Raw genomic sequence first — 64,319 nt, 5'->3', positions numbered from 1 at the left:
TGGGCAAGTCACTTAACCCCAAATGCCTCAGGGGAAAAAAAAAAGAGAGAGAGAGAGAGAGAGAGAGAGAGAGAGAGAGAGAGAGAGAGAGAGAGAGAGAGAGAGGCAGAGAGAGAGAGAGAGAGAGAGAGAGAGAGAGAGAGAGAGGCAGAGAGAGAGAGAGAGAGAGAGAGAGAGAGAGAGGCAGAGAGAGAGAGAGAGAGAGAGAGAGAGAGAGAGAGAGAGAGAGAGAGAGAGAGAGAGAGCCGAGAGAGAGAGGGAGAGAGAGAGAGAGAGAAAGCAAACACACACAAAGTGAAAATATATTTGATTTGGTCTCTATAGTGCTCTCTGGATGTAAAATGTCATTGAAATTGAGATCTAATATATCTAATATTTCTTAAGTTGTATCTACAGCCTGGGACTTCAAGATCATTGTTTTGCTTGTAGGATAGTTTTTAAAAATGATTTTATTTTTGCTTCTGTTCTTCCAGATTATTCTTTACTTCTATATATTTCCATTCCTGTTAGGATTCTTAGAAGGTATTTATGCACTTAGTTCACACTTTTAAAGGTTTGAACTCCTTTAAAGGTGTGAACTAAGTGCATAAGTACCTTGTATGAATCTTAACATATTCCCAATAAGTTACCCTCTTTTGTTTCTTTGGTGAGACTTGTCACTGCAGATTCAAGTTTTTGTATTCTGCTGATTATGTCTGCTTACAGGTTATAAATTCTGCTCTTACATATTTCTTTTTAAAAACATTCAGAAATAGTGTGTTATGATTTCATGCTCTTCTCAAAATCTAGTGTCCTCTGCCATGTGAGGTTTGTTGAATCATTTTTCTTCATTTTACACTATTTCTTCATAGATGCCTGAATTCTTTTACTAGATCTAGAGTCATATTTTCATTTGCTGCTAACATTTTTCCAATATCTATTTGTGCTCAAGGTCTTGGAGTTTTCTATCTCTTGAGATCTTTGGTAATTTCCATCTTGCCTCCCTCATTTTCCTTACTGTCTGATTCTTTCTCCTCTGCTGGCAGTTGCTCTGGGGACTGGATCTCAAGACGTGTCAGACTCCTCCCAAGTCAGGCAAGTGGTGCTTCAGCAGTTTAGATCTCTGCCCCAAGTGACTCCTGAGGCAGAGAAAGATGCCATCTGGTTGCTGGTTTCTTTCCCTCCAGCTTAATCGGTTGCAATACAGCCCTTCCCACCCATGGGTCCTGCCTTGTTTCTTCAGCTCTCTGGCACAGAATGTTGCTATCAAAGCCTTGGCGTCTGAAATTTGGATGTCCTCTAGGGAGGAGAGGATGGAGTATAGAACTGACCTCTATTAAATTCCAGACACCTGTCCTGCCCCAGTTCCCTCTGTTCCTCAGTTCTCTGGCTGTAAAGCTCCCTGATGGAACAACTTAAGCCTGAGCAAGTCTCTGCATTTTGTAGTTTGTGTGTCTTGGCAGGGGAAAAAGGAAGAAGGGGTTAAGATGTGAAGTCAAGTTCTCTTGCAGTAGCCTCTGCTTCTACAGCCTTCCTGTTGGGGGCATGGTGATGGGTTTTTTGGGGGGCTGCTGCTGAGTACTGCAGTCACCTCTTTGCCATTAGTATATTGAGTTTTCGGCCTGTTTGGATTTTTGCTGTTCTAAACCAAAAAGACAACTGAAATTGCTTTATGGCCGATGCATTGTTCCTACTGTAATGCTGGAGAAACTGAGGCAAGATAGAGATTAGAGAGTTTTTAATATTTTATTAATTGGAGAGTTTAACTGACTGGACAGGACTCTCGTCTCAAAGTATTCAGTGATGTATCGATCAGATAAATGCAAATTAAGACAACTCTGAGATACCACTACAAATAATGATGAATGTTGGAGGGGATGTGGGAAAACTGGGACACTGTTGGTGGAGTTGTGAAAGAATCCAACCATTCTGGAGAGCAATCTGGAACTATGCCCAAAAAGTTATCAAACTGTGCATACCCTTTGACCCAGCAGTGCTACTACTGGGCTTATATCCCAAGGAAATATTAAAGGAGGGAAAGGGACCTGTATGTGCCAGAATGTTTGTGGCAGCCCTTTTTGTAGTGGCTAGAAACTGGAAGATGAATGGATGTCCATCAATTGGAGAATGGTTGGGTAAATTGTGGTATATGAATGTTATGGAATATTATTGCTCTGTAAGAAATGACCAGCAGGAGGAATACAGAGAGGCTTGGAGAGACTTAAATCAACTGTTGCTGAGTGAAATGAGCAGAACCAGAAGATCACTGTACACTTCAACAACAATACTGTATGAGGATGTATTCTGATGGAAGTGGAAATCTTCAACATAAAGAAAAACCAACTCACTTCCAGCTGATCAATGATGGACAGAAATAACTACACCCAGAGAAGGAACACTGGGAAGTGAATGTAAATTGGTAGCACAACTGTCTATCTACCCAGGTTACTTATACCTTTGGAATCTAATACTTAACGTGCAACAAGAAAATGGGATTTACACACATATATTGTATCTGGGTTATATTGTAACACATGTAAAATGTATGGGATTGCCTGTCACCGGGGGGCGGGAGTGGAGGGAGGGAGGGGATAATTTGGAAAAATGAATACAAGGGTTAATATTTAAAAAAAAAAAAAAAGTATTCAGTGATGAATGGGAGAATCCCAAGTCCTTTTATACCTTTCTAAACAGAGAAAAAGAGCATGAAAGGTTTTACAGAACCATTTGGTTCTGTCAGGATGGGGGGAGGCTATATATTCTTACTAAAAGCCAGAGTCAGGATGTTTGAATAAATTGAAGTAAAGATGTCAATGAAATATCCAGGACAGTCTTATCTTTTGGAATACTTTAGAGGGGCAGTGTCATAAATTCTTGAGGGCAGGAGTTAAGAGCCAATAAGTCTAATCTGCCCCTCATCTTGAGCCTCCCATTGACAATTTATAACCTTAGTTTCTGGAGACGACAGCACATTACAGTCCTCAGTCTTAATGAACTGGGGGTGGGGGGTTTACAACTAGGTGATTGAGGCAGAACAGTTAAGGAAACTGAGATAGAACAATTCAGGGAAATTCAGTCAGGACAATAAGGGAAACTAGTACAGGGAAATTGTCCCCCACTCTTGGCTGAAAACCTTGCCTCATATTTGACTTGAACAAAATTCATTCCCTGAGAGCTCCCCTCCATCTCCCTACCATCTGCTAGCACGGCCAAGCCCCTCTACATAAGCACTTGTCTCCAGCTTTTCCAAGATTGCTCCCATCCTCCCTCTTCCTAATCTTCCAATCCTTTCCCATCTCCTGGCTGCTTGCTTGCTGCTCGCATACACCTGTGTGTTCGATATTTAAAATAATAAAAATCCTTACTTTTTGCTAGTTGTCACCCTAGATGCATTTCCTGCCTCTTGTGGCAGAAGTCCTGGACAAAGTTCCTCTTTCCACTTCCCCTCCCCTGCTTCCGGTCTAGCTCTCTTCCTTTTCATCACTCCTCAGTTTCCTGACCAGCTGCCCCCCCTGCACCCTCTTCCCCCAAGCCCCTCTCTAGATTTGTGACACCAAAGCTTCACCTGTGTGACCGCTTCTCAGTCTATTCTCCTTTGTCAAACCTTTACCGGGTCGGCAGGAGCTCCAATGGGTCTCACCAAGGTTCTGTCCCAGGTCCTCTTCCTTTTTCTCCATCCTGCTTGAGGATTTCATTGACTCCCACAAATTCCATCATCTCTATGCAATGATTTTCTGCTTTATCAAGTCCAAACCTCCCTGGCCTCCAGAATCCTATTTCCAATTACCTGATACCTTAAATTCAAGTGCCCCAAATTGGTTTTGGTACCTCCCCCCACAAAAACACCCCCCAAAACTTCCTTTTTATAACTTCATTTTACATCCAGAGCACATTTGCAGTTACTAAAGCTGCAATTGGGATGTCACCCGTGACTCCCCTTCCCATCTCCAATCCATGCCATCCAGCCCAGTTGCTTCGACTTTCCAGTCTCCACGTGTGCCCATGTGGGTACCAAGTGCCAGGCTTCTGGCCTCTGCCCACTCCCACCTAACTGCCACTTCCCAAGCCCATCCTCTCACGGCCTCCTACTGATTAGGGCTCCACCCAACCTTCAGAACCCCATAAAAGCCCACACTTGGCTGTGCAAGCCCTTCCTCTACCACCAGCCTCTTTTCCACCTTGTCTTCACAGACCTTGCTTTCCTTGAAGTCACACCCTGATCTCCACTCGCTCCATTGCCTTCCTTCAAGTCCAATTCTTCATGGGCCCACTGGGGGTTTTCCTGGCAAAGGAATCCAACAATCTGTTGTCTTCTCCAGTTATTAAGAAGTGAAGTGATTTGTACTTCTGCATCAGGGAGTAAGCCAGAATTACAGAAAGCCCTATCAACCAATCTATCCAAGGGCCATTTGTATGCTGGGTACCAGGGATAAAAACGACATGCGCTCTCCTCAAAGAACCTGCATCCCTGCAAGGAAGCCATGTGCCTGAGGGTGTCGAGGAGAGGCTGGGAGGAGGGAGATAAGGGTCTGTGCCTGTGGTACTCAAATCCTGAAGGAAAGAAAGGACTCCAAGAGGGAGAGTGACTACGGAGCATAGTCCAGACTTGGTGGCCAGCTGGTACAGAGGCAGAGGCTGGAAGAGGAGAGTTATTTGTGAGGAAAACCCAGAAGGCAAGTATGGGTGCAATGCAGGGTGTAGATAGGAGCAAAATTAAGGGCATAGAGATGAAGACCAGGTTGTGAACATCTGCTTAGATTTTACCCTACACCAGATAAAAGGGAGCCACCGAAGTTTACTGACTATGGGAATGGCACTCAAACCTATGCTTAAAGAAAATCCATTTGGAAGCTTCATGCCATAACTGGCTGTTACAATAGTCCAAATAAAGTTCTGAAAAGTGATTCTGAGTACTGAGTCAGGTAAAAAAGAGGGCATGATAGAAACACCAAGGTTTGGAAAATGCGGCAAAGGAGTGGCGGCCCCCATTCTATTCGAGATTGACGGCACTGATCTAAAGAACCTCACCATCAAAAAGAAATCTTTCCATTTGGATTTTGCATGAAATTGTTTATGAAGCCAGCAAGCTTCCTTGTCAAGTCGTCTGTCGCCATCATAACCGGGTATGATAATGACAATCATTTAAGTTGCCCACAGAATTTACCACAGAATCTTGCATGAGCTTACTATCTACCATGTGGGGAAAAGAAACCTTGAAAAAGTACAAGTAGAACTTTTTTTTTACTGAGTCAAATTCTGTTTCTGTAACCAAGTCTAGACTCTGAGCTTTTATTTGCCTCACCTTACTCAAATAAATGGCTATGTAGACATGATCTACAATCTAAAGTTTGTCTGGTTCTCCCAAATTTTTACAAAGGATATTATTATATACACGTTATGACATGCACAATTCCCTCAGATGAAGCTGATCAGTTTTGACAATGGCTGCAAGACTTTATAGAAAAGATATCATATATACATATGTTAACAAGTTATAGAAAGGGAATGGAGGAAGGGGAATAATGTCTTTCATATTTCCATTCTTTGGTAACCTGACCATTTGAGATCTTGAAAATCAAATGTTCCAACACTGTTTGACCTACATTTCTTCCTTATATATTTGGTGAGGCAGAGTAATTCTTTTCAACAGAATCTTCGAAGTTAAATCTACTTCACTCATAGATAACTAAACAGAGCTCAAATGTTGTAGCTCTTTCACTAAGAAGCTCCTTTCATCAAAGGAGCATAAATTTACAAGTCCTTTGGTGGAAATCTCTTTACATTAAAAATTATAAATTAGCTTCTTAGTGCTTACAACATGTGAGAGATCCTTTGTTGACCTCAAGATTACCGAGACCTCGGTTCACCATGTCTTAAACATCAGTCCTTATTCTACATAAAGCCAGTCATTGTCAAAAATTTTATCATTATCGTTTAGGCAACTATGAAGGTGCAAAAAGAAATTCTCTGAAAAAGATACCAAAACGGTTTTGTTGCATTGTTGCATAGCTGCTAAATAGGTTAAAAAAAAAAAAAAAAAAAAAAAAGGCAGGTGAGGAAGATAATATTTGTATATCAAGAAACAAAATTCACAAGATGATGTTCAAAGTAATCTGATCTCATAGAACTTTCAAAGACTTTACACTAAGAAGCCATTCAAGATATCATCTAGTTCAGAGAAAGAGATTCTTAACTCTTTTTGTCACAGATACTTTTTGGCAATCTGATGAATGCTATTATATATCATGTCTCACAGTAATATTTTTTAATTTATAAAATACATAAGATTACAAAAGAAATCAATTACATTTAAAAAAATTAAAATATTTTTAAATTTCATGAACTCTCAATCAAAAACTCTTGCTCTATTGTCAGTTATCAATTAAAAAAAAAATCCAATCTAGATTAAGCTTCTGATCCCATGTTCATAACCTAATTAGGATTGACTATTAAGTATCATTCTGCAGAAACAGTATTCCAACATGTGAGATTTATAAGTCATGAAATACCCATTTGTTTTAACCAGTGATATTTGCTACTACTGAAGTATTCTTTACAGTTCAGATATGCATATACCCAGATATATATCCTAATTTGTATTATGTTTACACTTATTCTCCTTAACTATGATATTCACTGAGATGTCAGCAACTCTATGTCCTCTAACATGTATCACATTGTATAAACATAGAAAACTTTCACTAAAATAATCATTTTTAATTATAATCTAACTTTTTTTTTTTATTTCACTAGTCCTTATTTTGAAGCACTGGTTGCCCAACAAATGCATGCTTTTGTTAAATGAGTTTGTTTTAAAATCTTTGGGCCTTCTCAAAAGGCAGTAGTCCAAGAATGAGGACCTTTGAATTTTTTCATTGGACCTTAGAATCCTTATTGTACAACTGTTCTAACCATATAACAAGCACTTTAATTGTGTATGTGTGTGTCTATGTGTAAAGTATAAAATATTATGGCCTAATTTGCTTACAGACATCTCTGAAAACCTGATTTATCTGTCACTAATGCTTCCTTTCCTCTACCAAAACCTGACCTTATCTTAGACTCTCATCCTTTAGGGATATGGATGCACCTCTTAAAGTGGGGTCAATCACAGGCAGCTCTTCTTACTGCTTGTCATGACGCTTCCTTTTTACAGCCTCTTAGATTTTCTTATTTTTCTGGAGTTTTCACCAAATACAACTTTCTCTTAATATCACCAGCTAGTAAAAATCAGGGGAAATCACAGAACTTCATGATAAATACAGAACTCATTGACTACTACTTAATCCTACCCATAATCTCTCAAAATCCTTCTTACCATGTATTAAACAAATGGATATCTAGTCTTTGCTCAAAGACCTCCAAATAGACTGAAGGTATAATTTAAACATTTTAAAAATATGACCAATGTGAGAATGTTTCTTAACTAACATTATTACAAGAGAATTTATTTATTTATTTTGGTTACTATTATTGGGAGCAGAAATGGGAAGGGGGGAAAAATACTGTTAACTGAAAAAAAAAAAAAAATTGATCAAAAAAAAATTTTTTTAAACCTCTACTGAAGAAGAACCTTTGAAAAGTTGCTCAATTTATTCCAGAATGGCATAATTTTTAATTGTTGGAGTTCAGATTCTTTTAAACCAGGAGCAAACCAACCAAAGAACATCACTGGTCACACTACCAATAGCCAAGTTAAATTATAGTCTAAGAACTATGATGCTCATCTCAGTTGCCTCTCTCTCTCATCACAGACATTTTTCAGATGAAGAAATTGAAACTAGTGCTAATCATATGAAAAGATACTGTGCATACTTTTTGACCCAGCAGAGTCTCCACTGGGCCTGTATCCCAAAGAGATCTTAAAGAAGGCTAAGGGATCCACATATGCAAAAAAGTTTGTGGCAGCCCTTTTTGTAGTGTCTAGAAACTGGTAACTGAATGGATGCCCATCAATTGGAGAATGGCTGAATAAGTTATGGTGTATGAATATTATAGAATATTATTGTTCTGTTAGAAACAATCAGCAGGATGATTTCAGAGGGGCCTGGAGAGATTTACAGGAACTGATTCTGAGTGAAATGAGCAGAACCAGGAGATCATTGTACATGACAATAGCAAGATGATGGAAGTGGCTCTTCAACAATGAGATGATTCAAACCAGTTCCAACTGTACAGTGATGAAAAGAGCCATCTTAGAGAGAGGCCTGTGGGAACTGAGTGTGGACCACAACATAGCATTTTCACTCTCTCTGTTGTTGTTTGCTTGCATTTTATTTTGCTTTTTTTTTTATTGGTTTGATTTGACTTTTCTTGTGCAGTATGATGATTACATAAATATATACATATATTGGATTTAACATATATTTCTACCATGTTTAACATTTATTGAACTACCTGCCATCTAGGGGAGGGCATGGGGGGAAAGGGAGAAAATCTAAACACAAGATTTTGCAAGGGCTAATGTTGAAGAATTGTCCACACATGTTTTGAAAAATAAAAAGCTTTAATTAAAAAAAAAAAAAGAAAAGAAAAAGAAAAAAAGGTCTCTGTAAATGTCAAAATTATGCAAAATTTCTTTAAAGATTTAACACTTAAATTTTTTTCAATATAATTTCTTTACTACTCACCTTTGTCTTTTCTAAAAGCAATCCCAGGCTTGCAGCAGAATTTAAAGTCTTGGCTAGTGTGCTAGTGTATATGTAGAAAAAGAAAGTACAATTCAACAAAACTTGACAACAGCTGTTAAAAGTTTTCTTTTTCAGATACATCATTTCATGGAGGACAAAGTTACGTTTTCCCACTCTGTCCCAAAGTAAACCTCTATTGTCGTTTCGAACAATGAATAAAACACAAAGATATTAGTCAGTGAAGTCTTCAAAGTAGATTTTATTTATACATTTGTTCATATGATTGTGAAAATGTTGAAAATCCCTTCCAAGCTTCAACATTCCTGAAGGTTTTAGGGACATTGGCGGGAACCTGTGGGGTTTTGAAGGAACTTCATACATGGTGATGTTTTAGAGCTCACACCAGCTAATTCACCAAGCAGCCAATTTATTTGATAATAACCTTTTAAGAAATTTTGTATTTGGCTATGTTTATATTGGCTCTAATATATATGGTCAAATAAAAAAAAATGCAATGGGAAATAAACTGGTTTTCATAGATTTCCATTTTGGAAAGTTTAGAAAAACAATACTTCTAAAGATGCACAACTTAAAGTGATCTGCCAAGCTTGTTATACTATTATATAGCTCAAGAAAAACAGTAGGTCCCACATACTCTTTTAACACAAAATAATCCAAAGCATATTGAAGTGTCATTAAAAAAAAAAAACAAAAACAAAAAAAACAAACCATGACACTAAAAAGAAATTAGATCTGTTCCCACCCCACCACAAAGCCTAACCCTGTTGTGAAACCAAATGAGATCTGCATGAGAGACACAACACTGAACAATTCATTGGTGAATTAAAATTTCTGAGGTTTTCAGGAAGGGGCCAAAATAGGACACACTCAAAAAGGGATGGTTAACACAAGAGGTGTACTGTAAGTAAAGTGCATGAAAGGAAGCCTGCTCAGCTAAATAAAGTAGACAAAGATCAGAAGTCAAGGGTCATTCACCAGAGCGGCAGCAGGCTCGAAAACCACACTGCAAATTCTGGCATCCACTGGCGGTTTCAGCATGAGGACCTGTAGAAACAGAAGAAATGTGAAAGGAAGAATTTGTTTTTTTAAATCTGAGAATAATCTAAGTGGTATTTTTAAAGGCAAAGTGGTTGTTTATAAATTACATATCGCCATAAAGCTAAAAAGTACAAAATTTATACAGTTAAGAAAAAAATTTAAAGACAGAGAATGTCAAAAACAGCTTGACTTTAGCTATTATCACAAAGATGGATTGAGGAAAAATAAAAGAAGCTGTCAATAAAATGTTACATAACTATAGGCGCCGTGGTAGACAAGAAAGTCAAGCAAGATTGCTAGGTCATAACAGATTTGTTAAAATTATGTTCTTAATTGGAAGTGTTTGAATTGTTGAATTGGAAGTGTTGAACACTTCCAATTAAGAACATAATTTAAGAAAAAGTATTCATATGCTCCAAAAGACTACTAAGCAGCTGCAATAAAAAACCCCAAAACAAAAACAAAGCTCACAGATAAACAAAAGTTGTTCAAAACGCTTTAAGTAAAATTCTTTTAATATTAACTCTCAAATAAAAATTTTTTAAGCATTTGGCTTGTACCTAACATTAGCAATGAAATAATAATAAAATGAAAGATGAATGACGCAAAGCTCTTCTGAGATTTATGATTCATTTACAAAGCAGCAACTACCCTAAAACCAACCAACCACTCACGACATGGTTAACACTTCATTTCATGCTTTCTGGATGCCCAGGCATGATAAAGGAACCATGGGCATGATTCCATAAAGAAGCAAATTCAAGGTGAAATTACTGCATTCATTACAGATGTTTGCATTTTAAAAGTAAATGAATCAACGTGATAGTTTTCAAAAACAAGTAACTTAAGGATGTGGCAAAGTACATTTTAACTATCAAGATCTCATCAAATTGTATCTCATATAAAACTGAAAAATTAAAAAGTAGTTGAGTCTTGTTTTCATCAATTAAAATATTGGCAATGTATTCCTAAGTGCTTGGATTTTAAAAGATGACCTCTATGAATTATTTTACTGAAAAGACTTAAAAACAGTTATGTGTTAATCACTGAAAAACAGGGTTTAGAATTCATGCCTAATTTCATATCAAAACTTCAGAAATATTCATATTAATACAGTCTCACTTTTGGGACTATGTTTCTGTTGTCTAGGTACTGCCTTATTTAAGTTTAAAGAAATCCATCATTAGAGGACTGGCCAAAGGTGAATTTTTCAGCAACAGCAACTTGGAAAAACTACCTACGCTCAAGGAAGAAGGGCTGAAATCTGCCTATGCTTCTGGTATTAAACTCAAATAGAAATGAAACCTCCAGGCAGCATATTAACCTGAAAAACCATAAAATCAACAGTATCTGTGATGTGTTGTATTTTTATTTGGTTAACGATTTTCCAAATACATATTAATCCATTCTGGAGTTGTGCAAGATATGTGTTCGATACCTATGACCTAGACCATTGAAATAACTGATTTTGGAAGTACTAAGGGAAGATAAACTATAACTAGAGCCTCATTTAGTTGACCATCATATAAATGAATAATATTTGCATGCAATTAAAATACAAAGTATATTTATTTCTGGGAATTTAATTCCACATTCTCACTTTTAATATGAAGTTACTGAAACTATGGAATAGTAAATTTATAAATATAAATGATCAGTGGAATTTTAAAAGTACATCTATTTCAACAAAGCATCAAAATATGTAACTAGTAAAGGAAATAAACTACATGTTCATGGAACAGTGCCTTTTCAGTGTCTTAATTTTTCTTTTCAGATAGGTAAGTCTATAATTTTATGAACAAAATCACTTGGAAAAATGATGTTGTTATTAAAAGGAGAATAATTTTTTTCTGAAAATAAGTGAATGAGTGTCAAGTCAAGCATCCTATCCTCTCCAGTCCCTAAATTTCCTCAGATCTTATTACTCCTCCTCCACAAAACCACTACTACAGAGATAGCTATGTCCTGGATTATACCCTAGCCCATAAATGCTTTCCCTCCATGATCAAAACTTCTCCCATTCCTCTAGCTAATCACCTCATCTATTGCCCTACCCACCTTATTTTTCCAAATCTATTCTTTATCTCCATTGTGAATTCTAGCCCTTAAGTACTTTCTCCTACTCTGACTCCCCTTTCTCTCCAATCTTTACCAATTCAACTCCACAAGGCTCCCCTTCATCCTTCACTCTGCCAAGCCCCAATCCTGGATTATGCCCATCATTCACTTCCTTTACCTGCCTTCCTCTGCTACCAAATGGGAACTTCATCTAGTAACATAAACAAGCGGACCGTGTCACCGTAATATAGTACATCAGTCACTTCACTCTTCTAACATTAGTTCCCTGTCCTACTCCTCACAGAAGCTGATCCAAAACTTCTCTCCCTTCTAACATTCCATAATCCCACCATTTTATCTGAGGACTTACCTGTAAAACTTACTGAGAAAATGGAGTTCATTTAGTGTGGGTCATACTTCTTACCTCCTCTTCCTTTCAAAAACCTTTAATGTCCTCCCCCTACTCTCTTCCTTTTACTCCAATCTCTGATAAGAGATGGTTCTTCTACTTGCACAACAGAAGTGAGTTTCTTCCATTAAATAAAATAAAATCGCCCACCACCACCCTGCCCTCAAGCGACTGGTCTACATTTCTTCTCCCCTGGGTCTCTTTTGCTCTCTTCTCACTCCTTCCTCAACCAACCATGCTCTCTCCAACAGCAGTTTCTCACCTGCCAGATCATAAGCCTTTCTCCTTCTGCCTTTGTGGCCTGACACTCTGCTCCCAAACGCTCCCCCCCTCACAAACCTCTTACTTCTTCCACTATCTGATGCTCCCCCCAGGTTTTTCCCCTTACTGCCAATGACAGCGCCATCTCTCCCTCTCCCCCTCCCCATTTTCTGTTGGGATGGGTGGAAGATCAATGAGACAAAGAGGTCAGATCACTAGAGCAGGGGTTAGGAGACCAAGAAGCCCTTGTGCCTCCTCCCATACTTGGGGGTCTAGGTTAAGTCATGTCTTCTTTTGGACTGTTCCCTCATCTATAAAAAGGGGGAAATGAACAGCAACTGTTTCAGGTGTTCTTCTAAGTCTCCAATAAGATCATGAATCCTTTGGCAAACCTTTCAGGGCCAGATCTGTGTAAATTACAGAATGAAACAAAGATCCTCCAGAAGACTCTTTTTGTCTCTTGGGATTCTGGCTATCTTGATCAGTCAGTCATGTGGTGGGGGAAAATCTGGATGTCTTTCCCCACCTGGAAATCGAGAAGTCTAAGAAAACAGGTGCCAGCTCTAAACCAAGGACCCTCTGCCTGCGCCTTACATGCTCTTTCTCTCGTTTCTATAATCTCTTTGCTCCTGTGAGGGCAAAGGTCATTCCTACAATGAGGACCCTCAAATACATAAGTTGGCCCTCACCAGGCTGACCTCCCAAAGCCCCCCAAAATCCTTGCGTCTCCTCTCAAAACTCCCTCTGCCGACCACCCCGAGAGCACCACAGCCTGCGCTCCCAAACACCATAGGTTCTGCTCCCACCTAAGATCTCGTTCAATTCCCGATTGGGCCACCCCTAGTTCCCCAATTCTTTGGCCCCCATCCTTTTCCTTCCACTCTTGCTAGGGATACTTAGGCCCTCGTCACTTCGCCAAGCTCCATCTCCTGCTTCCAATAACCTCAAAAAAACCCTCCACAAATTCCAACAAAGCAGAGGTCCTTAATGCAGACAGGACTCCACAGAGATTCCCTTGGGCATATAGGATAAATGCCAACTTTAAGGGCCTGTACAGTCTGACTACCCCTCCCCCCTGGCCTCTGTTTCCAGCCAAAACACATTCTCTCCTGACTCTCCATCTCCACACGGGCTGCTTCCCCACGTTGGGAATGTTTTCCTTCATTTCTACATCTCAGTTCAAATGCATCTGTTGAATATACCCAGTATGCTTGAGAACTCATGTCAAATAAAACACTATGAAAAGAGTTGCTTCAGAACTGAGCCATTTTTATATCCTCTTGATAAGTCAGTGCTCCAAATTGATTGTTCTCTCTAAAATGATTTAAAAGTTGTCCTTTTCAAAGCTTCCTGTGAACAGGGGAGGTTATTTTGAGTTTCAAAGGGTTTCTTTTCAAACAAACTAGAGATCAATGTCACAAAAATCAAAGGATCAAGGACCTCAAATGCAACCCTCTTACAATTTAAAGAGACACAAACACACACCCAGAGACACAAAGACATTAAATGGCCTGGTTAAGGACACAAATTCTGAGGAGTTTAGAATCAAACCTAAGTCCTATGACCCCAAATCCAGTTCTACTGCTGTTGCCTCACTAAATGTGAAATTCAAAACCAGAAAGCAAGATTTGTCAGATAAAGCTGTAATTTTAGTCATCTTCATCCCAACAGTCATCAATGGCACAGCCATCTTGTTAAAAAGCTCATGTAAAACCATAGAGACCAATAGGATATAAGAATAATATTTTAGTATAGAGAAATAAGCAAACTATCAACATATAGAAAGCTAATCGTATTATAGGAATGAATAAACAACTATTTAGGTAAAATAATTTAAAATGATATGACTAGTACAAGATGTATATTCTTATTTTGCTGCACAGTAAATAATTCAAATAGTAATCCTTTTTTAGTTATTTATATCAAAAAGATAATTACAATGTACTTGGCAAACAAGGCTGATTATGATTAAATATTTCAAAATCAAATTATTCTAAGCAATTTTTAAAAATGTAAACTAAAATATTTGAATATTAATAAAAATATTTCAATACATGAAAGTAAAGGACAATTTATGACAAAAATAAAGTTTCATGTAAATATCTTTTAAAGGAAAATAACTACAAAGGCAAATCCAATTAGTGTTCCCCCAAATTTATTACTGGAATACTGATGATTTTTGTCTAAATTTCATTTATATGATTTTTGATGTACATCTGCACTTACCTTATCTTACCTTTATTCCTCTTCAACTTAAAATTAAAAACATAAAACAGCAAATCATCTAAGGCTATATTACCCAAAACTATGAATTAATCTATTGTAATTTTATACATGTTTTAAAAAGCAATTAAGTATTAAAGTGTACAGATAGTCGTAATACTATTGAGTTAGAATCCTACAACAGTAGAACTCAATGTAAAAATGTATTTGTTTAGTAACGGGGCATTATGAAGAACTGCGCCTTAAGACATGACTTTTCTCACTCTCAAATTGAATATATCCAAATACTGTTAAATGTCATAAAGGGAAGAAACAATGTGGAAAATCAAGCTTAGCTTTTAAATCAGCACAAGACAAAAGTACAATACAAATAGACACTTAATTCCTATTTATTTTTTGCTAAGTCATTCCTCCTTCTCATCCTCAAAATATCAATATTTATGAGGGCTGACATTCCTCAGGGAGGGGCATTTTATTGATGCTCACAATAAACCTACATTCTTTCTTTTAACAGTGATAATGTTGACTAAAAGGAAAAGTTAGTAGCAAATTAAAAATCTGTTAAAAAATTTTTAACCACTTTTTTTTTTTTTACTGAAATTCTTTCCCTAAAGTCTTCAGTAAAATACTAATGTTTAAAAATCAAAGATTCCATCTCATTTGCGTATCTCCTCATACATAAATCTTAATTCTAAACCTGCAGAATATATACTTACTATTATTAGCACATTTTCCTTAAAAAAAAAAAAAAAAAAAAAAAAAAAAAAAAAAAAAGACAAATAGGAAAACTAGAGAATCAAGGCATTCAAGCTAAAATCCTTTAAAGTACCTACCTCAAAAGAGCTCAATAAATATTGAGTATTTTTAGAAGATAATTGGAAAACTGCACAAAATTAAGTAGAATGAAAATTTATTCTAACATTTTCTAGGTAACAATTTGTCCAAATGTCATAAAGAAAAGAAGGAAAAGATCCTATCACCACACTGCTTTGAGGGAAATTGGCTAGAATGACAGGGTACAAGTTAACATTACAAAGGTAAATATTATAAAGCAAGCTTCTGTGTAAAGTCTGAAAGCTTGCCATGTTTTTCAAATCATGTTTTGTCAGGGTACAAAAAGCAAAGTTTAACACTGAATTAACAACACTTAACTTGTGGAATTATTTTCATTTTTTTCTCATGTCTTAAATATCAACAGTAATTTCAATAAACTTATCTTTTGAATCTTTGCTACGCGAGAATTTACAAATAAAACTGAAACACTGCAATAGCAAGCAAACTCAAATCTGTTTCATTCTCAATTAATTGGCCCCAGAGAGAAAGCATTGGCATGGATTGTCATTTACAGGGATTGAAGTCAGGAAGAAATAAGCTTCCAGCACTTTTTTCTGACCCCTTCTATAGCTGTATAATCCTAGGCAAGTAATTAGACTTAGCAGCTAATGTGCAATAGGAGTATTCTGCATGGATAAAATTAGTTAGGGGCCCATAAAAAATAGCACCTAAATTGTTTCAAGAAGGTTACCAAACCAAAGTCTAATATCAAATAAACTAAACTTATAAAAACAAATTACTATCATCAAGGTAGAGTGTTTATATAAACCCAATATTGAAAAATTATAATTTTGCATCTGGCAAAATTATGTGATATATTTTATATTATTATTAGCTATTTCTACTTATCTACTTAAAAAATGGATTAATTGAACAGTCAAGGCTTCAGTTTTCCAACCTGCAATATTAGGATGTTCAACTGGATTCTCTTGAAAACCTCATCCAGTTCTGACATTCTGTAATTTTGAGATTCTAGAACCTCTCCTTCAACTACAAACATTTTTCATAGAAAAGACTTTTCATAAAAAACTCTTGCTATATAACTATCAATTAAACTTCTCCCAATAAGTCAAAGAAGGATCGCTCACTATTCATCCAAAACTGGACTATAAAATTCTTCAATTTTTTTTCCCAAATAAATTTCAAAACAGATTCTGATCCCTCCATGGTTAAAGCTAATTACATATTAATATTTTAACTAGGTGACTTCTGAAGTCTCTTTGAACTGGAAGGTTCTAGTTTCTTTACATATAGTTATTCTTCAACATTTGCAGGTTTTACCTTCATGGTTTTGGTTATTTATGGGTTGCTTAATACTAGAGAAAATTGCAGATCATAAAAACACTGCATATGAATACATTTTATCATTTGTGACAAGAAGCATGCATATGTAAATTTATTGTAAACAGTTAAAATTTGGGGTAGCTAGGTGGCACAGCGTACAGACTCCAGCCCTGGATCAAGAGGACCTGAGGTCAAATCTGGCCTCGACCACTTAACTAACTGTGTGACCCTGGACGAGTCATTTAACCCTGCCTCCCCCCAAATAAACAAATAAACGAAAATTAACAGCTAAAGGTTATTTCAGTGCAACAAAGAACTCTGGCTTATGTACTCCTTCTTGGCCCATCTCTCTGCCTGCCACCCAAACCTGAGGCACTTGCTTTTCTCCGGCAGGGAGCCTAGTATCTGACATACTTTTCACAGAAGGAAATCCAGGAAGCAGTTGCTACAGATATGCCGGCAGCTTCGAAGATCCAGCACAGTGTGTGAGACACTAATGTCTCTGGGGCGGGATTTTTGTGGATGTGCTATGCAGTTTTACTTGTTTTGTTATTAAAAGTATAAGTTTGGAGTGGGTTATTTATGGGTTTTCACATTTAACCCCCATGAACTGGAAGGATGTCTACATATATAAGGACCTAGAGAGAGAGGGACAAGTTAAGATATGCAGCTATCAGCTAAAAAGTCTGTAAGCTGGCTAATTGTTTTCTAGGGATGATCATATGAATAAATTTATTCTTTGGATCTTCTCTCCTTTCAAGGTCACTGCAAAGTCTGCTGAGTGTTTACAACTTAAATCCAGGTTCTTTTATTTTCTTGGCTAAACCACAATTAGCAACCCCAGATTTCTGCCTCCACTCTATTTTTCTTTACATCCACATTCTAATATCATTGTACATCTGGCTAATATAGTACTATGATAATATCACTCTACCACTTGAAAATCTTCTTGAGTTCCTTGAGAGTCAATAAACAAACTTAACTCTTGATGGGCACTCTTACCTCCCCCGTCCCCAAATCTGGCTCTAATGCATCTTCACCCGAAAAAGGGTCCAAGGACCAAAGCTTCATAGGCCCTGTGCTCCTTCCTGGGCCAATAATCCCCCCAAATTCTCGCCCATCGGCAGTGCTGTCCTGATTAAGAGAGTGCCTGCTCACTCTTACATCATATGAAGGTCAAACCTTTTTTTGTGTCAAGGACCCTTGGAAGGTTGGTGAAGCCCAAGAAAGCCCAAGTTCAAGGCGTAATGACACGCATGGAGCACAACAAAAGAACCTAAGTTAAGACTGTTCACTGCTCCTTCTGGTCACACACATTCCCCTCTCCTCCCCCAAAGGCCCACACCCACTTAGAGCACAGTCCCGGAGTTCAGGAGGCTTTTCTCCTTCACTCTCAGGTCACAGCCCACAAGGTCTGAGACCCCCACAATGACCTACCTCCAGAGGCCCGAAGGGAGACCAGCCCTCCCTCCTTACCCCCTCCCTCTCATCCCGTCCCTGACAGCAGGGGCTCAGGTTCTCTCTGTGGTGATACTATCTTACACCTGACAGGTACAGATGTAAATGCTGTATAAACCCAGGAACAATTTAACATTTGACTAATGTTGGACACAACCCCCTTTCATGAGGATCCTCGTCATCTGAAATAGGTGTGAATAGACTTCTCTTCGTAGGCATTTTTACCTAATTTGTGGAAATTTCATAATGAGATACATATTTATATATAATGATCTGCATGCATATCTACATAAAAGGATATTGTTGTTTTTTAAAATTCCTATCCTTATATATTCTGGTTATTTTTAAGGCAGAGAAAAAAAAAATTAAAGCATCTATATTAAGGGGCAGCTAGGTGGTGCAGTGGATAGAGCACCAGCCTTGAATTCAGGAGGACCCGAGTTCAAATCTGGTCTCAGACACTTAACACTTCCCAGCTGTGTGACCCTGGGCAAGTCACTTAACGCCAGCCTCAGAAAAAAGAAAAACAAAACAAAACAAAACAAAAATCTATATTATCCTTTAAAAGTCATATGGAATTTTAAGTATTATGGTAGATACTGATGCAAAAGACTATTTGATTTTTAATGACTATAGTTATTCTAATCTGAAAAACATCTTTCTGGAGCTATTTACAATTAATAAACATTAACAGATCTGATCAAAAATTTCCCATATGAGAACAACATTACTCTTGGATTACTTTTGATACAAAAAGAAAGGGATGATTCCCCCACACCTCCCATTACTACCATAGTTTCAGAAACTAAACAGATCTCTTCATCTGCTAACTTTTCTAGCCCTCCATTTAAAAACAAACAAACAAACAAACAAACAAACAAAAAAAAAAACACAAAACATTCTTTTTTCTTGTTTTCTTAAAGTGAGTTGATGATTTCTGCCCTAAGGAAAAATATCAAAGCATCCATCCAGGAGGTCAATCAAAGTTATTACATCATTTAAAAACAGAAATCACTATCTGGTTACTAGGGAGAAGGGGAAATCTTAGGATGGATTATAAGTAGCAAATTGGCCTGCCTTATTTGCACCACAGCTATTATTTTTCAAGTACTTAATTGCCTTAATTACTACCTTGAACTTTAGGATAATTTAAAATAATATCACTAGGATAGCTCTAGATAACTAAAGCTACCATAAAGATCCTCCAAATCTTAAAAAACAGAAGACTTGCTAGTAGAGAGAATTAAGGAAGGAAATCATTAAGGATTCTGATTAACTCCAGAGGAATCCCAAGGAATTTGGGATTCCAACACCATTACTATTTCCTCCTACAATCAAACCTACCAGTCCAAAGACCAAGACTTAACCAACAGAATCCTATGATGTAGCTTCACAAGAGATTGGTTCTGTTAATCTTTAAGCTCAGATGCACCCAACAGTTGTGAGCAAAATTTCTATCCTGTGCACCTACTACTATTTTCAAGAATTTTAAAAAATTCTTAAAACGGTTGGCCCCCTGATCAAGGAAAAGTTATTGTTCGTGGGTGAATCCTGCCTATACTTTGCTGAATGGTGGAAGCCAATTCTTTACCTCTTTTGGTTTGTTTTTTCATCTATAAAACACAGTGACTGTATATTAGGGGTGATCTTTAATTAAAGCTCCTTTTTATTCTAAATTCTGTTATGCTTGTTTTTCAACAATATAGTCTAGTTTATTAACAGTTCAGAGACAAAGCCATGGCTGTCACTGGAGGCAAGGAGTTGTGATAATTACCATGAGGAGTGAAGACACAACTACAAAATAATTTAGAAATTCAATCCAATACCTCAAGTTGTCAACAATGGAGGCTCCACCAATCTCCAGATGTTTCTAAATGCTTTGTAACAAATTAAATTGCAAACACTTCTAAGCACTATCAGTTCAAATACTTAAATTGTCATATACTTCAAAATTGTTTGATATGGCTTACAATTTAAGTATTTAATTATTCACAAGTAAAAGTTACCTTAAGAGAAACTAAGTGTTAAATTTACCAAAATGTAAAGAAATGAATTTGAAATTAATGAAGATAGTCTGGCTGGTGAAAAGATAGCCAAGCAATTAAATATGATTATTTTTAATGAACTATCTCATTCAAAAAAAAAGGAAAGAAACATTACCGTTAATGTTGTCACAGTAGTAAAAGTGTTCATCATTTAGAGAAGGACATGCTGAGACTAAATCCTGTAGGCCAGCACCAGTTACAGTAAGACATCCAGATAGATTAAGGTGCTCCAAATGAGGCAGTCCTCCTCCCAGAGTCAAAACCCTGTTAAAAGAGAGATAAATCAATCATATTTCGCTGTCCAATAGAGAAAATTAACAAGACTTCTGACAGTCCACTTGAACTTAAATATATTTTTGCACATCATGTCCATAAAAAATAAGAAGCAAAAGAATTTGACAGTATTTGTAAAATAGATGCCAGCACAGTGGAAAACACATCAAATATGCAATTAAAATTTAGTCATTCAGAAGGACATGCTAAGACTAAATCCTGTAGGCCAGCACCAGTTACAATAAGACATCCAGACAGATTACGATGCTCCAAATGAGGCAGTCATTCTGATAAGGAAATAAAATGTTTTCAGTCATTACAATTTCCCACCAGGCAGGAGAGCTTGCTGGTCACAACAGGGGCAGTTGAGTCTCTAATGGTTTGGCAAAAGCAGTTTTAAGAGTTCCTATTGCCCTAGAATGGGCAAAATTATGTCCATGCAAAGGGAAAGCCTTTGTCATTTTAACATGAATTGCTATCATTTCTGTTCAACAGAGCTAAGGCAGTCTACTTTGCAGGCTACCGGGGCAATCCTTCTCTAATACCTCAGGTCCTGGCCTGCAAGTGAAGCTGGGTCTCTACAGCTTTGTGTACGAAAGCAGAGTGTGAGTTTTGGTCGGTCCAACCAAGAATTAAAGGCTTCAAAAATCTCGATGGGATGACTGACAGATTGAGTGCCTGTCACAGTCAGACTAGCTACAGCAGATGGAGAGCACCAGGCCTGGAATCAGGAAGAGCCTACTTCAAATCCAAACTCAGGACACTTGCTGGCTGCTGTGTGACCCTGGCCAAGTCACTTCACCCTGTCTGCCTTCCCAGATTCTCTACCCAAAAAACCCAAACGAGACCCAGAGTCAGACCCAACTGAAACAATTTGGCAATGACAAATTCAAAGATCATCACCACAATGGGCAGAAATATCCCCAAGCAAAGGTGGGAAAACTGCTCCATTTCCTGATAATCACAGAATCTTGAAGTGTGTGTGTGCTATTTACAGAGAAAATGGCATTTCTGAGCTGACTGCCTGACTACTAGCACCATCGTTTTTATTCCCAACCCCTGAGGTGGGTCACTAGAGTTGGGAATGGGAAGCAGGGTCTTCAGTGCCAGTTTAACAAGCTGGGAGGTCTGATCTTATTTCCTTCCATCACATATGTCTCTACAAGTCTTTAGATATGTACAAATAAATTTCTCTTGAAGACAGAAAATTAAAGCAACCTTTAAAACCAAAACTCCATCTCCAAAAGCATAAGACTAAACCAAATGCTACCATTTACGTGGCCAAATATCTGTCATAGTTTAAAGGGTTATGCTATAACTAATATTGCCAATCTATTAATTAACCAACATTATTTAAATATCTACTTCTTGTCAATAAATCAAATAAATCCAAACAATCACCAGTGTGTGCCTGACAGGGTCACACAAAGGAAAAAGTGAAAGGAATATACACCTGGAATAAAATATCATTTATGTAGAGGAAGAAACCTTAGAAACCATCAAGCTCCTTCACTTTACAGACACAGAAGTGGAAAGCTCAAGATAAAGTGATTTACAAAAGACCACAAAGTGACTCACAAACTCTCTGCATCCTCTTGCCAGCCCTCAATCCCCAGAATACATAACATCTCAATTCAACAAGTTTATTAAACATTTTTATATACAATGCAAAGATTAAAAAATAAGTCATAGTATAGTTCTATTAAAAAACAAAAAAAACAAAAACAAAACAAACAAAAAAAAAAAAACCAGGCCAAAAATCCTGGAAAGATTTACATCAGGGGTTCTCAAACTATGGCCTGTGGGCCATATGCAGCCCACCAGGTTATGGCAAATGGACTGAGGGGATGAGACAAGAGTGCAAGCTTTTGTTTTTACTATAGTCCGGCCTTCCAACAATCTGACGGACAGTGAACTGGCCGCCTATTTAAAAAGTTTGAGGACCACTGCTTTACATGAACTGAGCTGAATGAAATAAGCAGATGCAGGAAAACAGTACACAGCAAGTCTGTGCGATGATTAGCTACAACACACTTGGTTCTTCTCAGCCATTCAATGATCCCAGGCAATCCCAATAAACTTCGACAAAAAAGGCCATCTACATTCAGAGAGAGAACTATGGAGATTGAATGTGGATCAATACATACTATTTCTACCTTTTTTTCTCATGATTTTTCTCATGTATAACAATAAGATTTTTTTTATACGTAGCTTTGAAAAATAAAAATAATAATTTTTAGAATACTAAAAAATTTGAAAAAGAGAAACTTTGCGATTAAAAAACAAAACAAAACAACACAGTTGCTGACCTCAAGGAACTTAAGATTCTCAGGAGAGGACATAATATGTACAAAATAAATACAATATAATTTAAGGAAGGAGCAAACATCTATTAAATAATTGCTGGGAAAGGGAAGAGGAGAACAAATCAAGGAGTTATGAATTAATGTATATTGACTTGAACTGGAAAGCTGAGCCTTGAAAGAAGGTAATCACTCTGAAAGGTATAACTGAATAATAGACTAATGGGATCAAATAAAGTTTTTTAAATTAGTTTTCAGAGCAAGAAAGACCCAAGTATATATTATAGTCAATAAGGAAGAAGACAGTGATGGGAAGAAAAAAAATGAAATTATTGTTCCAATTGACCAATGATGGACAGAATCAGCTACACCCAGAAAAGGGACACTGGGTAATAAGTGTAAACTGAGAGCATTGGTTTTGTTTTGTTTTGTTTCTCTTCCCAGATTATTTTTACCTTGCGAATACAATCCTTCCTTTGCAATAACAACAACAAAATTCGGTTCTGCACATATATATTGTACCTAAGATATATTATAAGATATTTAATATGTATGGGAATGCCTGCCATCTAAGAGAGGGGGTGGAGGGAAGGAGGGGAAAAACTCGGAACAGAAGGAAGTACAAGGGATAATGTTGTAAAAAAAAAAAAAAAAACCAAAAACAACAACAACAAAAAAACTACCTATACATATGTACTGTCAAAGAAAATGTTATAATTATAAAAATTAATAAAAAAAAAAAAGAAATTATTGAAAAGAAAAACATTTAAAAATACCCAGGAGAGCCATAAGCAAGGCAAGTTTTACCTTGTACATTTATAATAAAGGTTCAATTTCATAGAGGGGAGGGAAATGAAGGAAAAAAAGGAAACAGCACAAAAGAAGATAAAAGCAGTGAAGAAAGCTCCTGGAAGAGCTGAGAGGGAATGGAACATGTAAATAAGTAAAGTCGTGGCAAAGTACAAGACTACCTCTTCCTTAGAAACTTGAGCAAAGAAAACGGACGGGGTTTCTGTGGTATGGAATGGATGAGAAGAGAAACTCTTGATTCAGAATTGAGATGATTTTGATTTTTTTCCTCAGTAAAAAGGAGGCAAAGACATCTACTGAGAGAGGAAGTTCAAAGTTTTTTCCACATCCTTAGGCACTAGAAGAGGGAACTGAAAAACTGAATGAGTGTGACAGTCAATCAGGGAAGAATGAAAAGGAAACCTCAAGAGAAACATAAGTCTTTTGCTTTATGCTTAAGGTATCTGGGTCTATCTATCCATGTCTCTACAAATAATGATCAGGGAAAATCAAAGCATAATGTAAAATGAATTTAGCACTGTGTAGAGTACCGAGAGTGATTTATCTTGTAAAATAAAACTTAAGCTTATGATGCTCCCAGTAGCAATCAAAACTGCCCTCAAGTGAAGTTCTAAGATAAAACATGCAATTTTTTTCCACTGAGGCAATTGGAGTTAAGTGACTTTTGCCCATGGACACACAGCTAGGAACTGTGAAGTGTCTGAGATCACATTTGAATTCAGATCCTCCTGACTTCAGGGCTGGTGCTCTATTCACTGCACCAACTAGCTGTCCCCCCATATATCTGTTTTTAATAGTTGTTCTGCCCAAGATTTAATATTTACATTTCAGCAAATAATCTTCAACAAAATCTAAAATGAATAGGGAACAATGAAGTTATTCAATAGCTACTAGTTTTAAATCAAGGGTAATTAACTAACCAGCATAGGGTTGCAATGGGATGCTAAAGTGTAACTGAAATAAGAGGAAGCACCAATTTATAAGATTAGCACAAAGCAGATGCAACTGACTCAGGGCAAGCTTATGTTTCACTCAGACATATAATAAATATATATAGCTATATATAAATTGCTACATTCTATATTTTTTGTAAAGGAAAATTTCATGAGATCTTATTATCTAAACACAAAGTTTACTTTTTTTTTTTTTTTTTGCTGAGGCAAATGGGTCACCTGCACAGGGTCACACAGCTAGGAAGTGTTTAAATATCTCAGACCAGATTTGAACTCAGGTCCTCCTGACTTGAGGGTTGGTGCTCTAACCGCTGAGCCACCTAGCCACTCTTAAGTCCCAATTTTTTAAAGATTACTGATAACATTCAAACAAGGAATTGATAGTCTAAATGCATATTAAAGACTTTTTTGTGTTTTTTTTTCCTTGTGGATTGTTAATTAAATTATAAGCAATTTAATATCTTAAGGTCAATATAGATAAAATACTATTCAGAAAATCGTTTAAAGTTAACTTTTACAGTATAAAAATATTAGCTCATTACAAAAGGTACAATGAACACAGGATTTAATTTACAAAGACTAAACTTACAAATAACTTTCAGGAGCATATCTGTAATACATCAACTTGGAAGGAGCATAAATTTCTGTAAAGACCTGAGTAATCATTTGACACTATCAATGATTATGCCACAGTATCACCCACCAGAACTTTTTTTTGAGGCTGGGGTTAAGTGACTTGCCCAGGGTCACACAGCTAGGAAGTGTTAAGTGTCTGAGATCGGGTCCTCCTGATTTTGGGGCTGGTGCTCTATCCGCTGCGCCACCTAGCTGCCCCCCCACCAGAACTTCTGAAAGGAACTCAGGTCTTATTTCCTAATATTCTGTAATTCGTTACCTACCTGAGACCATGATCTGTGATCTGATAACAGCCAGATAAACTGAGAAAAAGAAGTACACGTCCAGTCTCTTGATCAGATTTTTCACTCCCAGAGTAAAGTAAGTCTTTTTCCACAGACTGTCTAGTCCTTGTTTTTCTACAGAGTGTAGAAGATTCTGGGAGTGAGGGTATAGTTCTTAATGTGGTCCCAGTACAACAAAACGCATGACCACAGTATGTGAAGGCAGGAGAAGCACAATGCTGCTGCCAACAAACACTAGTCCTTAGTCCAACAATGTCTTTATTATAGCATCCAGATGTGGAACAACTGATATTGGATGCTGTTTCCATTACAGAAAGACCTTCCCCATTTCTATGTCTCCATTCTACAGCATCCTCAATATCGGCCAAATCTTCGGCATCTAACATCCACACATAAGCAGAACTGAAATTTTCAGAAGAAACCGGTTTAGTCCAGGGGTGTTCGTTATCTACTTCCTTGCCAAGATTTTCATTAGTTATCTCATGCAAACAAGCAGATCTGCTGGTAGACTGCATGGCAATGTCTTTATTTCTCCATGGAGTCACTGTGCTTTTGTTTCTGCAAGTCTTCAGAATGCCGCCTTTATGAGATGAGAGGATTCCCAAAGCTCTGGAAATCTTCTCTAAAGCCACATCTGTAATTTTCTCACACCCTGAGAGATCAAGATGTCGAAGACTCTGGCAGCAACCAAGCCAAGACCAACTACAACCAAAAGTCAAAAATTAGTGTAAGAAATTATTTTGAAATTACAAAAATAATTAACAATTTACCTAACTACAAACCAAAATATTCCAAAGGCAATTCAAATGGTACAAATTTCAATAGAAATTACAATAACAAATTGTTGTAGAAACAAATTACAATAAACAACAAAAAGAAAGAAATGATTAATTTCCTAATTTAGATAATTTGAAAACTGAAAAATAACTTACCTGTCAAATGCAGAGTCTGAGATGTCAGTTTGGGTAAGATCTAAATGTTCCAGGTTAGGACAAAGCTCTAAAATCTGTCTAACCTACAAGAGAAAGGAAGAAATAAGAATTTCTAATTAAAATGTTCAGTTTTTATGATTCTAAGGCAAAAAAAATATATCTTTATAACATAATGATTTAAACTCAACTTTCTGTTCACCAAGCCATGCAAACATACATATTTATTTATAATGAAAGTCATATAATTTTAAAGCTAAAAGGAACCTCAGATTTCATTTTTATACAGAATAAAAGTCACTGACTGAAAACCTTCAGCTGACTAAAGTGACTCTTATTATTACTATTTTTATTATTATCACTCATAACCATCCAATGGCAGTGACTGATACCTACCATTTTACTGGAAACTGCAGAGCTATAAGCCAATACTAAAGTTTTTACAGATGTGCCAACATGTGGGAGAACATTTTGAATTAAGCCGTGCAGTAAGCGTTTTTCCATCTGTGCAATATTGATGGCAATTGATTCTTCTATAGACTCTTCTGTCAAAAAAAAAAATAAAAAATAAAATAATAATAATCCTTAAATATGTGGTCATTTTAAGTGGTACATTACATATTAAATGACTTTAAACAATAAGAAAGCAGCATTGATACTGTGCATTTCCATCATTCATAATTCCATTAAGTCCTCCCAAAGGGCAGAGCATTACATACTATACTAGTAGCAAACTTAAATATCAGACTTCTACTGGGCTACAAGAGATGATGAGCAGGATTCTTTTTGAAAAACCTGGCAAGATTCACTTGAAAGGTGAACTGAACTGAATCAGGACAACACAGTATGCAATAACACCAACACTGTAACAATGATCATGAAAGACTTAGCTACACTGATTCACATTTCCAATGTACCCATAATAAAAAATATCATCCATCTCCAGAGACAGAGCAAATGGAATTGAAGCAATTTTTTCCCCTTTGTTTTTCTTGCTTTCTATTTGCAACATGAATAATGCAGAAATGCTTTCAATGACTTTATATGTATAATGGGTATGTTTCTTGCCTTCTTAGTGCAAGGGGAGGAGAAAGAATTTGGAAAAGAAAATTTTCTTTAAAAAAAAAAAAAAAAAATCTTAGATTATTTGAGCTGAAAGGACTTAAAGAACATTTACCTTAACCTCCTTTACAAAACTGAGGCCTTAAGCAGTTAAATGACTTGATTAAGAAGTTAACTAAATACTCTTCTAACTAGTAATGGCAGAGCTAGAACTAAAATTAAGATCATCTGACTCCAAATATAGTATATACTTTTTTATTACAAAACATCAAAATCAAATATGATCCTTCAAAAGTATTTATTAGGTACCAACTATGAGCCAGGCAGAAGCTAAATATTTGAGATAAAAAAAAGAAAGCTAAAGAAAGTCACTGTTTTTAAGGAGTCTACAGACTAATGGGGGCAACAAGATGCAAACACCTGCATATAATCAAGACATAGAAAGAGATATATCTAGGACAAACTGGAGATAACCTGAGAGAGAAGGCACTAACACTGAGAAAACCAGAAAGGCTGGCTGCTTGTAGAAGATAGGGCTTCAATCTCCCAGAGAACCAAAGCAAGCTCACCATGTCATGGCCCGGTGTGTGTAACTCTGAGCGCGCAGCAGGCACACAATCCACACGAGCTCTGAGGCTGCAGACATCTCCACATCTCATGTTTCTCCTGAGTCAGGGCCATTCTGCTTAGCCTCTCAGCACAGAGCTTCCTTTGATGCAAACCCGCCATGCTGGGCAGTCCTGTGCCAGGGTCTCCACAAAACAGTCTTTCAGGCAGACACATATCTGGCATTCAAACAGCAAGGCTGGTCCCTCCGAGTGCTCTCCACCCAGTGGAGTCTGAACACTCAGTAGTTCAGCTTGAAAAATGACCATGTCTGGTCCTCCTCCTGCCAGGTGATCTTCAGCATCTTCTCAAGACAATGCAAACAGAAGGATGCAGTTCCCTGGTGGAGCTCAGGCAGGCTCTCCAAGCTTCCCAGGCACACAAGGAAGAGCACAGGGGCTCTGCAGACCCTCACTTACTATGACTGGCAGTCTCAAAGCTCAGACTTTCTTTTGAAGAATCCCAAAAAATGAACACATGGCAAGTGTGCACCAAGTCCAACTTCTCTGTGACCACCCTGACAGGGTGACTGAACTTATGCTCAGCACTAAAGCTGCTCCACTTGCTGTAATCAGGGGTTCCAGGCTATCATCCACATGCACAGTGGAGAACCGATAGGCGAGCACACAATCAACTGTGAACGGAAGAACCGCACCCACTTTCTCTGCACTCTGGCCTAGGCTTGTAGTCTTCTCGGTGTGGGGGGTAGGCAGCCTGAATGCCTGCCCACCATCCTTACCAAAAATATCCCGCTCCATCCATCAGTGATTGAGAAAGGGCAAAAGAATCCTCTGCTATAGCCCAGGCCAGCACCCAGTTATCAAACTGACCCCCAACTCCTCTGAACCAACCTTTCTGCCATTCTTGCCCACAAGCCCTCAGTCAGACTAACCCCTGCTCTGCTCCTGGAATTGTGGGCAACAAACACTAGACTGACTATTCCTTGGTTCTTGCTGAGCCACACTGGCTCTCAGATGGATGACCTTCCTCCAGGTGAAGGCTCAGCCAATGGAGGACTCTAGCAAGAATCTTGTCTGCAATGACTGAGAGACACCCCCCACACACACACACACTATGATTATCACAGGAAAACCTATTTCCTTTCCCTTCATAGAGACAGACAATGGAGGCATTCTAGTAGTCCTGGTAACTTCCTCTTGTCCCCTTGTCTCACAGCACTGCAATCCTCTTCCTCAGTTGGAAGCTCAGCCAGAGAGGGACTGATTGCATCTTAAGGTGCCCTGTCAGCTTTAGCACTGAATGATGATGGTCTGTTGAGGACCCTGTGGAAGCATTCCCTGCCTCCCTCCAGGATCATGTCCTCCTCACTACTCACGGTCTTGAGTAACCCAGATGCGCCCTAGATCTTTGGCCCATAAATAGCCTTCAGGACACCACAAAAGCACTTTGGGTGGTTATGAATTCCATCTGCGTTCTTACTGAGCCAAGAATCCCACATCTAAGTATCGCTCTGGAATTAAATGCTGCCTTCTTCCAGGAAGCTCTGGGGAGTTGTTCTCATGTCTCATTCAACAGCTTCTGAATTGGCCCATCATTTCCATCAAACAAACTGACATTCTATGAACGCCGGGTCCCAGAACGCTGCCCACTGCTTTTGTGCCCCACTGTTGCCAGCTCCACATTGGCTCAGCCTTCCCTCCAAGCTAGCCACAAATGGATCAGACTCAGAGAAGCACTCGACTCTGAGGGCGTCAAGCCTTCCGGAGATCATTGTGCTGTGGAGTTGCAGCTTTTGTGGAAAACGAAGACTGAGCTTGGAGAGGATGAGTCCAGGATTGGTCCAGCGCTGGGTCACATCCTGCCTCTTCCCCTGACAGTGAAAGTCTAGGAAACACCAATATTTGCTGAGAGCACACTCAGGTAAGAACAGTATCAGTGAAAGGGTCATGGGATGCTCATGGCTGAAGCCGAGAATGACCACTGCTGGTTCCTACTGCCCTCCTCACAAAGACTCCCTTCCACACCTAAGAGTCTGAGCCTGCTCCTACTAAAGGTCCACAGCCTCCTGGGCTGGCCCTCCATCTCCAGCCCATCAAGAAGCAGGTCTGCACATCTCCAGCCCGTTCTTCTTGGATCTCATCAGAGCCTAGGTGTGGGCCTAGGTGTGGCAGGAGTGAGCGCTGCTGACAAGCGGCCAAGTTAGGAGTCTGCCATTATTCCCTTGGGGAAGCACACAAGCTCCGTGACAAGTTCTGATCACAAAACCTAGACAAGCTTCATGGAGTATCCTACCACTGTGGCCATTCCAGAGAAAGCCATGGTGTCAGCTCTGGCTTCACCCACCAGCCTGGTTTCACTCAGGGCTGCTATTGGGAAGCAATATTGCTTCCCACACGGCTTGTGTCCATCTTTCATGTCTTGGATTCTGTGTCATCTCTAAGCATGTGCACATTCCATATACTAATGTTAAGTAGAATCATCAAATGAAGACTTGAGGAAAGCCAGAGAAACCAGCAAATAGAAATGAGGAATAAGAGAGTTCCAAGCATGATAGACAAAAAGGGAAAACACATGGAGTCTGGTGATATGTAAATTAAGAAAAAACTGACAATTTTAAGTAGTCAAGGAAGAAGGCTCAGCAAAAACTCAAAAAGAGTTCATGAAGCAATATGACCAACAGATAAAAATAAAAAAGAACCACCACAGAAGTTTTAGTCAACAAAAAGATAAGTCTGAAATATTTTTTAGTTACTTAGGAAGTTTAGATAAAAGGGGAAAATTTTTTAGGAAGCCACAGCCAAAGCATTTTCTGTTCAATATTCCCTTTCCAACTAAGAAAATGATACATCTATATTTAAAAGATTAAAGAATTTAAAACTCATGTCCCATGTTTCAGCTCCTACTGATTTGTGTTTTCCTAAGAATGCAACTCTAGGTAATATCCCAAAATATGGAAGTTAAGTCAAGAATTAGGTTACTTTTGTGGCTTTACTACTAAGGGTAATCTGTTTTCAGTCGAAGTAAATTTTCCCCTCTCTTTTTAGAACTGTTATCTAAAGCTGATCCTACTGGAAAATAAAAGAATTCAATTCTATCACACTTAATAAAAGATTATGGTTAGGAATCTGAAGCAAAAATAAAACTATTAGCAGCTTACAACAAAATTATAAACATAAACCAATCAATGAATTTGCTAAAAGCCAGAATCTTAGGGTCATATGAACACTGAATGGAATGTTTGCTGTAACATAAAAAGTAAAAATTAACATCTTTCAAAATTCTCTTTTTTTTCCAACTACTTAAGTGTTTTTTTCCTATTCTATGGAGAAATTTTAATTACATTTTAATTTATTCTTTGAACTCTGAGGATTCTGTCCCTTAAGATTCACAAAATTTATTATTTTATTTTTTTTTGTTTTAAACAAAAATAAATACCTTGTCTTTTATGAAAACTTATTTTGACACTATTCATATTCTACTAAAAAGGAAATTATTTTTCTTCTATGATTAGTGATTAAAACTAAACAGTGGCCACTATTTTAGAGGTCATAAAAGCAGAGTCTTTAGAGTCCACTAGAGCCTCATAACCTCAAATAAGGGTAATTTACTCAATTGTTCAACTTACTTATCACCCATTTAGAATGAGAAATTATCTTTTCTTACCTACTTCCTAACAGAAAAGCAAAGATAAACGTAATTATATGTTATAATTCAAACACATTGGGAAAAACCTTTAAATATAAAAGTTACAATACTAATGATATAATTTTATTAGACAATGTGAGTGTAAGGCTGGAATTTAAGTAATTTCAATTCAATTACTAGAAATAGCATCTTCCAAAATGAGACACCCCCCCTAAAATCACTCCAGTTATTTTGTTAAATGCACTAAAATAATATTATTAATCTATTTTTTACAAGCAACTGAGTTCTCTTCCAGACCAACTAGATAGAGAAGATTAATTAACGAATTTTACTATAAATTTGGGTTTAGAGGGGGAAAAACTCTTAGGATTTTTTTATCTGCTGTAATTAATAGAATATTTTTCAATAACTACTCTAAGCTGTTTTGGAATTAACAAGTTTCACTTAAAATAATAGTATTAGTACGTTATTATAAAAGGTTTAAAACAAATTTTGTGATACAAAATCATGGCTATAAAACAATTCCATAATGATGAAACTATTTCCAATAGGCAAATATAAGTTTAATTTGTTTCTGTAATCAACTAAGTTAAAAACCTTTAAGATGCAAAAGTATTTGCATACAATCTGTAAAAGAAATCTGCATACAATTTCTGTCCATAATTTGGCTTACCAGATTCATCTATATCAGCATCTTCATCCCATTCCTGAAAAGCTCGACTTTCATCTTTTCTATTTTTCACCCATTCCTCATCAGGTTCAGTATCAAGTTCAGTTGCTGGACCACTATACCAGTCACCTTCTCAACAAAATGAAAAAAAGAGAAAAAAATAAGTGCAGACCAAATCTTCTTACAACAAATTTCATTACAACAAACGTCATTACATAATGAAAAAAATTCTGAAGAGACTTCTGTGTTACAGAGAGTGGCCCATCAATTCAAGCAAAACATCAAAATTCCAGCTCAACAAATAATTTGGATAGTTCCCTGAAGTTCACTGGAACAGGATCTGACCTTTAAGCACTTTGAAAATGTTCAACATGAAATGTTAGTACAGGAAAAATGACTAATAATTTATTTAGGGTACACCCTGGTTCCTTTGAAAACTTTGCAAATTTCCAATAAATACATAAATACATACTCATCTGCATTCTTTAATTTTTGAAGAGTTTGGACTTTCTTGGTTTGTTTTAGCTCAAAAAGCAGAACAGTTATAATCCCATTCCTATGGGTAATCATATCAATACAGCAATATTCTTACATGCAATCTTAGAAGTCAATGAAAGTGACCTAACCTCTGACCCCTACTGGTGAAAACTGTGGCTGCATACTGGCCATGGCAGTAGTACCCCAATATGCTGGTGTTGATACACAAAGGCAGGAGTTTCTGGTCTGCAGTGAATTGATCAGGAAAACAGAAGTAGGTGGGTATAGAAGTCAAAGGGGAAGATAACAGGAAAAGCTAAAGTTCTAGCAGAACATGCTGCAATTACTGTTTTAATACAAGCATATGGCAAATGTACAACTAGAGTCTATCATGTAATTTTGTTTTCTCAACTATTTTAATATTACATACATACGAGATGACCAATTTGCTTGAAGGATCAAATAAAACTATTACTTATAGTTACTTCTTACACAATGACTAAGCTAATTAAAAGATGAAAACATGTAGGTCACATAGGACTTATCTATCTTTATGTTAGCTCTGTGTTTAAGAACACATATATCATGGCTCAAATACCTTGAAATACTAGACTTTATAGAAACTTTTAGATCATATATCTAATTTGTCTGGGACATGAATTAAACATTTCAAAAGATCTACATAAAGACAAAAAATATCTGGTGTATTTACCCTTTTTTACCCATCATTACTATATATGCCAAGTAAAAGAAAATTAATCAGGAAAATTATCTTCAAAGAAAAAGATTTGCAAGTATATAAATATGTTAGGATAAACACCCAAAAGAATAACCATGTAGTACATCTTTATATAAAATGCCCCAAATGGCTCTTAATTATTGTTACAGAATATATAATTTCTAACTGGCATTTTTTAAAACAGTGAATTGAATCTCTTCAATAAGGAATATAAAAATATAACCAAATTATGTATATGTTCACATATACACATAAACTCATGTAGGAAAATACATTTTCAATGTATCCTGTCACAATTACAAAATAAACAAATGGTCACAAAATTGACAAATGTGAATCTAAAGCTAAATAATACTCACCTAGAGAATCAATATTTAAATCATTTTTAAGTTAAAGAGAAAAAAATGTAGTGTATATTATGTTGTATTTTATGTTATGCTTCCCTGGAGTCCTCATGAATAGATCAAACTTTCCATAAAGTATTGAAGGAAAATGTATGATGTTGATGTATCAACATAAACAATGATATTTAAAAGAATAAAAATTGTTTTGGAGTATTACTAAATTCTAAGTCACTCTTCCCCATGAACTACCTATAACTTCTTAATTTAAGTGAATTTCTATTTTGAATTAGTATTCAACCTCTTTCGATTATTTAAACTTCTACTAACTTATTTTAGTTCTTAATTTTAAAATTGAATACTTCTATTTTATGAAATTAGTTTATTAGATGGAGCTTGCCCAATTTTTTTTTTATTTAACTCAGATACATTCTATCTCTAAATAAGCAGCTTAAGAAAATATTTTTATAAAAATAAAGTTGCCATCACTTACCTCTAGCCCAATTAACAGGGTAAAGATGCTTCCAGAGAGATCCAGTTTTAGCCAGCTGAGACCATTTAGTACTAACTTGACTGCATCGACACAACTCTTGAGGATTAAGGTAACTGAAAATCGTCAGCATTACTTCAGGAGGAAGATGGGTAATATTTGTGGAGTAATCTGAAACTTCAGTTTCTGGAAAAAGAAATATATATGTATAACCATTCAACAATGAAGCCTTAAAGAAATGAAAAAACAAAAACACAATCATATAATTTTACATATAAAAACCAATGCCTGAAGTTGGATTCCTCCTGCCTGCAAGATGTACAAATGAAACAATATGCATTAGAGATACCATGAGAAAGCTTAATTTGCTAAGGATCCGTAGGGTCAAATGACTCTAACACAAGTAATACTTTATTAATGGGATGCGCAATTATGAAGAAACTGAGTTAACTTCCTTTTACAAAGGCGTCAGAGGAAAACAATCTTCACTTTGTGGCACAGACAGTATCATTTGAAAAAGGAACTAAACAGGTTGTACAGCTTTAAAGGCAGACAAGCCTTTATTAACACAAACATGTGTGAAGGGTGCCAAACTGTGAAACCCAAAAACTGAATCCCTTTATTTACTGGATGCTTAAAGCAAATTTTGTCATTAACAATTACTTTCAAAATTAAACAAGCCAAAATCATAACAACATATTCTGATCTTTGTATGAAAAGCCTCCTACACCAAGTCAATGTTTTTCAATGTAATTGTAACATGAAGAATTTCACATAAGTCCATTACTTTAATGACATTTTCTCAAGAAGGATAGAGAATGATATGAAATGGCACACATGATATAAAAATGTCATATTATAAAGTACACCAAGAATTGACTTCATGAGCTAACTAACTAGACTCACAAAATAATCTAAAGGATATATTTATAGTGACAGAAAATTAGTGAAGAAGGGAAGGAAGGAGGGAGAGAGCAAGGGGGGAGTGCAGAAAGAAAAAAAAAAAGAGGGAAAGAAAGTGAGAGAAACAGAAAGAGAAAGAAAAAAGGGAATGAGGGATGGAGGATGGAAGGGAGAAAAAGAGGTAGGGAGGACAGGAGGGAAGGAGGATAGAAGATGGGAGGGAGGGAGGATAGGAGTGAGTGAGGGAGAATAGAAGGAAGAAAGGAAGGAAGGAAGGGAGGAAGGGAAGAAGGAAGAATAGAAGGGAAAGAGAGAAGAAATGGAAGGAGAGGGAAGCAGGAATAAAACATGCCATATAAATATGGAAATACTTAATCACTTTGGAGTACTGCGGTTATTTGTATGGAGCATTTGTACTCCTAAAATCTAGGCAAGATTTAGAATATATTTCAAGTGTAAATACAGGAAAGATTCAGCAAAAGAATGACTCCATGTAGAGTATAGGTACAGCATACATTTCCTTTGTAAACTTAACTCCACTATATCTATTTCTCCTCAGTTTCAGGAAAAAGCTGATAGGTTAAGATATTGATAATAAAAGAAAAGTCCCTTAAAAAAGGAAGGGAGAAAGGGAGGGCGAGAAGGAAGGAGGAAAGAAGGGAGAAAGGGAGAGAATTAGGGAGGGAACTAACTCAAAACAAAGTAACTAGCATTTTCTTTGAAGGAGTGGGAAATTAAGATGCACCAGGTATGATGCTTTTAAATCACATGTTATAATCACAATAAAACATGACACAACCAGCATAAGCCTGGGTTTCTCAGTGAAGAATGCCAGTGAAGAAGTTTTATGGATTTAATGATAACCTACACATTTTTATTTCAAATTATAAAGTTCCTAAATTTTTCATTTAATAAAAAAGACAGCAAAGGAAACAAATTTCATCAAACATCACTCAGAATACTTCAATAGCATTTTTATATCTAAATCTTCTATCTTGGAAGAATAAGAGGTTTTCTACAAATACTCTATAAAAGATTAGTAAGTAACAGACTGGCAGGTAAGAGTTAAAGGTAACATTCATAGTTCTTTACATATACATATATATTATATATATATATATATGTCTATCTTACATATAAGCCATGAATAATTCTTATATTTATAATTGTTTTTTCAAAGAACCCCATACAAATAAATTCTGTGCATTCACTCGACTCAATAAAAATAAAATGTAAGGGAGGGTCACAGGAATGATTAACATATACATTAAGGTACATATATAGTCTAATCTCCTAATTTTGCAAATAAAGAAACTAAAATATAAAAAAACTATAATAAGTTGCTGAACTGGGAATGGATTCCTGATCATTTGCATTTATTCTCTCCAAGTATATATGGAGGAAAAGACACATCTATCGATAGATATTGTATGTATGTGTATATACATGTGTTCCATACATATACACAGAACATAAAGACCTGTATAGCTATATGTACAGACAGACACATGTGTGCCTACCTACGTGTACATTTGTTTGAGCAAGTCTAGATATGCCTTTATAGATCCTTGTTATCTCCTCTATTAGAAGACAGTGAGCTCTCTGGGAACAGAGACTTAATTATTCACCATATCTGTACCCTCAGCAGCTAGCAAAGTATCTAGCACTCAGTGAATAGTTCTTGAACTGATTTATGAATATTCTTTATGTTGTCAAGAAAACAAACAAGCAAGTAGGTGAACATTTTGTATGCTGGGAACATAAAAAGAAAAAAATATATTTTATAATGATACCAGGAAATAAATACACATTTATATCCCCAAAGCCATATGGAGATTTCCCTTAATTTTACACTTCTTAGATTTATCTAAAAAGTAGCAGAGGTCACCTATGTCTCTTGCCCATGAGATTAAAATGCCTTAGCATATAATTAAAGGTTCAGAATAAGGAGCTTAAAACAAATTTATACTTTAAAATAATTACTTCAGTGCTGAATGAAAATACAACTTCATTTCTAAAATCCCTACCAAAAAGAAATCTACATTCCACTTTAAAAAGCTGAAGTGGTTTTTGAAGTATAATGGTAAACAGTGAATTACTTTTTAACTTTGTTAAGTTTTTTTACCTTTATCTGATTTTTCATCCACAGAATACTTAAAAAACTTCTGTCTCTCTTCAGCTTGATTCCAGAGACTAAGCCCTCTAAGAAGTTCTGCAGTGTCCTTGTGAGAACAATGTTGTGCAATCACTTTCTTTTTAATGTCCTTTAGCTCTTCATAGGTAAAATATTCCATCAACATAGGCTGAAAAACCTAAATTATTACAAAGTCAAAAAAATTATTTCAAAAGAAATGTTATAATTTTCATGTATAAGAGATATTTTAAAAATATATAGGCAATTTCCTTAAGCTCTCTCAAATTCAGAGAAATCTTAACATTCAGAATTATAATAATATATACAATCCCCTTAATAAAAAATAAGATACTGACCCAACTTTAAAACACAAACACACACACACATACCCCCCCCCCCATCATCATCATCTATTTAGACCAAACCCAAAAGAAGAAAATGACATTAAATTTACTACAAATGCCATCTGTTGTTGGTTCATCTTACAACAAATCAAAATGAGCAAAAGCGAAATGAAATACATTAAGGTGACAACTATAAACTAAGTAAGCTTCAAAATAGATTTTAACTTTTAATCATTACCAAGTTTTACTGTCATTCATTTGTCTTTTTTAGTATGCCTCATGACATAATAAAAAGAATAAGAATAATGAAAAAGGACTTAATTCCCAGACAATTCTAATTAAAACTATACACTTATTTAACCAGATATTTTAAATGTGGGCCTGTCTAAAGGAAACAGGACAACCTACAAGTCCATCATTAATATGATCAAAAAGCATTCATTAAATATCTTTGCAAACATAAATGAATATCTATTTTATTGCCATAAACCAGTTATCTTCCATTTCAAGAATTACATGGCTAACAAATCATCAAGGAACAGATTTTAAATCGGGAAAATGTCACATTATTTCACAAAATGAGAGGCAATGACTATATTAATGCTCAACTTAATCTACTTTGTTGTGATGATGTCTCCCTTTGATCATTTTTTTTTTTTGAACAGTGGAAAAATCCTGGAGTTACCTTCTGAATACAATCCTTCCTTTGCAACAATAACAACAAAAAAATTCGGTTCTGCACATATATATTGTACTTAGGATATACTATATTTAATATGTATAGGAATGCCTGCCATCTAGGGAAGGGAGTGGAGGGAAGGAGGGGAAAAATTCGGAACAGAAGGGAATACAAGGGATAATGTAAAAAAAAAAAAAAAAAAAATTTACCTATGCATATGTACTGTCAAAGAAAATGTTATAATTATAAAAATTAATAAAAAAAAGAAAAAAGAAAAATCCTGGAGTTGTAAGATTTATCTTACAATCTAAGTTATATTAAGTTGTAATATTTTGAAAAATGTAACAATGATGCTAGTAATAGCTGGCATACAGGGACTCTAAATTTTGCAAAGCATTTTATATACATATTATCTTATTCAATATTCACAGGAGTGAGTGGTGCTAATAGGGATAAGTACTATTAACTGTCCCCATTTTACAGATGAGTAAAATGAGCCAACAGAGGGTAACGTTACGCTTGGGATTAAAGAGAGGTAATCAGCTAGAGAGGATAGATACTTCCATATGGGCTAAGACAAGCAAAAAGTAGGACCATATTCTCATCACAAATTGTAGTAAATAAAATACAACCTGAATTTCAGTACAATGGCAATATCAGTTCACGCTCACTAAGGCTATATGAGAGGGAATTCCTTAAGGTATAGTCAGAGATGCTGGCTCTAAGACAAACACAATAATTTAGAAGTATTCTGTTAAGCAAGAGAAAGCACAGAAATGTGGCCAATTTGATATTCATTGCAGGGACATACAAGAGCTGTCGGTATCAATCATGCAGGGCTAGAAAAGGTAATATTTACTTTTTATATTATATGTTTTATCTACTCCTGTGCATTACTGTTTGCATGTCTCTCATTCTTATCCTTGCTGACTCCTCTGTTTTACTCCTACTTACTACCTTACTTCACTAATACTTAAAATATACTTTTTACCTTTATAAGGTCCAAGAGGACTGCCTATCATAGGACGCTATTAAATAATTCATAAACATTTATTCAACTAAACTGCACTGATGCAAACTCAAAGACCACCAGTGCAAAATTACCATTCTGACACTAAACTTAATATGGAAACAGACAGATCATCTTAAAAGTTCACTTTTAGAGGGATCTCAAAGCATGAGTGTAAGTATGCACATAAAAGAAACTTGCTTGTTTAATAAAGGAATTAATCCCAAACAATTGGACTTCCTTGCTTCCTTGGCCTTCTCCTCAACAAGAAAGGTGTGAAGCCAATTTCACCTCTATCCAAGCAATGACATCTTAAAACTGATGTACAAGAAAAAATTAATGTATACTCACTTCCTCTTCTTCTTTCATGTGAGGAAGGAAATCTCTTGTAAAAGCTTCTAGCCTCTCCTTCAGTTGCTTTGCATAATTTAGCTGCTCATACTCATTCTGAAATAAAAAAAAAGGACGTGTACTTTAAAACTAAGTTTACAAATACTGAAATATTGTGTTTACTTATATCTCATACTAATCTCAGGAAGCAGTTTTAGACTTCATGTGAAATTCTTACAAAATAAAAAATTATAACAACATATACCATCATCAAGGCCTAGGAGAAAAAAAAATACCCTAAAAATAGTAAATCCTCAATTCCTTAAAGATAATACACTTTCTTCTGCTATAAAACAGATATAACATATGATGATGACTTTTAAATTTTATGTGCACTTTTACTCTATAAAAACCTAAAATTATCATTAATTGCTTATAAGTTCAAAATTTTATTTTTTATAAAAGAACTTAAATAGCTAATTCCTACTTATCTTCATTTTACAGGCATCCCTTTGCTAACAATTAGAATTGATACTACCAAAATATGATGTTAAGCTAGCCAATATCACAGGAGTACAATTAATTGCAAAGAATCAGTGTCATAAATGTTATTACTGGATAACTAGCTAAACAGTATTAAGTACTTCTAGTGATGATATTCCACAAAGATTAGAGGATCATAGTTAGACCTGGGGGGGGGGGGGAGAGAGAGTGTCTTAATACAAGGAAATAAATAAATATAGCCTGGAAAATCACCAATACTTCATGAGATGCAACTCATGAGAATGAGCTGACTAGTTATTCCCTCTCTTGAATGTGCATTATCATCATTCCATTCCATCCCATACAATATCAAATAAGTTTTCTTTCCTTCTTTGATTCTTTCTCTCCCAATATGTTTGTTTAAAAAAAAAAAAAAATACCACCACAATTTTGTTGTCTGTACCTTCCCCCCCGGCCAAAACCTAACTTTTTCTTCATTAGGTACCTGTACCTAATGGATGATAATGGATTAAAATGGATTATTTTACATTTAATCTTACAATACTTGTCCTGGATTCCATTTCGATACATATCCTTTTACTATCTTAACTTACGATCCTTGTCCATGCCAATAAACCCTATTTGCTCATCAGAAGTTTTCTTTTTTTAACCTTCAGAATTTTATTCCTAAGACTTCCCATCCCTTTAAGATGGTTTTTCCCTACAAAACTCTGATCCAGGGGATCCCCAGTTATTCTTTCTCTTAATCCCTTGATATCTGCTCTCCAAAAAACAAAGTGCACATCAAGAATATACCTAATTTCCAAAATGAAGTTTCAATGCTTAAAAAAATAATAATTAATTAAATTAATTTGACTAGCAGCAAGTATGTTATAGAGAAGCAGAGTTCTGAGTAAACCAAGGCTGGTTGACATTTTTTTAATGTGTGTTATACAATCCTTAAGCAATCTGGTAAAAACTCTGAACGCCCTTGGATAAAATATATAGGATTTCATTTCAATTACTTATTTTTTTAAATGCATACAAACAGTATCAACATACTACATAAAATAATAACATCCTGTTTTTCTTAACACAATAAATGAAAGATCACAGAATAACAAATACTAACACTTTTTATTTTTTAATTTAAAACAAATACAAAATAGAAAAAAATCTGAATGCGTACAGTAAAACATGAGGATTCAAAATGAGACTAAATTAATTTCTATTTCAAGAAAGCCTATATAATAAAATAATATGTGCTCAGTGGTATCTTTGCTTTCTTGGAAAAATTAAGTACACGCAATCACTTAACTTCTGTGTGACTGGCACAATCACTCAGTAAATGTCTAACCTGGGCTTGAATCTAAGGCTTTCAACTCCAAATTCAGTCTTCTCCTCATCAGGGCCCCAGGTCTCCAACAGGTTCACACTCCCCTGCATTTGTCCAAACCTTTTTAAAAGCTGCTTCTCATAACCCAAGTATCCTGCATCCTTTCAGGGGCCCTAGATCACCAACCCCAAGGGCCTCCTTAGTCCTGCTCCTGACCCTGACCCAAAGCTGGCTTTCTCCCATCCTACAAATTTCCTTTTCACTACTTTTTCCTCATTCCTATCTATCTTTATTTAGAACTTGGCAACCCGGTTTGGTCAACCATGCCTTAAGGATATGGGTAGCACAGCCTAAATAAGGGTGGACCTAAGGCTCTAGGTGCTTGAATGGCCAATTATCAGCTCAGTCCTCTAAACCTGTGGTGTCAAACTCCAAACAAAAGCCACTAAAATGTTCATAAGGATCCTTGAGTCAATCTTACATTGACTTAGAAAACCACAGGGGTTTATATATTTCTTTTTTTTTGGATACATTAACACATTACAATTAAAACAGAACTACATTTTAATCTGGTTCTGGTTACAGGCAAGAGTGTTGTGGCTATGGGTGTGACACCTCCACTCCACACATTAATCTTGAATATTAAGTCTTGGAATAAAATGTCTGTCCTTAAAATTCTCTGTGGTAAACACAAACATACTCTGACTTCCCTCCCCCCCAAAAAAGCTTCTTCTCAGATTTCAGAGCATGCATTAGGGCTCCCATGTGCGTCACGGCATAGCAGCTCTCTGCCACTAGCTCAGGCTTTCTGACATTTCCTCCATAGATTCCCTAACAAATCTTCTGTATCTTCCCTTTCTTCCATTTGTTCAATGGGGGAACAGACTCTAAGTCAGGAGTCCCCAAACTGTAGATCATAAAATCTCAGAGGTCCACACAGCTGATCTCTAAAATATTTTCCAACACTGAGCTTTCCATGGACGTGGTCATCAACTTACACTCCCTTCACAAACTCTTTTTTATACAATACTTCATAAAATATAAAAATCACATATGAATATGTGAAGTGATAAAAACCTGAATTAAAAGCTTTTACTTTGAAAATAGATGGTAGACACTCTTGTTTACCCCAATCTAGAAATTTAGCACATAAACATGCCCCATAACTCACTTCTATATAGCAATAGGGCTTACAGAGCACTTTCCTCACAACTTTATAAAGCTTGTTATACTAGGACAAATCTATCAGGAATTTAATATGTTGCACTTTTCATCAAAATTAACAACAAAAAAATCTAAATGCCATCATTTGCTATCTAAAGGATAAACACAACACAATCTCATAATTTTTACAAAAATACCTAGTATAATCCTGTTAGGATTACTAAGTGAGAACTCAGGTTGTCAGGTTGTTTTAATTAATTCATTAATTAAAAGAATTAAAGGACTTAACTCAGGATATAGAAATGCAACAGGAAAATCTTAAGTGGCTTCTCTTCACTGACAGAGAAGTAGATGAGAACTATTCCAACTCAGAGAAAGATGACCTCTACAAATGGCAGTGCATCGTCAATGGAAATTACTTTGGCTGAAGAAACTCGGGCACTGGTTGCCAAAATGGGGGGATTTATATATTTCCTTAATATAATGGAAAGTGAGATGATAAAAATGGCAAAAGTTCACTTAAATCTAATCCTGTGGATGCTTAGGGTCATTAAGAGGTGCCAGGAGAAGATAAGTCAGGTCAGAGACATAACTGAAAGTATGAAAAATCTAACAAAATTATTTTTTTACAAGAAGTGTGCCATGAGTAAAGAAATTGAGAACTGTCAGAGCCAAATCAAAATTAAGATAGCATTGATCAGGAGAAGTAAGACCCTGGCTGAAGAAGTGGGGGAGAGGAATGTCACTAGAGCTGGATAGAATATGATAGTCAAAGAGTAAGGTTAATTAACTAATTAATTTATTTTAAGGATTTGGTTAGATTTGAGTTTGTCTATAGGCAGAGAAGAGATTAAAAAATGTGCAAAAATAAGTGGACTATATTGTAACGAGCTGTCGTCTCTAGAATCTGCCGGATCGCTCTCTGGGAAGAGATCTGCTGTGTCTACTCAAATCTTTAAGACAGATTCTTCTTCCTGTAGTGAACCGTTGTCTCCAGGCAGTTGCTGTTAACTCTTGTCCTTAGAAGTGACTTCCCTTCCTGCAGAGAGCCCCGTCAGGCCTGATGTAATGCAGAGAGTCTCCTTCTTTCTCTGAGAGTCCTCTCTTTTATTCTCCCAGAGAATGGGCGTGGGATAATGCAAGGGCTTCTGGGAAGAACCACCCCAGCCAATGAGCTTGCCCCCTCTTATCAAGTCAACCTGAGTTCTCACCTTGTAATTGTCCAGAAAACCTGAATTCTCACCTTGTCACCCTCCAGACAACCTGAGTTCTCACTTAGTAATCCTAACATAATCCCTATTAAGTGAATTATGATGATAAAAGCTCATTTTGTAATGTCTATTTTATCATTGTGGAAAAAGAAAAATATGTGCAGGATAGATAGATAAATTGCCACAGGATTTGGACCTCTATTTAAAAAATAAATAAAATCCAGTAATTTTTATACATAACATTCTAATTCTTATGAATAATGAGAAAATATTGACCAATATTCATTTCAAACCTTTTTGTACTTCTTTTAAGAGTATAAACAAAATTCATTTGGTAAAATTAATATGCAAAGACAGTGATGGGGCTATTTGGGCCTATCCATTAATACTGGAAGTAGGGATAAATCAGAATCAAATGTAAAAGTAATCAATACTTTTAAAATATATCCAAGGGAAAAAAATCTTGAGCTTAATTTCAACCTTCAAAAACATCCTGTATCACCCACCACTTTATTTCAGTATTTTATTACTCACACAACAAAATAGAAATAGAGAGGTAACCCTTTTAACTGATAAACTTATATATGAAGCATTTGGTTCTCTTAAAGTTTTAATGGTGCAGTTCAAAGTTATTTAAGATATTCATTTTTAGGAGACAACTAGGTGATATAGTAGATAAAACACTAGCCCTAAAATCAGGAGGACCTGAGTTCACATTTGATCTCAGAAAATTAACACTTAGTAGCTGTGTGATCCTGGGCAATCACTTAATCCCAATTGCCTCAAGGAAGGAAAAAAAAAAAAAGACATTTTGAATTAACCCAAACAAACTTGAAAATTTTTATATTTCTATCAGATTTAGCATTTTAGAAAGATCTGGAAGAATTCACTTTAGTTCATGAAGAAAGTCATATTTAACTCAAAAAATAATTCTTCATGTTTGTATTTATCTTGAAAATAAGTATTGAGACAGGTGCAGACATGTTGTTTCCTAGGTATGGAAAACAAACCCTTTAAGAGTAAATTTCATTTTTAAAACTTCTTCATGTCTAGTTAATGCTTATAGGTTGATTGATAGAAAATTTTGGCAAATTTTGCAAGTGACATAAATAACACTACAAGAATATTAATTTAATATTTTAAAACTTACCTTCACATTCTTTAACCCTTTCTCAAAGAGGCTAAGCATTTCTGAGAGTTTGTTGTCAGAGTGCACATTATAAATGGTCCGGCTGCGTTGCTGAAGCAAGCCAATAATGTATTCATTCTCAATCTGCTCGTGCATTTTGAATTCCTTGAATGTAGCATATAAAGATTGCAGAAGAGCACGGAAATCATTGTTGTTGGAAAAGTTGGTTTTAGAAAGCTGAATGAAAATAAAAATGTTCAAAATAAAAACAGTTCAAATTAACATGTACAAAGAACATTACAATCTCTTCTATTTATTTTAACTAATTTGCAAACCCCTTCCCTTTATACTTTGGGCTCTGAAAATGCAGCAAGTCACTGTAATACTACATTAGAATTCAGAATACCTGAATTCTGATACAAACTCTGCCAACAACTGGCTGTGTGATCCCTCTTCCTAAAATGATTCATCTCAGGGTCAGCTAGGTGGCGCAGTGGATAGAGCACCAGCCTTGAATTCAGGAGGACCCGAGTTCAAATCTGGTCTCAGACACTTAACACTTCCTAGATGTGTGACCCTGGGCAAGTCACTTACCCCCAGCCTCCCCCCCAAAAAAACAAACAAACAAACAAACAAATAAATAAATAAATAAAAATGATTCATGTCATGGGACAGCTAGATGGCACAGTAGACAGAGTACTGGGCCTGAAGTCAGGAGGACCTGAGTTCAAATCTGGTCTCAAACACTTAATACTTCCTAGCTGTGTGACCCTGGGCAAGTCACTTAACCCCAAACTCAGCCAAAAAAACAACTTGGGAAAAAAAATTCATCTCTAACATAAATGATGTGGAAGACTAAAAAGAGACAATAAGTTTCAAGACCATAAACCTAGTCTATTTGAATGAATGGTTGGAAGACTTTTTATTTACCATTGACATAACTTAATGTCATGTTTATTTGCCTCTGCTTTTATTTACTATTAGTAAGCATAGTATAGTGGAAAAGAGCTCTGGAATCAAAAAATCTGTTTTAAAATCCTAAATCATTACTTTAAGCATACAAGGGGACAATGAATACCTCAAGAATAAAATTATCAAGCTGAGAAACAGTCCTGGGAGGTTTGAGAGCCAAACATAAAAAAGAAAAAACTTGGTTAGTCTCAGGAATTTAGAAAAAGTTACATGATTTCCTCTACATTAAGGAGGTAACAGGATTAGGTTAAGGAAAAGATGAAAAAAACCCAAAAACACATATATTATTTGGGATAACATTAAGAAGTCTATGAAGCTGTTTTGCAAACAGTTGGGTAAAGTAGCTTTGTCCAGATCTTTCCAAGGATGAGAGATTATATTATAAATCCCCTCTAAAATGTTATAACTATTAATCAGCAAAAGTCCCTACACAAAATTAAGTTTGCTATAAGGTATCAAAGCATTTCTTTCAAAAACAAAACATATTAAATGTTAAGCAAAATTGTTTAAGAATGTCTTTCTATTCTCTTCTATGATAATTTAATAAGTATTAGGGATACTAATCAAGCAACCAAGATAAATATTGTACAGACTATAGAAATTAGAATATTAATAAGAGTAGGAAAAACAATGGGCTTAGGAGAATATCGCATACAGAAACAGCAAGATTATGTGATGAGCAACTATGATAGACTTAGCTCTTCTCAGCAATGTTTCAATAGACAGTTTCAATAGACTTGGGAAGGAAAATGCCATCCACATGAAAAAATATGAAATATGAAAACAATGTGGATCAAACATATTTTCATCTTTTTGTTTGCTTTTTCTTTCTCATGTTTTTTTTCCCCACTTTTAGTCTGATTTTTCTTGCACAGCATGACAAATATGGAAATACATTTAGAAGGATTATACATGTTTAACCTATATCAGATTGTTTGCTATCTTGTGGAAGATGAGGGAGGGAGGGAAAAAAAATTTGGAAGGCAAAATCTTAAGGTATTTAAAAAAATAAAATACTGTTGAGAAAATAATGATTGTAGGAGAGCATTTAATCTAAAGAACAAGAAAAGATCACTTTCAGAAATTTAAATGGCCAAAAGCAGCAATGACTGTTACTTGATCTCAGGTTTTTAAATCACTTCAATTAAATGACAAATGTAAAATGCCTGAAGAATTCACTTCAAAATCAGATTATAGTAGCCAAAGAAAATTAGAATATTCAGAAACTCTATAAACCTTAAGACTATTCTCTCCTCGTTATATATCAATTCCCAAGGCCAATAATTAAGTGGGGATAGGGAAAAGAGAAGTCATGTTGCCTAATAAACGTAGTGAACACATTAGATAATTAAATGTCTTCTGAATTGAATTTATTTTCTGATTAGCACAACTACAATAAAAATGCTCATAGTTAAATAAAACTATACTTTCTAACAGTGCTTTGTACTTTTCATCACTTATGGTCTGATCTGTCTTCATACTTCTTTTCAATTATAATTTCAATATAATGACAGTTCACCCTAAAAAATAAAGGGAAGGGAAAAAAAACAAAAAAAAAAACAAAACAAAACCCAGAAGGGCAGTTAGATGGCACAGTGAGTAGAGAGAGCACCAGCCCTGAAGTCAGGAGGACCTGAGTTCAAATCTGATCTCAGACACTTAACACTTCCTAGCTGTGTGACCCTGGGCAAGTCATTTAATCCCAATTGCCTGGGGGAGGGGGAAGAGGGAAAGTTGATCATAAGCATCTTTCTTATGCCAAATTTTATGAGTATATACAAGTAAACAAGTATTGACTAAAAAAATATGAGTTAGTAGCTTTTTATGAACCAAAGATTCTATTATTTTTTCCATTTAAAATAATCTTTGGTTAAAAAAAAAATTGGATTTAAGTCTTCTGAAAACTTTAATAGTGAAAATGTCCAGCCTTGTTTTACACTGTTTTACAGAAGCCTTGTCTATATCTCACAGGACATCATATTTAAAAGGTAAATCTAAAAACTAATACACTTAGCATATGTATTTTTTTCCTCACTAAAAAACAATATTTTTATTTGATCATGATCAAAGTGCTTGGGAAGGGGGAAAATGGCAAAAAAAAAAAAAAAAAAAAAAAAAAATATATTTTCAATTAGTAAAATGTAATCCACTTAAAAAGAAGACTAAGTTGACCATGCCATATTTTTAATAATGAGAATAATAGTAATTCCTCCTCCCCCAAAAAGATGAAAAGTACTGAATAACCCTTTAGTGGCACAGTGGACAGAATTCAAGCCTTGGAGTTAGTGGAGATTTAGATCTATGAAGGAACTTGTATGCTAGTTCTACCACTTTTTTCTGAATAACCTTGGGAAAATGACAACTAATCTTTGGAGGTTAGAGAATGACTTCTATTATCCTCTGAGACTCAATAAGCACATTCCAGGTACAATGCTAGGTGCTGGAGATACAAAATAAGAAAGCACAACCTTCCCTTTTCCCTCAAAATGCTCTGACTCAGTAAGGCTCTCTCCTCAGGACCCCACTCTACTTAAAAACAAATGACAATTAAACAACAACAACAACAACAATCACAGTTCTCTTTTTTGATCTCTGATTTTTCATTTCCACAAAAATGCAAATAAGAAAATAGAGATAGCAGTACAATGGGAAAAAGGCCTAGCTCTGGGGAGCCAAAAGACCTTAATTTTCAACTCCTATGCTACAACACGACTGTGATAACATTGTTATCTCTGTGCTAGAGTTTCTTCATTTGTAAAATTAAAGGGCTTGGTTACATGACCAAAAGAATCCCTTCCAGCTCTAAACCCAGAGGTGAAGGATCTGCCCCAGTGGAACAGGCCAATTTACAAGTCCGTTAACATTAACAGCTTGGAGATTATTCATACACTACAACTTTAAAAGTACTTTAGATGATAAATTATAACATGTTTTGTCAGGTGATGTTGGAATTTAATTTACTTCAATGCAAAAAGCTATAAAACTGAATGTATTTAATTTCTTAAATATACTGTTATGTGACATAACTAAAGGCCTGGACAGCTATCATTTGGATTGAAATTTTTTAAAAATATTGAGATATATATTTTATATATAAAAAAATTTCACAACAATCTCTTTCTCCACAATAAATCAAAAGGAAAAAACTAAGGGGGAAAAAAAGTAAAGAAAGTGAAAATTGTATGTTTCCATCTGCCTTCAGACTCCATTAGATCTTTCTGTGGATGGGGATAGCTAAATTGATATTTCTAAAAGCACCAGTCTTAAAAAGTTACCTCCCTACTCAAGTACCTTTGGTGACTTCCTATTTTAAATTTTTTTTCCTGTATTATATTTAAAATAAAATAAACTCCTGGTTGAACATTTAAAGCCCTTTACAATTTGACTTCAAGTCTATCTTTTTCTAAATTTTTTCCCTTCATACACTCTATATTCCAGCCAAAATGGCCTACATACATTCCTCATAAATGATATTATATTTCCTTGAACTGTGCCTTTGGATAGGATTGTTCTTCCATGCTTGGAATGCCTTTCTTCATGATTTCCATTTCTTGGAATTCCTAGTTCCCTTCAAAATTCAATGTATCTGCCATCTAATTCACCTTAAGTAGCAGACTTAATAGATGCTTTCACTCTCACAGATTTCTAGATTCCCTGTATCTATTTTATCCCATAAGCAGCAGAAAGCCAATTACATTTGAACAAAGGAGAAACAGAAGATTTGTACATTATTTTGGCTGCTACATTAAAGAAAGACTGGGAAGAGGAGAAACCTGAGGTAAAAAGACTGGGAAAGAGGTTGATGGCCCAATGTAGACAAGAGACCAGGTGTGGTGACAGTATGAATAGAAGAACTATTATGGAAGTCTATTTAATAGGACTTCGAAGGTCATTGTAACATCAGGTCAAGAGAGTAAAGGTATCAAGAATAAGGTTTCAAGCCTGTTTAATTGTGAAAATAACAACACAATCAAAAGAACAAAAGAAACTAGGTCAAAGGAACAGGTCTTCAAGGCTGAGAAACACCAATTAAAGAGTTCAGACTTTGATGTTCTGAGTTTTGAGGTGCCTATAGATATCAAAGTATCCGAGACCAGCTAACAATTGGAGATGCAGGACTATAGCTCAGGGGAGAATGGGGTTACCTATAAAGAATTATTAAAGAGTTATCTGTACAGAGCTGATAATTGAGCACAAGGGAACAGAAGAGATCTCTAAGGAGAAAAGTGGGGAGAAAAAGAGATGGATGAATTGAGATAATAAATGTTTTTAGTTTTAAAATTGCAAAATATCAAACAGGAATAATCTCCAATTTGATATACCAGGAGCAAAAATCAAGAAACAAAGTTATCTTTTATACTATAATAAAGTACAGACACTGACATAGCAAGACAACTTCAAAAAAATTTTGGGAGAATTAAAGGAACTGAAAAATATAGGATCTCCTTTACTTAGATAAAACAAATAAATCAATAGGTCTAAATTCTTTCCAAAATAATTTGCAGAATAAAATACCAACCACACTATCAAAAGTTTACTTTATGTGACTAAAGTCACAACAAAATTCTAGAGGCAAGAATATAAAAAGTAAAGTGACAGAAGACTTGTCTTATCAGATTTCCATATTTAATATAAAGCAACAATTATGAAATTATATGGTATGGGAAAAAAATCAATACAACAGAAGAGAACCCAGAAGTAGGATTTCACAGGTTAGCATATGATAAAATCTATGACTAAAAAGGACTCTCAGTAAAACTAGTGTGTAATGTGAAAATGACATAAAATATAATAAACTGATATGAGATGAAAAATGGGTTTAGAGGTATAGCTCACACATAAACACTCCATACCACTATAATAAACACTAATTAAATCAATGCAAATAATTTATCATTTTTTAAAAGCCAGGAGAAGGGGGCAGCTAGGTGGCGCAGTGGATAGAGCACCAGCCTTGAATTCAGGAGGATGCAAGTTTAAATCTGGTCTCAGACACTTAACATTTCCTAGCTGTGTGACCCTGGGCAAGTCACTTAATCCCCACCTCAGGAAAAAAAAAAAAAAAAAAAAAGCCAGGAGAAAAAGATGTCTCAAAAATGAAAGTGATGAACTTTTTCTTAAACAAATGGGAAAAATAACTTGAGATTTTGAATGGCTTTGGCTATACTAAAAAGATTTTACACAAAAAAGGCAATGCTTCTATATTTAAAAAAAAAAAAAAAGATTGAGAGAGAAAAAATTTGCAGTTGTATACATGTTAAAGACCTGACCAGCTGATATAAAGATCATAAGAGGGGAAAGAATCACATGTATTTGTAGCATCCCTTTTTGTGTGGCAAGGAACTGGAAACTGAGTGGATGCCCATGGGTTGGGGAATGGCTGAATAAATTATAGTTTATGAATGTAATGGAATATTATTGTTCTTTCAGAAATGACCAGCAGGATGATTTCAGAAAAGCATGGGAAAACTTACATAAACTGATGCTTAGGGGAAGTGAGCAGAACTAACAGAACATTATACACAGTAACAAGATTATGTGATGATCAGCTGTGTAATAGACTTTTTAAAACAATGAGCTGATTCAAGGGCATTCCGATAAGACTTGCAATGGAAAGTGCCATCCAGAGAGAGAACTATGGAGATTGAATGTGGATTAAAGCATAGTATTTTCACCTTTTTTGTTGTTGTCATTTGTTTTTATTTTTTTCTCCTTATTGATCTGATCTTTACTGTGCAGCATGATAAATGTGTAAATATATTTAGAACAACACATGTTTAACCTGTATCAGATTGCCTGCTATCTTGGGGAGAGGGAAGAGGAAGAAGAGGGGAAAAAAAAATTGGAATACAAGGTTTCACAAAAGTGAATGAATGAATAAAAAGTCCTGACAAACACTGCTTTACAAGAGGATTTTTGGAAAGAAACTTTATCATGGGGGAAACTATATGGTGCAGTGGATAAGCATCAATAGCATTTGAGTTAAATCCAGTACTTCCTGGCTGTGTGATCCTGGTCAAGTCATTTAATCCCAACTGCCTCACCAAAAACAAAAGAAAAAAGAAAAAAGAAAAAAAAAAAAAAAAAAGGGGGGGGGGAGGAGAAAAACCTAAATCAGAGCTATTATCCATTCACACTGAATTTTTCTTTTCCACATACATTGTCCTTTATATCAAAGCTAACTACTACAGATATACCTTCACTTCCTCTAATTAAATAAATGTAAAATAAAATCCCTGCAATTAGAGTCCCTGTTGAGATCTGTTTCTACCACCAAACAAACTTTAATGTTTGTTATTTGAAAAAGACATTTATAATCCTGTAACTAATATATCAAATAGACAAATTTATGTATTTTAGAAACATTCTAGTAAACTAAATAAAATAGCCTCATCTTATATAAGACCATTATCACCCTCTTTCCCTTTCCCCCAATTAAGTAGATCCTGAATAGGTTTAAGGAAAAAAAAAGAAAAAGAAAAAAAAAAAAGGCTGAGGAGGAATATACCAGGATTCCAAATATACTATAAATCCTCACCAATTCACTTAAACTGAGTAAAAGGTAGGAACTATTGAAAAGTCTTTAACTACCTACTAGAAAAATATGTCCCATTAAAAGTCCTACTTCAAAGCATCTTAGTGTATGATGGTAGTCCTGAGTTCTGTAGAACTCACTCAGAAAGGTCCTGCCAAACCAGAACAGCTTTAATTTACAGGTCCGGGGATAGACTATCCCACTCTGCTGTCCGTATATCTGTCTAAGTTTAGATAGGATCATCACAATTAAGACTGTCACCAAGTGATGAAATGTTTTCAGTCATAAAAACTCAGAAGACAAAGTATCGCCAAGTTATAACCTATCATAGTGGAAAGGAACACTGATCAATTCTTGTGAAGCATTCACACTTTAAAAAAATGAAATTTAATGATTTCAAGTAATAGACAGTAGAGGTTTAAGAGATTTGGATTCTTGCTGTGATTCTTTGCTAACTGCCTGTGTTGACCATGGGCAAGCTATTCAGTATTTACTTCCCCATCAGCAAGAGAGAAATAAACTGCCCTATCTGTATCAGAGTTAATGTTGGTTTAACAAGTGTGAAAGTCCTTTGGAAAAGTTTAAACAGTTGGGAAATAAAAGGAAATGTCCTGGACACTACCAAACTCTAACTTAAGACTGTTGCAAGACTTAATAGCTAACATTTACATGGCATCTACTCTGCGCTAAAATACTTTACAATTATTACTTCATTTCCTCCTCACAACAAACCAGAGAAGCTGACATTATTCCCCCCATTTTACATACAGGGAAACTGAGGATGACGAAGATTAAGTGAGCTGCCCAGGTTAAACAGCAAGCATGAACACAGATTTTCATGACTAAGTCATGTTCTATCTAATGTGCCAGCAAGATGCCCACTTGCTTTAACAGCTTTAAATTATTTGTCTATTTCTAACTAATAGTGAATTAGAAATTGACTCTATAGTTACTCAGTGCTCCATCCAAATAATTTGTAATGGAAACACATACTTTGTAGCCTTTTCTTTAAAATGTGTATGAGAGGTTAAGGTGACTAGGAAGGCCTGGGTTCAAGTTCAGCCTCTGATTTGTCCTGGCTGGGTCACCCTGGGCAAGCACAGTCTCCTTCAGTGTTCCAGGTAACCATTAGTTTCTGTCATTTTTGTTGCAAGAGTGATTTTCCTCAGCAGCGTGTTAAGTTGCAAAGTTTGTAAAAAAAAAAAAAAAAAAAAAAAAAGGTACTGGTAGGTATTTTGTCCTGGTATAAGTGGCCAATATGAGTGAGACGATGCCTCCGAAATTCGGATGTTATCTAAATAAGAATAACTATTTTTCTATCTAATGCTTGAAACATTAACTGGAGAAGGTCCCCACTTAGGATCTGAAGGCTGTGATACAATTTTTAATCCCTGGAGGAACTCAAAAGGCTATTTATTACGCAGGCCGAATCCAATCCTTTTCCAACAACCAAAAGGTTCAAGATTTCCACATGCTCATTAAAACCTGTGTCTTCATAGAAACTGAGGGATGGGAACAGAAGGTGCAGGACAACTCTGCCACTATTTCGAGGGCTTAGAATGTAGAGGGCCAGGCACACAGTAGGCCCCACATTTACTGACTAGTCAGTCCATGGTTGTCTATGGAGAATGGGGATAACTTCATTATTATAAAATGTCTGTATAAATAAAAGCACTCATTTGGAAGCTACTCCATCAACACTTGATCATCGCAGACAATTGTTAGAGTAAAGCTCAAAGTTAACATTCTGCCCAAAAGGAAGACATTTTTTCTAAACAAATTTATGAGTAAAATGGCAAGTATGTAACTTAAAATATTTATGGGACTAGCCGTAAACTTTTTTCCCTCAATTTTCAAATCATTTCAGGGGCGCCAGAATTTTTTTATAATTTCTAATTCACTGGGAAAAAAAAAAGCATTTCCATTGCAAAATGGCAGACCAGCCACGGATTTCACAACCCAGATTCTCCCATCCATTAGCATTTGGTCTCTTTCTTTATCTGAAGCCACAATGGGGTAGAGATTACACCCTGTGAAAGTTGGTTTTTAAACAGTTACTAATAAACAACAACTATTCCCTTCCATAAGATCCAGCTCCGTCTACAGTTCAAGTCACATGCTTTTCCCTCTCAGGCTTTTTCTATCTATGGCCATTTCATAACACGGTTGAATTTAGAGCTGGAAATGACCTTAGAGGTCACCTAATCCAAGCCTGTTACTTTACAGATGAAGAAACTGAAACCCTTCAAGTTTAAGTGACTAACCTAGGGTCACTTGGCTAGAAAGTAAAAGGGGATTCAGACCAGGACTCTTCATTCTGGCCACCATCTCTCCATATGCGCAAGTCACTTTTGAAAGAGACACAAATTTAACAATGGGCGGTGCTGTTCCCGGTACTAAGCTATTTGATCACTATCATAAACAACTTGATAGAACAATTAAAACCTCGGCATCCATCAGTGAGGTTTTCCATGAACAATCCCGGTACCGTCCTCCAGGTAAACTCACACACACTCTCACACATATACACACACACTCACACTCACAAACTCTCACATACAGACAAACACACTCACACACATACACACACTCACACTCTCACACATACACACACTCACACACTCTCACACTCACACATACACTCACACACAATCACACATACTCTCACTCACACATACACATACACACACTCACACATACTCACACACACTCACACAAACACACAATCACACTCACTCACACAAACACACAATCACACATACTCTCACACACACACTCATACACACACTCACACACACACACAATCACACACACTCTCACACACACACTCACACACATTCACACACTCACACACACAATCACACATACTCTCACACACACTCAATCTTTTCTGTTTTTCAGGGCCAGCAGCCTCTAAAATGTGAGCATTTCAGGGCCACGAATCAGTACCTCACATGCCCATCCTCCAGATTAAGTTCGAGATCAATTCGCAGCCAGAAGGGCCAGCCCCGGATGACTAGGAGGCGGCAGGGGCTCAGTAACAGGCAGAGGAGGATTTCTGGGCTGGGACAGCAGAGGAAACTGAGGCGCCCGGCCCAGGGACCGGGCGGAGATCTCCCAGGGGAGGGGCTGTTTTCACTCCCGAGCACGGAGCGGGGAGAAATGTTTCCAAGTCCCTGAGGAGGGTTCCTTCAGAGCGGGGGGCTGCAGAGGGGCGTGCGCGGACCCCCCTTCGGGCACTGGGAGCGCTCCGGGAACCCAGCACGGATTCAGCCCAGCTCGGCCCTCCGAGAACAAACACATTCTACATTTACCGGGGAGGAGGGGAGAGAAGTCCGTAGAGGAGACCCAACTGAACCGGGAGGCGGAGGACGGGGTGAACGGGGGAGACCGGAGGGGGGATGGTGAGAGGAGGGTCAGTGGGGGACGGGGCGGGGGGGGAATGGAAAAGGAGGTAAAATGGAGAGGGTGGGAGGAAGGGGAGCATGAGGGGGGCCATGGGGAAGGGCATGGGAAGGCTGAGGAGGGTAAATGGGGAGAGAGGGGAGGGGTCAGAGAGCAGATTCCGACAGGGGAGTCAGAGAGTGGGGGTCAGATGGGAAAAAGGTCAGAGAGCGAGCTTTCAACAGGGAGGGGGTCAGAGCGAGATTCAGCTTGGGGAAGGAGGCAGAGAGCGGGGTCCGGATAGGGGAGGGGTCGGAGAGCGGGGTCCCGACGGGGGAGGGGATCAGGACGGGGTTCACGGAGCGGAGAGTCCGAGAGCGGAGTTCTGATTGGGGAGGGAGGCAGAGAGCGGGGATCGGATGGCGAAGGGGTCAGAGCGGGGTTGAGAGCGGGAGGGGTCGGAGAGCGGGGTTCCGATGGGGGAGGGGCTCGGAGGGCGCCCCTCCCCCGCGGCTCCGGGCCTCTAGCTTGCCCCAGGGAGGCTTCCCTCGTAGGGCCCCGGAGCCCGGGGGGGTCGTAGCAGGCTTAGGCCGGAATCGGCGGGGGCTCCGCGCAGGCCTCCGGGGCCGCCTCGGCCGCCGCGTCGCCGCCCGCCCCCGGAGTCGAGCGGAGGAGGTTCCGGGCTCGCCGTTACCTTGTCGCAGTAGAGCCCCACGAGCTGCTTCATCCGCCAGTGCGGCGCGGTGAACACGTCCACCTCTTCGGGGAAGGGAGCCATGGCCTCGGCCGCCGCCTCCTCAGCCGCCGCCGCCGCCGCCTCTCCATAGACTCCCTCACCGCCGGGCAGAGGCGGCCGCGCGCCGCCCGCCCCTCCCCTGCGCGCGCATGCGCCGGCGCCGTGCCGTCAGGCGCGCGCCCCCTTCGGGGGGAGGCCGCCATGCGGGTCGGGGAGAGGGGGATGGAGGAGGAAGCAGGCGGGGGGGAGGGGCCCGGCGCTGCGCACGTGACCGAGGCGCGCGCTTCGCGGCCGGGCTGCTGTTGCTACTACTGCGTGCGCCAGTTCCCGGGCCCTGCACGTCTCTCAGCCCCTGCACGCCCTCAGTCCCGCACGGGCCTGGCTCTGCTCCCACTCGGCTCCCCGCAGGCTGCTCACCGCTGCTGGGCCCACCCTGGCCTTTTACCCTACGTGCTCAGTGTTCCCCCGGGGTGATGGGCACTTTCTGCCCCCCACCCGGGCATCTCCCAGCCCCGCCCCCCCTCCCCGCTGCTCGGACTCCCTCCTCCCGGGCCGTGCCAAGCACAACATCCCCGGCTTGTAGCGGGCTTGTAGCGCGCCGGGCGAACACCGCTGCTCCAGGAAGCGCCGGCTCTGGGCGCCCCGGGCCAAAGGCGCTCGGCGAAGGTCTGGGGCGGGCCCTGACCGCGTCCTGCCAGGCTGCGGGGCTCCCCGGGCCCGGGAAAGTGGCGGCCAAGGCCGAGGCCGAGCCTCGGGCCTCTCCCGGCCTCGGTGTGTTCGCCTCCAGAATGGGAGAGCACGTGCGGCCCTCTCCCAACGGACCCTCGTGATTCTGTCCTCCGGTGCTTAGGGGGTGAAAGCTGCCCACGGCAGAGCCAGAGGAGGCCGGTGGGGCGAAGGAGCCGGCTGTCCGCCGCAGGCTGGCCAGAGCCAGTGTGCCCTACTCCGCCTCCTCCCGCGGGGAGGAAGCGCGTCAGAGAAAGCGAGGGCCCCCCAGCTTTTATGGGGCCAAGTCCGCGGTACAGACCGGGGGCGGGCCCCAGGCAGGGGCTCCTGCGTCCTCCTGTCTGCCCCAGGCCCGTGGTCATGGTGGGTCCCGGAGTGCGGCCCTACACCCCGATCCTGCTCAGGACTCCGCAGCTTAGAAAGGCCTCCCGCCGGACCGGGTGCTCCGGAGCCCTGGGGCCTTCGTTGCCCTCCCCGCCTAATGGCACCCCCCAGTCTGGGTCAGTCCCCTGGGAGAAAGAAGGACAGAACAACAGAATAAAGGCGAGGAGCAGGAAACAAGGGCGGGGCAAGCGGGAAAAAGCCGGGCCTCGCTGGCAAGAAGTCATTGTGAGGGCAGAGGCAGGAGGTCTTTTCTTTTTCTTTTCTTTTTTTTTTTTAATTAATTTTATAATTATAACATTTTTTGACAGTGCACATGCATGGGTAATTTTTTACAACATTATCCCTTGTACTCCTTCTGTTCAGAATTTTTCCCCTCCTTCCCTCCACCCCCTCCCCTAGATAGCAGGCAGCCCATACATACAAATATCTTTATGTGGCCACATAAACGACCCTGAGTACCTGCCTCGTGCCAGACAGAGCTCTGGCCACCCCCCCCCCCCCTGCGGCCGTCAGACCCCGCACTCGGCTGGGCGCCACGCCCCGCACTCAGCGGGTGCCACTCAGCGGGCGTCAGGCCCCGCACTCCACCGGGCGCCACGCCCCGCACTCAGCGGGTGCCACTCAGCGGGTGTCAGGTCCTGCACTCAGCGGCCGTCAGGCCCCCGCACTCAGCGGGCGCCACTCAGCGGGCGTCAGACCCCACACTCCTCCAGGCGCCAGGCCTTGCACTCAGTCAGACCCCGCACTCAGCGGGCGCCACGCCTTGCACTCAGCGGGTGCCACTCAGCGGGCGTCAGACCCCGCACTCAGCGGGCGCCACTCAGCGGGCGTCAGGCCCCCACACTCCGCCGGGCGCCAGGCCCTGCACTCAGTCAGACCCCACACTCGGCGGGGCATCAGAAAGGCCTCCCTGCAGCACCGGGGCAGCCTCCGCTTGGGGTCCGAGCTTCTCTTTAGGCGCTGTCTCTGTGCATTGTTTCCAGGCAGGCCGTGGCCAGTCACTTTTGCCTTCTCCTGCTCTTCTCTTCACTCATTCTTTCACTCTAGCTCTCTCCAGTCCCTTCCAGAAAAGATTCTATCTTCACCAGCCCTGAAGTCAGGAGGACCCTAGTTCAAATCTGGTCTCAGACACTGAACACTTCCTAGCTGGGTGACCCTGGGCAAGTCACTTACCCCCAGCCTCAGGAAAAAAAAGAGAAGTGATTCTATCTTACAATAGGGGTGGGACGTGTGAGCAGGAAAAAAAACCAGATCCAGCGGAGAGATTCCCTCTGATGGGAGGATTGAGCCCCCCCCCCACTGTGGAGCACACACACTGGGTCCCACCCAGGGTCCTGAACATGAATTCAATCCAGTCTGCTTTAAGCAATGAATTGGGAAAAAAATAGCATCAAATAAATGGCAGCGGGGTTTTTTTCCCTTCCAAAGCTGAATCAGGCTCCCGTCAGCTAGCCATTAACACTTACTCCAGAAGGGACTGGTGTGCATTTTATCACATTAGATAGCCAGCTGATGGAACATGAACTTTTACCCTTACAGAGAGAAATGGGAAATATTGAGTCAGTGTTATCACTGTGGGTCAGAGTTGGCTAGTCCTGTGCCAAGGAAGCCAAGGTCGGGGCTGAGCCACGCTGACCTCCGGGGGAGTTCTCTCTGTTCCCGGAGCACACTCTAGGCCTCTGACCCCAGCCGCCGCCCACCCGAGCTTTCTGCGGGGCACCAGGGAGCTCAGATGAGCCAGCACGGATACCCTGTTGATGAGGGTCAGAAAGGTCATCTTTGTGTACCAAGCCTGGCACATCATAGTGATGATACACAAAATGCTTCCCTAGCGCCGGGAAAGAATGACATATGAGTACTCTGGCTCACAGGCACTTAAGTGTTTATTGAACTGAGAGTACCCTATATCCCAGTGGAAAGTAGTACAAAGGACAACCGAACCAATATGGATCAGTGAAAACACTGAATTTAAAGGAAGAGTACCCTTTAAAATTCAACTTATTATCTGTGTAAACTATCATTGTCTTTGTAACTTTAAGCAAGTAACTTCTTTCTAGGCATCAGTTTATTCAACTGTAAAATGTACATTAAATTTGGATTTAATACTGAGTTATTGCCCAGCCTCATACCGTGGGCTGTTCCATAAACTCGAAATTCCTAGTTTCATAAAATTAAGGTTGATAGAATATCATTAATTCTTCTCAAAGCAATCAAGATTTTCAGATTAAAAATTAAATTCAATCATTTGATTCTTTCTACGAGTTCACCATTATATATATATATGTGTGTACATGATGCAAAACTGTGTTTTCCCAATTATTGACTTACAAATACTACATCATAAAAAAATAAAAAGTGAAACTATTAATTTACTTAAAACCAGAGTTAGTAACGTTATCAGTCAAACTAGTCAATCAATAACTGCTGTGAGATTTTTCAAGAACATCTTGGATTGGGCAAAAAATAGGTTTAGGAGTAAATAATATTAAGGGGAAAAAGGTCATCAGTTTACTGAAATGAAATATGACTCTAGATTTTTAAAAATAATTTGAAATACACTTGTACCTTACTTTGTGAAACATATGTTCTGTCGCTTCCTAAATCTTTTTTATATTGAACTCTATTTTCTCATTCACCTTCTGTAGAAAATGTGAGATATGCTTTACTAGGGGAGTTGGTTCGATAATAGGATAAGATCGTCACCCTGATTCTGAATTCTATGGGGACTATTTCTTCGTCTTTATCTCCCCAGAACTTATCACTGTGCTTGATACATAGTAGCTTAATATATGCTAATTGGCTGAGGCAAGGAAGTAATTGTGCACGTGGAGAAAGTTTTAGGGCTTCAGAATTCCACATACCTTCTATATTGCAGCAGGAATTGTACCTGAAAGGCTTTGTTAAAGAAAAGAGTTAAGAGTAAGAGGTAGGAGAAGGGCGACGTGGCTTTCTTGCCTTCCACAAAAGGCATGCTGAGGGCAGCAGGCAGAAGAGTAAACGGATGCCCAGAGATTTGGCTTGTTGAGGAGAGACTACAAGTATTGCAGACCATACATAACCCATTTAAGCTCTGAGACTCTAATGTTTGTAAAATGAGGCCTTCTAGGAGCAGACTTGAAGCGAATCCCTAAATCCAAGAGGCCATAGCACATCTTAATCTGTCCCCAGACAAATCCTTGAATGAATGTCTCCATTTCTCTGAGCACCGACTACTTTTCATTAACCCATGAAGCTCCAAGAGCTTGTGCCATTTTCCATATGAGGAAAGAACTGGAAGAATGAAAATGATTTTGTTGTCCAGTTCTTTCCCCTGCAGTTGTCTTGATGTCTCTATTTGGTACTTTGCTCTTTGATTTGTGTCTCCTATGTGGTTTTAATGGAAAATTTGTATAGAAATGAGCCATAGTTTTCCATTTTTTTTTTTTAAAGGAGAGAGACTTTTTTTTTTTTTTTTTTTTTTTTTTTAGTTCCAAATTCTCCTCTTTCATATTAAGGCAGCAAGAAAGACAATTGTTGATTAATCAATGTCCTATCGAATTCTTCAAGATCTTTTTTTTTGGCATTTTCTTGACAGAGACATTGGAATGGTTTGTCATTTCCTTCTCCAGTTCATTTTACAGATGAAGAAACGGAAGCAAGTAAGATTAGATGACTTCACCAGAATCACACAGCTAGGAAGTATCCGAGGTCAGTTATGAGCCCAGGCCCTCCTGACTCCATAATGGCCATTCTATCCTCTGTGTCATCTAGTTGCATGAGAAAGACAAAACCTATCACAAATATGTATAGTCATGAGAGATAATTTTTCTATGTTAGCCATATTACAAAAAAGAAAAGAAAAGAAAGAAAGGAAAGAAGGAAGGAAGGAGGAAAAAAACAAACAAACCTTAAATCTACTCTCTGAATTCATCAAGTTCCTTTCTAGATGGAAGTAGATATTATGGTAGATTATTGTATATATCAGTCACCAGGTCTTTCAAAGTTGATTATAATATTACAGTTACTATATTGATTATTCTTCAGCTTTCTCTTCAGTTAATAATGTAATAAATTTTAAAATTCATATTTTTTAATATTTTTATCATGAAATAATATGGAATTTTGAAAATCACTATTTCTCTACATGTTGATAAGATTTTAAAACTTTTTTCTCTTTATCTATTGAATCATGTTGCTAATTCTGATGCTGAACCAGACATATGCCTTACATATCTGATTTTGGATTCAATACAGCCTCTGAGGCTGAGATTCAACAAAATATGAATAGATTCTCTGGCTTATGCTAATTTTGACCTAACAATACCAAAAAAACAAGTTCTCCACCAGCCAACATCACACCATTTTTATGTGGAATTGTTGGTTATAACAAATGGAGGAATTCTGAGTACTGTGGATAAGTTCACTTGTCCACACCTTAGCAATATACTTTCCAGGGATGGACCTACAGATGATGAGGTTGATGCACATTTTGCCAGAACTAGCTCCGTGTTTGACAAACTCCAAAGCAAAGTGTGAGAGAAAAGAAACACTAGACTGCCTACCAAACTAAGGAGCCATTGTTCTGACCTCATTGTTGCTTGCCTATGAAACTTGGACAATAGACTAGCATCATGCCAGGAAACTGAATCGCTTCCAACTGAATTGTTTTAGGAAGATTCTGAAGATCCCTGGCAAGATAAGGTACCTGACACAGAAGTCTTTTCTCAAGCTAAACTGCCAACCATTCAAAATGTGCTTCAGAGAACGTAGTTCTCATGGGTGCCGACATTGTTTGAATACCAAACGTATGTTTGCCCAGAATCTTTTACAGAGAAAGCTCTCAAAGCAAGCATTCACATGGAGGTTAGAAGAAGCAACACAAAGACACTCAATGTTTCTGGAGAATTTTAGAATCAATTGCATGACATGGAAGATACTGGCAATGGACCATCCAGGATGATGTTCCTGGATCAAAGGTGTCCGTTCTGTGAATTAAGCAGAATTGCAGCAGCTCAAAACAAGCACGAGACATCTCCAGTCCCAATATTAATGTGGATTTTTTTGCCTGTCCTGTGGTAGCACTCTCTGAGCTTGTTTCGGTCTGATCAGCTAGAGATGGACCCCCTGTACTTGATTCCAACATAGAAGGTCATTTCAGTCTTCAAAAGCAAAGGAAGACCCTTATATATAACTCTGCTTTATCTTTTTGGATATTATTTTTTAAATATAAAGCTTTTTATTTTCAAAACACACATATAGTCTTCAACATTCACCCCCACAAATCACTGTGTTCCAAATCTTTTCTTCTCCCTCCCTTCTCTCCATTCCCTCCTCCAGACAGCAAGCCATTCATTATATGCCCAACATGCACAATTCCTCTACTCCACAGCCATCATGCTGCACAAGAAAAATCAGATCAAAAAGGGAAAAAACGAGGAAGCAAACAACAACAGAGTGAAAATACCATGTTGTGGTTCACATTCAGTTCCCACAATCCTCTCTTAGGGTGCAGATGGCTCTCTCTCTACCACAAAACCATTAGAATTGGCCTGACTCATCTTGCAGTTGAAAAGAGCCTCTTGGGTCACAATTAATCATCATATAATCTTGTCACTGTGTACAATGTTCTCTCAGTTCTACTCACTTCACTCAGCATCAGTTCATGGAAGTCTCTCCCGTCCTCTCTCAAATCATCCTACTAATCATTTCTTAGAGAACAAATATGATTGTTACATACAATTATATTCCATAACATTGAATAATCTCTTATATATTGTTGTATTGTGTTTACACTCTGAAAGTCCTAGTACGTATTGTCTTTATGATTCTACTTTCCTTTATAGCACTTCATAAAAGTATTCCTATGCCTTTTGGCATATTGCTCATATTAATTGTTTTTACAGCACAATAATATTTAATCCCATTCATGTCTCATACTTTGTTTAGTCATTCCCCAACTGCCATCTACTTTATTTACAATTCTTTGCTACCATAAAAAGTGCCATTCAATATTCTGATGTAAATGATTTCTTTGAAGCATATCCCTAGCAGCGAGATCTCTGTCAAAGGACATGGATACTTTCATTACTTTGTTAGGATAATTTAAAATTGCTTTCCAAAATTGTTAGACTAATTCACTGTTCTAGAATGGTGGATTTGTGTGTCTCACTTCCATGGCTCCTTCACCATTATTATCCCCATTTTGGTTTTAACTTTACCAATTTGCTGGGTTGTTATGTAAAAGTTGTTATGACTCGTACTTCTTTTCTTTTTCTTCTTCTTTTTTTTTAATGAAGCCTCTGGAATTTATTGAATAGGAAAATGACACCATCAAACCTACACTTCAGGAAAATCACTTTGGTGACTTACTGGAGGATAGATTGAAGTGGGAACAGACTTGCACATAGACTACTACAGTTTATTAAGCAATTTCCCAATAGTTAAATTTGTAAATTATCAGTA

At 37.7% G+C, this 64,319-nt stretch overlaps 1 protein-coding gene across 2 annotated transcripts; it reads right to left on the bottom strand.

The window, feature by feature from the left end:
* Nucleotides 1–8,848: 8,848 nt before the first annotated feature.
* On the bottom strand, nt 8,849–56,926 carry FBXL5 (F-box and leucine rich repeat protein 5). Of its 2 annotated transcripts, none has more exons than XM_074276195.1 (11): nt 56,727–56,926; nt 45,163–45,378; nt 39,840–39,935; nt 37,448–37,634; nt 34,423–34,605; nt 32,376–32,504; nt 26,825–26,973; nt 26,432–26,514; nt 25,479–26,201; nt 20,356–20,504; nt 8,849–9,674 (listed from the first exon to the last, which is right to left on the bottom strand). In XM_074276195.1, the coding sequence occupies exons 1-11, from the start codon at nt 56,808–56,810 to the stop codon at nt 9,598–9,600; spliced, it is 2,076 nt and encodes a 691-aa protein (XP_074132296.1). In that variant the 5' UTR covers nt 56,811–56,926; the 3' UTR covers nt 8,849–9,597. The 2 variants fall into 2 exon arrangements, with proteins under 2 accessions (XP_074132296.1, XP_074132297.1); XM_074276196.1 differs by having other exon boundaries at nt 32,376–32,501.
* Nucleotides 56,927–64,319: the final 7,393 nt, after the last annotated feature.

The sequence above is a fragment of the Sminthopsis crassicaudata genome, chromosome 6 (assembly GCF_048593235.1).
Source record: "Sminthopsis crassicaudata isolate SCR6 chromosome 6, ASM4859323v1, whole genome shotgun sequence".
Classification (NCBI taxonomy): domain Eukaryota; kingdom Metazoa; phylum Chordata; class Mammalia; order Dasyuromorphia; family Dasyuridae; genus Sminthopsis; species Sminthopsis crassicaudata.
The sequence above is the reverse complement of the archived record's forward strand: the minus strand, read 5'-3'. Positions and strand labels throughout refer to the sequence as shown.

Bases quoted from the DNA above. Each gene is read 5' to 3' on its own strand.
- FBXL5 (XM_074276195.1), bottom strand. From the start codon at position 56,810: ATGGCTCCCTTCCCCGAAGAGGTGGACGTGTTCACCGCGCCGCACTGG. The intron at 45,379-56,726 runs GTAACGGCGAGC...ATTTTCATTCAG, and splicing joins TGGGGCTCTACTGCGACAAG to CTTTCTAAAACCAACTTTTC. The intron at 26,974-32,375 runs GTAAGCCAAATT...TTTTTTTGACAG, and splicing joins TGCTGATATAGATGAATCTG to AAGAGTCTATAGAAGAATCA.